Source organism: Macadamia integrifolia, unplaced genomic scaffold (assembly GCF_013358625.1).
Source record: "Macadamia integrifolia cultivar HAES 741 unplaced genomic scaffold, SCU_Mint_v3 scaffold2368, whole genome shotgun sequence".
NCBI classification, from domain to species: domain Eukaryota; kingdom Viridiplantae; phylum Streptophyta; class Magnoliopsida; order Proteales; family Proteaceae; genus Macadamia; species Macadamia integrifolia.
The window spans coordinates 1-61090 of NW_024868664.1; the positions used below are offsets into that span (position 1 = coordinate 1).

At 39.5% G+C, this 61090-nt stretch overlaps 1 protein-coding gene, 1 long non-coding RNA gene and 3 pseudogenes across 2 annotated transcripts; all 5 read left to right on the top strand.

Moving 5' to 3' along the window:
• The first annotated feature begins 4297 nt into the window (after nucleotides 1-4297).
• On the top strand, nucleotides 4298-5724 carry LOC122066386 (annotated as a pseudogene).
• A 7436-nt stretch (nucleotides 5725-13160) lies between these two features.
• On the top strand, nucleotides 13161-14650 carry LOC122066388 (annotated as a pseudogene).
• Nucleotides 14651-29297: 14647 nt separating this feature from the next.
• Nucleotides 29298-30787, top strand: LOC122066385 (mogroside IE synthase-like). The gene is made up of 2 exons (XM_042630198.1): nucleotides 29298-29948; nucleotides 30029-30787. The coding sequence occupies exons 1-2, from the start codon at nucleotides 29298-29300 to the stop codon at nucleotides 30749-30751; spliced, it is 1374 nt and encodes a 457-aa protein (XP_042486132.1). The 3' UTR covers nucleotides 30752-30787.
• A 3144-nt stretch (nucleotides 30788-33931) lies between these two features.
• On the top strand, nucleotides 33932-34824 carry LOC122066389. Its single transcript, XR_006136346.1, has 2 exons — nucleotides 33932-34138; nucleotides 34391-34824. It is a non-coding gene; the product is annotated as an uncharacterized LOC122066389 (long non-coding RNA).
• Nucleotides 34825-59193: 24369 nt separating this feature from the next.
• The window catches only part of LOC122066390, a 4668-nt pseudogene continuing 2771 nt past the window's right edge, over nucleotides 59194-61090 (top strand).

Sequence of the window (61090 nt, forward strand, 5' to 3'; positions counted from 1 at the left end):
CACCTCTTTTCCTTTTAGAGTCTTACTCGGATACTCCTATCTTCGTGGGGAATATTCTCTTCACGCGGTTGACGTGGTAGAGTCCTTGTAGCCTCTATCAGGTGGGTGACACGTGTCCAGGTGGGCGACGTATGTCCTTACCCTACTGGGCAATCAATTTGGCCATATCAGGAGCCCTTTTACTCTCGCCAGGAGACTCTTCCTGTGGGAGTAATCAAAATTTTTGTCATCTTTTCTCTTTTTTTTTTTTTTTTGCATCCCTTCGGCCTTATTCCTTCGGCTTCGGCTTTAATTCTGCTTGCGACCGAGACCTTCGGTCAGTCGACATGAAGACCTTCAGTTAGTTCGGCTCGACCTTGCCTGAGCCCCCAACCGAGGTGGGGACCTTCGGTCAGGTCCGCTCAGCCTTGGCCTGAGCCCCCAATCGAGGTGAGGACCTTCGGTCAGGTCCATTCGGCCTTGGCCTGAACTCTCAATCGAGGTAAGGACCTTCGGTCAGGTCCGTTCGGCCTTGGCCTGAACCCCCAACCAAGGTAAGGACCTTCGGTCTGGTCTGTTCGGCCTTGGCTGAAACTCTCGACCGAGGTAAGGACCTTCAGTCAGGTCCGTTTGGCCTTGGCCAAAACTCCCGACTGAGGTGAGGACCTTCGGTCAGGTCCGTTCGGCCTTGGCCTGAACTCCCAACCGAGGTAAGGACCTTCGGTCAGTTCGGCTCAGCCTTGCCTGAGCCCCTAACCGAGGTAAGGACCATAGGTCAGTTCGGTTCAGCCTTGGCCTGAACTCCCAGCCGAGGTAAGGACCTTCGATTAGGTCCGTTCGGCCTTGGCCTGAACTCCCAACTGAGGTAAAGACCTTCGGTCAGTTCGGCTCAGCCTTACTTGAGCCCCCGACCGAGGTGGGGACCTTCGGTCAGGGCTGTTCGGCCTTGGCCTGAACTCCCAACCGAGGTAAGGACCTTTAGTCAGGTCCTCTCGGCCTTGGCTTGAGCCCCCAACCAAGGTGAGGACCTTCGGTCAGGTCCGTTCGGCCTTGGCCTAAACTCCCAACCGAGATAAGGACCTTTGATCAGTTCGACTCAGCCTTACCTGAGCCCTCAACTGAGGTAAGGACCTTTGGTCAGTTCGGCTCGGCCTTGCTTAAGCCCCTGATCGAGGTGGGGACCTTCGATCAGGTCCACTCGGCCTTGGCCTAAGCCCCCAACCAAGGTGAAGATCTTCGGTCAGGTCCGTTTAGCCTTGGCATGAACTCCCAACTGAGGTAAGGATCTTCGGTCTGGTCTGTTCGGCCTTAGCGTGAACACCCAACCGATGTAAGGACCTTCGGTCAGGTCCGTTCGGCCTTGGCCTGAACTCCCAACTGAGGTAAGGACCTTCGATCAGTTTGGCTCGGCCTTGCCTGAGCCCTCAACCAAGGTAAGGACCTTCGGTTAGTTCAGCTCAGCCTTGCCTAAGCCCCCGATCGAGGTGGGGACCTTCAATCAGGTCCGCTCGACCTTGGCCTGAGCCCCCAATCGAGGTGAGGACCCTCGGTCAGGTCCGTTTGGCCTTGGCCTGAACTCCCAACTGAGGTAAGGATTTTCGATCAGGTGTGTTCGGCCTTGGCCTTAACTCCCAACCGAGGTAAGGACCTTCGGTCAGGTCCGTTCGGTATTCGCCTAAACTCTCAACCGAGGTAAGGACCTTTAGTCAGGTCTGCTCGACCTTGGCCTGAGCCCCTAACCGAGGTGAGGACCTTTGGTCAGGTCTGTTCGGCCTTGGCCTGAACTCCCAACTGAGGTAAGGACCTTCGGTCAGGTCCATTCGGCCTTGGCCTGAACTCCCAATCGAGGTAAGGACCTTCGGTCAATTCGGCTCAGCCTTGCCTGAGCCCTTAACCGAAGTAAGGACCTTCGGTCACTTCGGTTTGACCTTGCCTGAGCCCCCAACCGAGGTAAGGACCTTCAGTCAGTTCGGCTCGGCCTTGCCTGAGCCCCCGGCTGAGGTAAGGACCTTCGGTCACTTCGGCTCGGCCTTGCCTGAGCTCCCAACCGAGGCGGGGATATTCGGTCAGGTCAGCTCGGCTCGGCCTCAGCCTGAGCTCCCAACCGAGGTAGGGACCTTCGGTCAGGTCTGCTCGGCCTTTTCTTAAGCTCCCAACTGAGGTAAGGACCTTCAGTCAGGTCCGCTCGGCCTCTGCCTGAGCTCCCAACCGAGGTGAAGACCTTCGATCAGGTCCGCTTGGCCTTTGCCTGAGCTCCCAACTGAGGTAAGGACCTTCGGTCAGGTCTACTCGGCCTTTTCTTGAGCTCCCAACCGAGGTGAAGATCTTCGGTCAGGTCCGCTCAGCCTCGGCCTGAGCTCCCAACTGAGGTGGGGACCTTCGATCAGGTCAGCTCGGCCTCGGTTTGAGCTCCCAACTGAGGTAGGGACCTTCGGTCAGGTCTACTCGGCTTTGCCTGAGCTCCCAACCGAGGTAAGGACCTTTGGTCAGGTCCGCTTGGCCTTTGCCTGAGCTCCCAACCGAGGTGAAGACCTTTGACTGTATTCCTTTGGCAAAACTAAAGCCACCAAACAGGAGAATTCCTATCAAATGCCGTAAACTAGCTTACACATTTTTCATAAATAAAATCCTCCGAAGAGCTTAGGAAGAGGAGTTGCAACTTAAAAGTGCTTAGGAGCAAAAATTACAAAATGTAAGTGTGCTTGCTACTTTTATACGAGGCTTGGTTCTGCTCCATCGGCTTGAAGGGTTTCTTCCATCTAGATGTACTTATCGCACCGAGCTCTCAACTCGGCCAAGTTCCTCGGTGTATGCTTCGCCAAAGACCTTCTCAGCTCCTTATCCTTGACGCTTCCCAGCAGGGCTATGAACTCCTCTTTCAGGTCCAGACCTCTGATCGTGATCTTCTCTTGTTGGAAGCACTTCATGTAGTTTTGTAGTGATTCTCCTTCATGTTGCTTGACGTTGGTCAAGTTCAATAGAGTCTTTTGAAGGGGTTGGCTACTGGAGAATCCCTTCACGAAGAAGTAACTTAAATCGTTGAAGCTGTGGATCGACTTCATCAGCAAACGGTTGTACCATAGCCTTGCCGCTCCTCTGAACGTCAATGGCAGAGCGCGACACATGATGTTTTTTGAGACTCGATGGAACTGCATAGCAACCTTGAAGCCTTCCAGATGATCGACGGGGTCTCCAGACCAGTCGTAGGTGTCATACTTTAGTAGGCAAAAGTCGATCGGGAGTGGGTCCCTCATGACCTCATCAGTTAGAGCCGTGTCATTAGTGAGGTCTGGCTCGTGAGCTCTCGTCTGATTTTCTGCCACCTTCTTGATCTCATCTTTCAGGTCCAGGATCATCTGCTTTAACCCCAAGTCCTTATGTCTCTATTCATCTCCTTGGCGTGGTTCCCCATGTCGATCTCCGGTGGCACGCCGCGTCCTTCCCCTGGGTGCGGGACTTTCCCTCATTGCTCAGTTTCAAAAATTATGACCGGACCTTATCGATCCTGTACTACTCCGGTTCTCGCCTTGAGCTCTCTTGGGCTGGATATGGGGGCCTCGCAGTGCTCTGCCGGTCTTCTGAGAGACAGCTTTGGAGACCTCCTTCATTACCTCGGCCATTCGGTCATATTTGTCCTGGAGGGCTTCGAACTGCTCCCTTGTCACATATTCCTGCGCTCCAGGAGGGGGCGGAGGATTACTATCTCCACGCATCGAATATCCAGCCAAACGCTGGTACCTCACAGAACCTTTCCGATCATCGTTCCCCCTTTCTCATCCAATTTTCGTCGAGGGAGGGAGCCCTCTTGAAGGTTCCTCCTCCCTCATGTTCATGTTCGATGTTACTCTCATCTTCTCACGATTGTAGGTTCTCCCCACCATTATTGTCATTTCCAGCAGACGGCGCCAATCTGTTGCTGTCGAAAATCAGTATGAGCTGATCCTGCACAAGCACAGACAGCAGAGGCCCGGAGCTTTATCCGAGGTTAGTCCTTTGATGCTCAAGTTAGAGATCGGCCACACAATTTTCTTACAGGAGTAATGGTGTGGGTTTTGATGCTTACCTCCTTCTTTCCTCTCGAGCCCTCTTATATAGCTCTTAGGGTTTAGGGTTTCCCCTTTCCTTGAAGGAGTCCACCTCGGGTCCACCTCTTTTCCTTTTAGAGTCCTACTCGGATACGTCCTATCCCCTTTGTGGGGAATATTCTCTTCACGCGGTTGACGTGGTAGAGTCCTTGCAGCCTCTATCAAGTGGGTGACACGTGTCCAGGTGGGCGACGCGTGTCCTTACCCTACTGGGCAATCAATTTGGCTGTATCATCAAGAAACAAGAAAGCTTGGGTGATCCTATAAGTTGTATTGTGTATGTCTCTTTTCTCCCCTGGGTTTTGGATGTGGCTAAACAGTTCAACTTAATTGGTGCTTCCTTCACCCAATCTTGTGCTGTTTCCATCATTTATTACTATGTGCAACGGGGTATACTCACAGTACTAGTGGCCGGCCCAGTCACTTCCATCCCTGGATTGCCTCCTCTTCCAACCACAAATGTGCCGCCTTTTGTTTCTGGGAATGGATTGTCATTGTACTCAATGTTTCTGGCCTTCTGTTTAAGCCAATTTCCCAACATCGAGAAGGCAGATTGGATCCTTTTAAACTTATTTGACAAGCTAGAGCTGGAGGTAAGCATTGCTAGGGATATTCAAACCAGGCCCAACCGAATAATACTTTGGTTTTGGGTTGTGCAATTATTAGGGTTAATCGGTCGATCTCGGCCCAACCTGATTAAACCAATAGACCGATCAATTTAGGGCTCATAACAAGCCGACAAAAATTTGATCGATTAAGGATTGGTTAGCCTAGTTGAGGTTTTGGCTTCGAGGATCAATTATATAGTCAGTTGGTTTTGGTCTTGAGTCTCATGGCCCGACCAAGACTGACCGGTTGATTCCTCTAACTATTTTTTTTATTTTTTTAATTCTATATATAAATTAATCAAGTAGTGTGGTATGCTTTGAAACAGGTAGTGAATTCAATGGCAGAGATATTGCCAGTGAAGACAATAGGGCCAACCATGCCATCCATCTACCTTGACAAGCGAATCGAAGGCAATGAAGGATATGGCCTCAATCTTTTCAATTCTAATGCAGACACTTGCATGAACTAGCTAGACATGAGAGAAACTGGTTCTGTTGTCTATGTATCCTTTAGAAGTCTAGCCAAACTTGGAGAAGAGCAGATGAAAGAACTAGCATTGTGTCTAAAGGATAGCAATAATCATTTCTTGTGGGTAGTGAGGCAATCAGAGGAGAATAAGCTTCCAACCAATTTTGTGGAAGAGACATTAGAGAAGGGATTGGTGGTCTCATGGTGTCCTCAGTTGGAGGTATTGTCCCACAAGGTTGTGGGATATTTTGTGACACATTGTGGATGGAATTCAACTTTGGAATCATTGAGCTTAGGTGTACCAATGGTGGGATTGCCCTAGTGGACTGATCAGCCAACAAATGTAAAATATATTGAGGATATTTGGGGAATGAGATTTAAAGCTAAGATGAATGAAAAAGGAATTGCAGTAAGGGAAGAGATAGAAGCATGTATAAGGGAAATTATGGAAGGAGAGAAAGGAAAAGCGATTAAAAATAATGGTATCAAATGGAAAGAGCTTGCCAAAGAGGCAGTAGATGAAGGTGGAAGTTCAGACAGGAACATTGAAGAATTTGTTGCCCTGCTATGTCATGCCACCTGAAGATGTGTGTCCCATGATGTCAATTACTCAATTCAAATTAAATCATTGTTCTTTCTCAGATAAATGAAGTTTTACCTATTAAATTTGTTGAGTCCTGGCTGACACTGAGAGGGGAGGTGAATCAGTGTGTCCAAAAACTTTCCCTCAGATGGTTCTTTACCAGGTCACTAGCTGATGTGGCTTACTCTCAATCACAGTCTACTGATGTTGCCCAGAGCTACTATGTGAACTATTGATAACTCTCACTGCTGCACGAAGTTGGTCACATAATATGTATTTCTACTGAGAGTTGACTCATAGACCCCACACGGCAATCACTGTCACATACACATAGTCGTATGTGCATCCACACTGCACCACCAAGTGGTCAGGTCTACCAGATGTACACACCCATCCTGCAGGCACACACTCTAATTCACAATCCAATGCTAGCATGCACAATCACAACACAAGAAATACGTGCTTCAACCAGTTGCCTACATGCACAGAGTAATGCCCACTGTCGAGCTCAGTATTTACTCAATACTAATTATGATTGCACCCACGGCCAAGGGAACACGTTTCCAGTTTCCACCCTTGATTTACAAAGGCTAGGTCTTCACCCCAATTTCCCAGAATAACTTGAGAGGCCACACCCATGGCAATTATGTTTAGGTAGTAATAACTACCAAGGAACACACTATCCCTATGTCCAGCACCCACTGAACACCAATTACATAGATAAGGTTGGGCTTATAACAATGCTCTACAATGATATCTCACATAGCATAGGTTTATGACAATATAACCTAGCTAAGCATACAATGGAAATACAATATATCAAAAGCGCAGTTAATGAGTGTAGAATAGCTTACAACTCTGTAATGTCTCTAATCACTGGTTTCCAAAGATGGGATCGAGAACTCTGATGGTCCACTAGAATCTTCAATCTCTCCTAAGTTGATGAAGAAATTGGAATTTTCAAGTGCACTGTAGAACCCAAATTAGTCTGTGTCTGAAACACTCTGGCAGTGAATGTGTGATATAGATACTTCCCCTCTTCTTTTCCTCTCTTTCTTTTCTTTTCTTTCCTTTCCTTTCCTTTCTTTTTTCCTTTCCTTTCTTTTTTTTTTTTTTCTTTCCTCCTTTGTCGAAGCTCACCCTAGCTTCATCAAGGCACACCACCTCTCATCTTCTTTCTTCTTTCTTTCCACTTCCTCTCTTCCTTTGTTAGAGCTCTAATGGCTCAACGATGGCTCACACAAGCATGAATGGGCTTCTTCTCTCTTTTCCCTTTCTTCTTCTTCCTTCTCTTTTCTCTTCCCTTTTCTTGGCTATCACCAATGAAGCTTGTTGCGTTGCCTTCCAGCAGCTTCCCAAGTCTCTAATGGAGGATATGGATCAAGTACAAGAGACTATAGGTTCTGCATTCAAAGCCTAAGCCTTCTTTGAGCCTCAACTCAAATATTAGGCCATCTATGCAACTCTCCTCTTCATTTTCTTCCCTTAGGAATGTAGATCTCGGAGTGATGAAGGATCTCCAATTTGAATCACCCAAATCGGAGTTAGGATGAAGGAGATATAGCCCTTTGAAGTTGGGCTAACCAGAAAGCCAGAAATGGAATCTTCGGAGGAGCGACATAGGCTACACCGGTGGTGTGCGCAACAAGGGAGCAAATCTGGCCATAGATCTCATCAATGAGCATCTAATAATCTGAATCATTGGATTAAAATAACGGATAGTAAATCTCAACCATAAGATTTGAATAAGAGAGTCAACTGATGATGTCATGCTAATGTCAGCGGTCAGGAATCACTTGTTGTCGATTTTGATTGGTTACTTTTCTGGATTTTAAGGGAGCCTGTCTCCCACTCACAAAAGTGAAAGGCTTATCGACCATTAGATCCGAATCTTCAAGATGGCTTTAATCAGATCTCATGAGATCCTTAAGATCGAAATCTTTTGTATATCTTCTATGCATGCGCAAAACACCACAACATACCTTGATAAGGTGTAGTGCCAGTGCATCAAGGCTTATGAACCTAACTAATCAAATCCCACGCGCAAGCATATGTCTCGTCCATGTCAGTGCAAAATCTCAGCAACCTTTGGATGGGCATCAAGCCTACGTGGTCGAATCTGGACCATCCATTTTACTTCCCTTTACTCATCTTTATTATAATCAAGCCCCTGCCTTCATATATTTCAATGCTTAAAGACCCCCTGCAACTCAGACCTTCAAAATATTGAAATTATACAAAAGCCCTTCAAATTTCAAAAATAAATTCTGAAAAATCCACCCAACATCAAGAGCAACTAATGGATTTTTGGTTTGGATTTTCTAACCGGCTTCACGGAAATAGATGTCACTTTTTCATATGATATCCAATTGATATGAAATGAAGTGCGTTGGAACCGCAACTGGATGCTCTACGACTTTCCAGAAGATCCGATCATATGACTCAGCCATATAAAAAGACCAAAATGCCTTTAGATCTTTCTAATGACGTATCTTTCTCATAAAGAATCGGAATGCGATGAAATTAGAACCGTTGGAAAGATCAAATTTTTGTCGTATGTTACATGGAGAACACTTCCTTTAAAAAAGTCATCTTTAATGCCGAAACTCTTTTTTACTACCACAAATACTGTAACTTCTTCATACGGTATCATAATGTGACAAAATCAGATGCACTAGATTAAATAAATTACAATCTATCTTTTCATGAAGAAACAATCATCCACAAATATCATTTTCACCGCCGAGAATGTCTCCGAGCGTTAATAGGTCAATTTTACCAGTTTTGACCCAAAAACTCGCACCACGTACTAAGGATATATCAAACCACTCCATGCATACCATACCGTTCTGTTATCTCATCGGTAACACTGGATACTACCATGTCATCATTTTCATCCATGTCACCCAAACTGGCCACGTCATCACCACCACGTGGTCGGGTTGCCAACAAGGATAACCATAAAACAAAAAAATTATCATTCCTCTCTGATCTCAAGCATTTATTTAGGCCTTAATTTAAGAATGTCAATCGTTATGGTTTAGGGAATTTGGCACGATTTCGATTCAGTATGAAAAGGAGAAATAACAACTATATCATAGTGAGAACCAACTATATCATAGTGAGAACTCAAATGCATTTTCAATACTAAAACTATATTAAGTCAGTTTGATTTTTTATTTGGTTTCATAAATGGATCCTTATTTGATAAGTATGTTGGTGTCCTTCCCAGGATGCATGGGTAAAGCTAAACATTGATGGTTGCTCTATGGGAAACCCAGGTAAGGCGGGCTTAGGAGGGGTGTTCAGGGAAAACAACGCTCAATCGAGTAGTCCCCTCTTTTGGAGCTTTCCTTGGGGTCACTATCTACTAATTTTTTAAGAGGAATTTTGAGCTTTGATGTTGGGTTTGAAAAAATCAAGAGACCTTTGATTGTCAAAGGTTTGGATTGAGAGTGACTCTGTGGTGATGGTGGTGATGCTGGTAAAGGGTTTGGTTCCTTGGTTTGTGTGGTAACAATGGTCTGCCCCTCCAGTGTTTCTTGATGAACATTGAGTGGAAGATTAACCACCGTAATCATGAAGCAAATCCTACTACGGATTTCTTTACAAAGTCTGCGGCAAAATACGAATCATCCACGCTTCAAGGGGACCTCAGTGCAGACGCTCAGGGAAGACCCATTCTGGGTTCTCTAATTTCTGTGTTTCTTTCTTTCATCCCCCTTCTCTTGTTCTCAAGTCGTTTCCCTTGCTGATGGTCATACCCAAGGTGGGGGTCTCGTCTAGCTGATGTTGTTTATGTTTTCTAGGTTTTTCTAGCTTTACCTTGTATATTCTCTTTTTTATTTTGATATACATGATCTTTTAGCAAAATAAATAAATAAATAAATAAACGGTCGGTTTCAGTATTGATTCCAAATTGACACCCTTAGGCCTTATAATTTTAATTGGGACTACTTAATTTAACTTTCTTGAAGGTTAAGAAGAAATAAGCATGATTTCTGGAATCACAGGTGGATGGGTCTGAACTCAATTCAAGAATCGTCAGGATTGGAAGCTACTCGCTTTTAAAAACAAAGTTGCGAGTGGGAGATTTGATAGATAATGGTGAGTGGAGGTTTCCAGAGGTACACTCTAATTTCTTGAAGCAAATTGTGGAGAAAGCAAAAGTGTTGAAGCTACCCAGCCAGAGTATGGAGGATGTCTGTGTGTGGAGCTTAGAGCCAATGGGGATCTTCTCTGTAAAATGCGCTTGAAATGAAATTAGAAGAAGGAATTCTAAGTCCCTTGGGCATCTGTTGTATGGAGTAAACAATTTGATTCCAAGGGTGTCTATGTTTGGATGGCGATGGGTGCAGGGTAGGATTCCAATTGATGAGGTGATTTGTGGAAAAGATATTCCATTGGTTTCTAGGTGAGATCCATGTGGGGAATCACGGGAGAGCCTAGACCATTTATTCCTTAATTGTAAATTTTCTGAGTGGTTTAGCTCTAGAAAGGGTAATGGAGTGGTTTAATGTGTCGTGGCAATATGAAGATTCTATTACCAACTTGGTGCAGGGGTGGAAAAGCAAAGGCTGGGGATGGTCCCTAAAAGACCCATGGGTGGTAAGGACGACGGTCGCAGCTTATTTGAATTGGAAGGAATGCAATGGGAGGAGACAAGAGGGTAAGATAAGGCCATTGGCGTTGGTGGTGAAAGGAGTCAAAAGAGAAATTAGTTGTATATGCTGTAATTTAAAGAGCAAGGTGAAGAAGGTTGAGGAGTTAATAGTGTGTAGAAGACAAAATTTGGTGACAGGGGTTGGGCGTGGAAGGGATCCTTTGGAAGTTTTTTGGTGTAAACCCCAGAGGAACTGGGTAAAATTAAATGTTCATCCATTGGGAACCCTGGGAGAGCAGGGGGAGGTGGAATTTTAAGAGATCAGGAAAGGAGAATGGTATTCAACTACAAGGTGCATCTAAACGTCTGCTCTAATTATGAGGTTGAATGTTGGAGTATTATCAGAGGAATGCAGTATGCAAGAGATTTGGGTGTGCACGCACTGTGGATTGAATTTGATTCGGTTGCAGCAGGAACTCTGTTTCAGAATAAGTGCATACCTAGTTCGTGGCGCAAGAGTGGGTAAACCTATGGTCTTTCCTTGAAGCAACGGAATTGAAGGTCACACAATGTTATAGGGAAGCTAACCCAATTGCAGATCACTTGGCGAAGGAGGGAGTGAAAACCCAAACTTCAGTAGGGATGGTGAGACTTCCTAAGCATATTATTGAGGAGCTAGCAAGAGATGCAGTGTCTAGACCGAGATTTCAATTTAATAGATAGCGTTTAGAATCCTCTGCATATGGCAATGCCGAAGGTGGGGGCTTCTAAGTCGTATGTAGTTTGGAGTCTTTATGTAATAGTATTTGATATTATTTTTCCTTTTTTAATACAATCTAATTTTCTAGCGAAAAAGAAGAAATAAGCCTATTGGTAGCCACGAGAGTAGATAGCTGTTTTCATGGGTCTCCAAGTTTATATCCTTGCACCCACCCAAGGATAAGAGTTTTCTCCCTCCAATAAGTATAGTTATCCTCAGGTAGAAGGGGAAGTTTTAATTGACTATCAAGCATCACTGCAAGATAACAACTAAATGGGTGACATGCTCACAAAACCATAAACTAGAATCATGGACAGTCGTTCGTGGGTGCTTCCATCGAAACAGAAGCAGTGGATTTTGAGTCCCTTGTTTCGCTGTCATCAATGGAAACATTGTAATACCTTTTCATGGGGATGCAACTTAAAATATGTTTAGAATGTAATACCTTTTCATTGGCTGTGCGACTAGAAGATCCCCTTTTTTTCTTTACTGGATCTTTCTGACATGTTCTCCTATTGTGGCTAACCATCTTGGAAATGACACATCTAACACTTGACACTTTCAAAGCTTTTTTTTTAAATCCTCAAGAAGTGCCCTATCAAGTTCCCTCATGTTTTTATGAGGTCTGCCTTCTAATCTCTTCAATTTTGGAGGCTGCACAAAACCATTATGGCTGCATCAATATGTTTCCAAGTATCTCTCCTTAGTAAAGTATATAGCACAATAGTCTTCAAGTTTCCTCTCGTGCAAAATAGTTGTTGGTGCATGTTTACAAGGAAGCCCTGAGATGTTCCATACTCTATAGTCACAAATGTGCTCTCTCAAATGAACTACATATCTTCTTTGAAAGTTATATTTATCTGACGCCTCATATTAATCTAAAGTTCCTACACGACTTTGAAGAACTCTAACTTCTTGCTAACCTTTGGAGTGATTGCACCCTAAAGGTTGTAATCCTTAACATTCCCTTTATACAATTTCTCCATCAAATTAATTCAATCTGATAATTTCAATTAAGGTCAAAATGGGCTTGTTCCTTTAAGAGTCCAATCCAATTGTCAAAGGATTCGGTCATATCATTGGTAATCCAAAGCATGCCTAGACCACAAGGTGGGCATTTTTGCCTTAACCACGCATAAGCGGAATTGTCAATGGATTTTATGTAATCCATTGCACTTTGAAAATTAAAAAAATTAGAGATATGTTGAAGAAACCTTATATTGAATTTATTGAACCCTATATCCTAATTTTTTCTGTGGAAACCCCATATCCTGAATTGATGACAACGAAAACATGGGATGGAGCTAGGGGGGAACCCTACCTTGATGTTGCAGTAGCTGTCAATGACCTTCACTAGAACCCCTTGCTCATCCAAAGATGCTGTATATTTGCGCCTCAACTCACAAAAAAATTCACCAATCTTCTATTTTCCAAGTGGTTAATGAACGCAAAACTTGACGTTCATAAGGTCAAACATATCTCCCCCTCCCATTATTAAAGGATAAAGAGGTAATCTCGCCCTACAGAACCATATTTTAATGGGCACTAACCAACAAGGGCTTCTTTAGAAGAATCATTAAAAATTAAGTCAGATAAAAATGTGTAATTGTTGAAAACACAGGTGTAAAAATGTAATTTTGGTAACTTATTAAGGGGAGATTCTCGGACCCGTCTAAGCCAGGACCTCTGAAGTAACTGCATACGTCACTCTTCATCAACTTTTGTATATATCAAAGCATTCCTATTCATTCATTCAGCGTGGTCTACCAATCAAAAACCAATTTGTCAATGCCTAGCCAACACAAAGTCTGCCGCCTTGTGATCGAATTGGTGCAGCCTTTGAACACTGCCATCTGCTCCCAGCACAAGTCAGCCTTCGTTGTTTTCATGTTTTTCGGGCACAGTTACGCAAGACCCATACGTCTGTCTCTCCTAGGTAGCCAGCTCACCCGTTGGTACTCGTAGGCAGTGATGTCTATCCATATTAGCTCATCCCACGCCTGGTCAATTTGGTCTTATAAAATAAACCAAAACTTAAAGGCTTCCTGAATCATAGGAACAAACCTTTCCAAAATGGAGAAGGGAGATAGAGCTCATTATTCGCATGTTTTAGTTGTCCCCTACCCTAGCCAAGGCCGCATTAACCTACTTCTCCAGTTCTCCAAGAGATTGCTTTCCAAAGGCGTCAAAATCACATTGGCCATCACCAGCAATCTTGTCAACTCTATGCACGCACAAATTGGAGCTATAGGAATCGAGACAGTCTCTGACGGCTATGACGACGGTCGCTTGCCATGGACGGAAGGTAGAATTGAAGAGTACTTTGAGCGCTCTAAGATGGTGGGCTCACAAACCATAACAGAACTCATCAAGAAAACAAGAAAGCTTGGGTGATCCTATAAGCTGTGTTGTGTATGACCCTTTTCTCCCCTGGGTCCTGGATGTGGCCAAACAACTCAACTTAATTGGTGCTTCCTTCTTCACCCAATCTTTAGCTGTTTGCAGCATTTACTATCATGTGCACCGGGGTCTACTCACATTACCAGTGGCCGGCACCGTCATTTCCATCCTGGGCTTACCACCGCTTCCAATCAATGATTTACCATCTTTTATTTCTAGACACGGATCACACCCAGCAATACTGACCTTACTTTTAAACCAATTTTCCAATATCGACAGGGCAGATTGGCTCCTATTTAACTCTTTTGATAAGCTGGAGCAGGAGGTAAGCATTCTATTTTGCTAGCTAGACATAATAAAAGGAAGATCCATGTAACTAACTCAGTGTTGTATGATCTCAAACAGGTAATGAATTGGATGGCAAAGCAATTGCCATTGAAGACGGTCGGGCCAACCCTGCCATCCATCTACCTTGACAAGCGAGTCAAAGACGATGAGGATTTCGGCCTCAAACTTTTCAAGCCAAGTGTAGATGCTTGCATGAACTGGCTAAACATGAGGGAAACTGGATCTGTTGTCTATGTGTCCTTTGGAAGCGTTGGTGAACTTGGAGATGAGCAAATGAAAGAACTAGCGTCGTGTCTCAAGGATAGCAATATTCATTTCTGGTGGGTAGTGAGGCAATCAGAGCAGAATAAGCTTCCAACCAATTTTGTGGAAGAGACTCTGGAGAAGAGATTGGTGGTCTCATGGTGTCCTCAGTTGGAGGTCTTGTCCCACAAGGCTTTGGGATGTTTTGTGACACATTGCGGGTGGAATTCAACATTGGAATCCTTGAGCTTAGGTGTACCAATGGTGGGATTGCCGCAATGGGCTGCTCAGCCAACGAATGCAAAATGTATCGAGGATGTTTGGGGAATGGGATTGAGAGCTAAGGTGGATGAAAAGGGGGTTGTAGTAGGGGAAGAGATAGAAGCATGTATACGGGAAGTTATGCAAGGAGAGAAAGGAAAAGAGATTAGAAAGAATAGTATCAGATGGAAAGAGCTTGCCAAAGAGGCAGCAGACGAAGGTGGAAGTTCAGACAAGAACATTGAAGAATTTGTTGCGCTATGTCATGCCTCTTGAAGGTTTCTGTTTTTGTTTCTACTTTTGTTCTTCTTTTTTTTCCCAATAAAACCCTGAAGGTATCTGTGAAGTGATGTAATCGTGAAATTTATATCAAGTCATTGTTTTATCTCAAATAAATGAAGCTTTTCCTATTTTTTCCACTAAAATTAAAGATTATTTGTATTAAAGAGAGAAATCAAGGAAAAAAAAAAGTTATACCAGGAGGATGCTAAAGACCCCCGGGGACATCAAATACAAAGAAAATATGTAATTGGAATTTTTTCCCCTCCATAGAATAATTTGGCAATGTAATCAGTTCTGTAGAGTATCCCCATTCACAACTTTGCTATTTATCTCTGGATCTCCTCTACCATTGTTCTCATGGAATGATGGTTGGGGAACTTTATTTGGAGTGGAAATTTCAAATCATCTAGGGCTATAAGAGTTAGATGGAATGATGTTTGCAAGCCAAGATCGGAAGGTGGTTTAGGTGTTAGACGTCTGAGAGATGTTAATTTATCCATGCTTGTGAACTTGGCTTGGTTCATTAAATTTGATGACTCGGTTGTTGCTTCTTTCTTGAGAGGGAGGTTTTTAACTCAATCTGGTTCTCCAAAGCTAGCAGACATCTGCTTTTTCATTTGGTCGGGAATAAAGAAGATTTGGGTTTTATCAATGCAAAAGGAGAGTTGGATCATTGGGAATGGAGCATCTCATCAACTTTTGGACATGATTAAGGTCCAACCTAGAACCTCAACTGTAGCTAAGGTGGTGGATTTCATTCGGGATGGGGAGTGGGATCTCCCTAGTATCTAGGATCCATCATTAAGGCTCATTTGCTCCTAGATTCAAGGAGTTTCCCCTTCTGTTAGTGGTCCAGCCTGATAAAGGAGTTTAGTCCTCAACCAAATCGGGTAGCTTCTTTATTTTATCGGCTTGGGAGGAGCTTCGAGCCAATGCTCAATCTATTCCTTGGAATAATTTAATTTGGAGTAAGGGTCTATCCCCTCATGCTTCTACTTTTGGGTGGCATTCTTCTCACGGAAAGGTCCCCATGGACGAGAAAGTGGAGAAGGATGAAGAAGAAGAAGAAGGAAAAGGAGAAAATAAATCAAGGTTTCGAACGATTTACGAGGTAAGAGTTATTAGCCTATGGTTTAATTATTTTTTATTTTCTACTTGGTGATAGACCATAAAGGTATGAAATTTTGTATTATGAGTTTCATAAGAGAGAAAATAGGATTTTGAAATGTTAAGAGTATATTATGTGTTGGACAGAATAATAGTCTGAAATTATTCATATTATTGAACATAGTTAGGGATTATTTTATGATCTGAAATAATTATCGAGAGTACATACATGTCTTTTACCTCCTAAATTTTTCATTAAATTTGGAGTTAATTTGATACATCAAAAATTTTATGTACTTCAATTGGTCATTGTTAGGGAAGTATTCTGTACCCAAGAATGGGGACTGTGACGGCGGAATATGGATTTCAACTTTTTATATGATTTTTTTTACTATAACAACTTTTATGAGTCATTTAATTCTTGAAAAAGTTGGAAGTAATTTGAGTTCGGGAAAGTGGGTTAATGAGTTTTTCAATTTTTTTAGACAAAATCTTTTATAGTCTAAAGACCCCTTTTTAGGGGGATTAGTACCTAACCTAAGAATTACGGTTTTCTGATATTATTTTCGTATGAGACTTATATATATGAGTTATGTTTCAATAAGATCTAATTTCAACTTATTTGGAATTCCAAGATATTTATTTTATATTTTTCTATGCCAGTAGGCAAAATGGGTTAAGGCAGAATATTGATGAAATAGTATAGGAAGATACAAAATTGTTCTATTTTGAAGGATAAATGAAATCAATACTTGGAATGACATCAAGGTGAGTGGAATCTCTACCCTAGCTTGCTTAGGTTTATAGTATTATCCAAAACAAAATTTTATGAATACTAGATCTATTCTAAACCTTGGATTTCATGGTGTTTTGTCATAAAAAAAAATTGATTTTACAAATCTAATGTTATGTACATGAGAGAATGAGGAACGGATTGTATTTTGTTCCACGATTTGCTTTATATGTACATAGCAAAATTTTTCCAAATAGAGCATTGATTACATAATGTTAGTTACTGATATTATGTGTTAAATTGTGATTATGGTTGTATGAAGTAGTGTACTATATGCATTACATGATTCTTATACCACATGAGTTTTATTTGTGTATATTTTTTAAATTCTAGTTCGCAAAAATTTATTGTTTTGATTATATTATGCGTTGTGTTGTGATAATGATGCTTTACATGACCAACGTTGATTGAGGAGGGATGTGAGACTTCCTTGATCACTGCTTTGTTATTTATAGTTGTTGTTTTGATGATTTTTACAAAAATAATAATAATAATAATAATAATAAAATAAAATAAAATAAAATAAAATAAAATAAAAAATAAAAACTAAAGTTGATTTCATGTTCACATAGAGATCGAGTAAGTGGAATGAGGGTATTGATCACATTTGAATTCCAAACTTGTTTGTATTTATGTGTATTTTCATTCTTGGATGACCTTTTATATTATACTAAATATGTCTTTCTTGGTACCGGTTGTATGATCGTGATTTCAAATATGTTGAGTGTGGTGGTTTTACTTACTAAGTTTTTTCCCGGAGACTTACCCTCACAACTTACAGATGACGTTAGTGAGGATTATTGTGGAGACGACGTGAATGTTGAAACTATTGTTGATCAGCTGGAAGACATTGTTTATAGATTTGAAGAAGACAATGATCTTTATTTTTAGGTGATGTAGACTTTTAAAGATGAAACTTCAAATCAACATAACTTTATTTGAAATTTGAAATAGATAGCTGAACTTTGAATTTTAATATTATATTAGTTTAGTTAACACTTGCTTGTATTATGTTGTGTGTGGACGCTCCGGTTCATTATCGCCTAGAACTTAAGATCTTGTAGACCATTGATGTTCAAAAACCCTAGTCGAGTTTGAGGTCGTCACATATGTAGAATTCATAATAACTTTTATTCATAGCCTAATCACCAACATACCTAGCATTTCATAAGTTTATGACTTAAAGTAGAGTATCACGCTCTGATATCACTCGTTGTCACGCCCCACTTCCATTTACCTGAAGGTTGGTGACATGGACACGCACATGTGTCCATAATCCATCCAGGATGTACGATGTAATAATTTAAATTCGTAAATCTATAAAATGATTCTACGATCACATAGATAATGATAATCAAAATATACACAACTAGTGAGGTCTAATGATATTTACCATATTTAACAAAAAGAATATTTTCACAGTGGAAAAAAAATTATAGCCATGCCCCTTGGGCTAAATCTGATATGTAAACAAAAGAATAAAAAATAGAAGATGATACTCTCATCCTCAACGTGCTCCGAATGCATAGTCGTCACATACGCAATCGTACACCTGCGTAACTAACTCTTCGTCCCAGAGGTCACCTCCATAGAGAGCCGGCTCCTCAGCCACAAACTTTAGATGGTTACCTAAATCAACATCTAAAAAAGAGGCAACAACGGATATGAGCTTCCATGAAACCTAGTGAGGGATACACACAAACATTCACAATAATTCATGAAATTAAAACAATATAATTGCCCAACCAAACCAATATGAATGCATTTAGATGAATGAAATGACATGATCTGGATTATTAACAAACAAACCTAATCAACAGATTCTAAGTCTATAGTGGGTATTAGTGCTACTGCAACATATGTGGTATCCCTAGTCATGAATGTACGTTATCGGTTCCCAAAGATACAACACTACAAGAAAAAAGGGTTTTTGGGATGGAAATTTTTTGTCCCAAATACCAAAATAGTGTCACTAATACCTATTAGAGACAGTAAAAATTTCCATCGGACATCTGTCGTTATAACAGTCGTCGCATAATTTACGAGACGGAAAAAAATTTCCATCCCTAAGTGGTCAATTGCAACAGATTTCAAGATGAGTTTTTTCCATCACAAATAATTACTGAAGCGATGAAAATATCTATCGTAAATACTGTGTTGTTAAGGCCATGTAGCTACAGTTTATTTCTGTCGCAAAAGAGCATAAATTATTTGAGATGAAATTTTTTCGTTGTAAAAAATTTCAAAACTTTGTTTTTTGGAACATATTTTTTTTGTCGCGAATGGGGTCTTCCTTCTAAAGACAGATATTTTCTGTCCCAACTAACAAAGACTGAGATTTTTAGGGACAATAAAATTCCTTCCCTAAAAGTTTTTAAGTAAAAAAAAATAATTATGATTTTTTCATATACATATTTACCCTATTGTCACACATTAGTAGATCCAACTATACATTTAATGATTACATCATCCAAAAGTATTAACATCAGATAAGTCCATACAAGTTAAATATTTATTTCATCCTCAAACAAAATGATAGGTAAAACTATTTTTGTTCCCAAATCTAGACATTAGAAATACCATGGGAATTAAATGAACAAGCCTTTTAAGTTAAAATTATGTGTGCACTGTGTGTTTGCCTGAGGACTTAACTATTTGCAGGTTAGGACTGCCTTTCAAGAATTTATATGTTCTACTACAACTTCTTCATGAGTGTCTGCTCCCTATGGGTACTTGCCTCCAACAGTTCTCTAGTTGCAAGGCCCTTTGCTTCAATCCTAATGACCATGTCCTGTAGTAACATTAATGAACCATTTAAGAAATGCATACCGAAATGCCCTTGTTAATATAACCCATTCATGGAAAACACATGACATATGGGTCAAGATTGAAGCATAATCAGACACTAAAACGTAGAGAAAGAAAGAAAGAAAGAAAACAAAATTCAGCCATGGCAAGAATAGTCTAGTATGCTTGATAGGGATAAAGAAAGTCATTGGGGATGGGGTTCATTCGTTTGATTATTTCTTCTTGAGAATGGATTGAAATATCTTGGCCCATGGCCTTGTATTCAGGTTGTCTTTCCAGGCTAAAGGCAGCGGTGTACTGCTAAATAATTTTCAAAAAAAAAAAAAAAAGGTTAAGCATTAGACCCTTTCCTTTGCAAATGATTCTGGCTACAAAATGTATAGGGAATGGGGAATTGGACAGCAGTTTTATCCATTTGGATCCTTTCTAGCATTTATCTTATGACTACATAAGGAACCAATTTAGAGGATAGTTGAACATGATTAAACTCCATGTTCATCATTTTTGAAGATGGGTCAGATTTATTGCTGCCCAAGGACCTTTCACATTAACAATGAAAAGATACAAGTGAAGGGAGCATGTACCTACTAAGAACTTAGAAAGAACCAAAAGGACAACGACAAATGAATTAAGTCTAGATTAAAAAGGAAAAATGAAGTTAGATTAATCATTATCAGATTATGGAATAAAAAGGTAAAGTCCACTACACATTTTGATAAAATTTCAAGATTAATCCATTTAATTCATTCAAGAATCAGATTAAAGTAGGTTTACTGCCTGCAAATTCTCACATTCATCTAAAAAAATTCCACGATCTCAGCCATACCATATGTGAAGCTATCATTAGCATGATTAAAAGATCAAGAATAATGAATTTAGAGAGTAAATTGGCAAAATTTTTACCTTACTCTGAGATGACTGACTGTTCAAGATTGCAAACCTCAGTTGTCTCCCAAAATTGAAGAAATAGATCAATAGAGCACTTAAGTGCTTGAAATCCCCGGGTGAGTTGTGATCCAAGGCTTTCATTCTCCCTTCTGTCCTTTCCTCTTTCTCTTCCTAACCTACAAAATCAGCTCCTTTGAAACCCTCTTCTTGCTATGATTTCTTTCTAAAACTCCCTCTTAGTCAACCGAAGAGAGCTACCTCTTCTTCCTCAGCCAGCGAAATAGCTTCTCCTTCACTCGTCTCTAACCCTCACTCTCATTCTTGCTCTCTCCTTCAAATTTGCAACTCAATGGGAACTTAGAAGAACCCTTCCCTGTCTCTTTAAAATCTGAACTTTAAAGAGACAAACCATGTGAATGGAAGCCTATTCTGAAATTGCAGATCCCTACCATTTTTCCTTCTTTTTTTCTCTCTTTTCCCTCCTATTTTCTTACTCCTAAACTCTCTCAACCTCACTATCTCCCTAACCTTCAACTCCCCAAAATAGAGAAGGAGGTTCCCCTTCTTGGCGCAAGAGAGGATTCCATTTTTTTTCTTTTTCTTTAGCAAAAATCTCATACTCCTAAAGCCGAAAAGCACCTCTCTCACTCTTCTATAACTCACAAAACAGTAAAGGAAGAATAAGAAAAGAAGAAAAATCAGATTTAAGAAGACCATCTTTATGCCAAAATCCCTCTCACTCTTTTGCAACTCACAAAACAAGAAAGGAGAAGAAGCCAAACTCAAAATCCGAAAACTCTCACAAAAAACCTCTTATTCCCAGCGAAATCCAGGTCAGTTGCCCTTTCACAGCCACGAAATCCATCTACATCTCAGCAAGATGGGAGTTCGGAGAGATGAGGGTTTGTAGAGAAAGAGAGAGAGAGAGAGTATTGATACGAAAATCGGATTTAAGAGAGATTTGGCGCGCAGTAAGCGGAAAGGAAATTAGGGTCGGATCTTGAATGAAATTTCTTTAATTTAGGGACAATAAATAATCCGTCTCTAATTTTGCGATGGGAAATTTTCGTCTCCAATGATAAATATGTATCGAATTAATTGTATAGATTTTGGTTCGTTCGAATTTAACGCGATTCAGAGATTTGAGTGCACAAATTTGGAAGGAAAATATCTTTAATTTAAGGACAGTTAGTCATCCATCTCCAATTTTGTGATGAAAAATTTTCGACTCCAATGTCGAATTAATCGTTTAAAATTCAATTCTTTCAAATTTAATGCTTTTTGTTCTATTTTATACTTTTAGATATGTAGGGACGGAACTATTTTGTCTTAAATGATTTACTTAGGGACGGAAAGAAATTCATTATAACAGATATGCACAGATTTGGAAGGAAAATATCTTTAATTTAGGGACAGTTAGTCATCCATCTCCAATTTTGCGACAAAAAATTTCCGTCTCCAATGTCGAATTAATCGTATAAATTTCAATTCTTTCGAATTTAACGCTTTTTATTCTATTTTATACTTTTAGATATGTAGGGATGGAACTATTTTGTCTTAAATGATTTACTTACGGACGGAAAAAAAATCCATCGTTATAGATATAAATATGTCTAATTGATTCGAGACAGCTCATTATCTATCCTAAATGTGGCGATAGAAAATATTTTGATGCAAATAATAAATAACTTATCGAAAAATAGTTTGCATTATCAAATGTAATTTTTTATGACATTACGGATGAAAATATTTCCGTCTCCAATAATAAATATGTAGCGACAGAGTTCTATTTGTCCCAACTAATACTATTTGTGACGAAAATAAATTGTTGTACAGTAGCGATAGAAATATACCGTCCCTAATTTTGCGATAACAATATATTCGTCCCAACTGATAAAGATATAGGGACAACACTATATTTGTCCCAATTAAATTTAATCGCGACGGAAAATAATCCGTTGTAAATTCAATGACAATAGAAACGAAAATATACTGTCCCAAATTTCGCGACGGCACATGTCTGTCCCTATTGATAAATATTTAGCAACATACTTATATCTGTCCTTAAATGGGTTCTATAGAGACAGAAATACGTCCGTCGCGAAAAAAAGTGTTGTGAATGCCCATTTTTCTTGTAGTGCAAGCTAGTTGTGAGTCAAGAGCTTACTAGTCCTTACATGGCTACTTTGGTACTCGGTAAGCCCCTATTAATAATTCCCCATATGTATACCACATCACTGAATCAAACATCATATGATGGGTTTGTCACAACACCGGTACTCCCCCACCTCGGTCACCGAAAATCGTCCCCAACCTTGGTCAGTTGGACGGTGGGATTAGCTAATACATAAACCCCTATTGGCAAGGGTTGTAGCACCAAAGTGGTTATTCTCCTAACCCAATGCAATTTAATAAACAATTTCTTAGTCCATATTAAGTCTTAGTGCTACTACAACATAGGTGGTATCCCCAGTCAGGAATGTCTATTATTGGTCCCCGAAGATACAAGCTAATTGTGAGTCAGGAGCATATTAGTCCCTATATGGCTACTTTGGTACCCGGTAAGCCCCTATTAATAATCCCCATATATACCACATCACCGAATCAAACATCGTGTGATAGGTTTGTCATAACGCTGATATCCCCCACCTAGGTCACTAGAAATCATCCCCAACCTCGGTCCGTTGGACAGTGGGATTAGCAAATACATTCCCCCTACTGGCAAGGGGTTGTAGCACCCGAGTTATATTACCTAGCCCAATGTAATCTAGCATGATTCATATCACATCATAAATATAAGATGATCGTGTTTGGGGATGCATTACCGGTATCTCCCACAACCTCGATCACTGGAATGTCCCACAATCTAGGCCATGATGCACCCACAACCATGATCACACTCTATTGGCATGCAGTACCATTATCTCTCACAACCTTGGTAACCAAAATCTCCCACAACCTCGACCATGCTGCATCCCATTTATCCACACCCACACCAACATACACATTCAAGTTTTCTAATAGTAACAAGTTCATAAAGCACAATTTATAATCACACACATAGATAACATGTTGTAAGCACTCTTTAAAATAATTCACACTCTTTAAAATAATTCACAACATCCACTCACATCATTACTCAAAATACACATTCACCTCAAGAACGAATTTATAATATGCAAATGACATGATCAGCATAAGTGCATCACGATATAAGCATTCCATATTAGTTACACAAAATCCCTCACCTCGAGTCCTAGATGATAGTAGATAGTCAATGGTCTCATGTCACATGCTGCCGTCACTTCTCGATTCTTCTCCTATGAAACATTGGGTTTTTAAGAAAATTCATCAACCATAGGGGGTTTGACCCTAGTACATGTCTATTCAAAATGGGTTTAAAAACTTCTTTTGGGAGGTTCACCGGTTGATGAAAGCATCCGTCGGTGACCATTGGCCGGTGAAGCCAATCTAGGCTATTCTTTGCCCAGATTTGCTCCACAGGTCAGTGGGACCCTTTTTAATGTCTATTGGTGGGTGTAGTTTTATGGGGATTGTGTATTCAATCTCAAAACACCCATTTTTCCTTACTTAGGTGGTTTACAAGTTAGGTTTTAGTTGTTATGGGGTTAGTTCATGCGTAGATCATTCACACACTTCACCTAGGTTTAGTATAATTAGTGGATTAACTAACATTGAGCTACCTGATATACCAAATCCCCAATTTTACAAGTCTAGGTTAACCAAAATTAGGGAATTTCGGTTGAGGGTTTATGTGGTGACCACCAAAGGCTTATATGACCACTCCAAGTCACCATTTATGTGTTTAATTTCATTTTCCCCAACCCAATTTTGGGTTTGAATGGTGAGGTGTAGGGGATTTGAGCAAAGTCCACTAATTCTAGGGTTTGGTTACCTAAATTGGGGATTTTAGGTGGGAATTTCATAAAGGAAGGTTCATAGACTCAAATTGATCCACCAACCTTGCTAGGATAATTCTCCTACACCAAACCCCACTCCCAATTGGTAATCTTGACAAGTGGGAAGGTAGATTTTAGAAAATTTTGGCGATTTCTCTATCTCTAGGTTTTGTATTGCCCAAATTGGGGGTATGAGATGGGGCTTTCTATGGAGGAGGGCCATAAACCCAATGTGAATGGCTAATCTTGCTAACTAGGTACCCCACACTAAATCCCCCAATCGATTTGTACATTGGGTAAGTGGGTAGGTAGATTTCGGTTAGGGTTCTCCACTTTACTTAACGGAGAAAATGAAAATGGGAGATAGGGAGAGACGTGTGAGTGTAAAGGGGAAGAGAAGATAGGGCTTACCTTAAGCCCTTGCTCCCCTTGCTCTCCTTCTCTTCTTCTTTTTCTCCTTCTCTTCCTCTCGCTCTAATTTGGTGGTAGAAGAAATGAATGGGCAAGGCTTCTATTTATAGTCACTTAAATTGCCCAAGGACCATTTGGGAAAATAATAAGTTTTCATTCATTATCTGGTTAACTAGTCATTTGGCACTAACGAGCCCGCCTTGGGGTGTCCGATACATTAATCCATCACCCAGTAGGTGGTACTAATCAATGGAGGTGGTTTGAGGTGCATGCGTGTGAGAACCTGGGCCCCACGACCAAATAACCCGGTTTTGGCCTATATACTCTCACCAAAGGGTGTTCAATGGTTGTTACCCATCAGCCGATGAAGGCTAAATTATTAATTAGTCCCTTATGAGTAGAAATGGATCCTTATATTGAGTGGGGCCTTCCCAAGGTGTTTTCACTGTGTGGGCCCCACCTGTTGGTACATTTCACTAATAAAGTTTGGGAAAATTCTCTTCAATGGCAAAATACGTATTTACCCTAACTCCTTCAGTGGCTTGTACTCCTTCCATACAATGAGCTAGGCAGATTCATATGTTACTAGTGGTTGTCATCCGGGTTGCATTACCTATGTCTAAAAGTTTAAATTTGCCTAAGGTTTTGGGCACGAGTGTAACAATTTTCTCATTCTTTTACTATTAGTATACTCCTCGCTAACCTTAAAAAAAAATAATAATAATAAATAAATAAATAAAAGGCGGGGGTGACATCTATAATCAAGTGGTTTATAAACAGAATATGTAATTGGAGTTTTTCCCCTCCACACATTTTTTTTGCTTAAGGATAGCAAAAGAATATATTACTATGAAAAATAATGAAGAATGTACAAAAAACCCAAAAGGGTCCTTACATTAAATCCCATCACCCTCCACCTTCGACATTGCCATCAACAGATAAGGCATTGAGATAAAAGAGAAGATCAAAACCTTCCAAGACCATGTAAGAGATAAGGTTGTGTACTTTTGCCCCTCCAAGACCATATAGTAGCGGGAGCCTCCTGCTATTTTATCTTTTTATAATAGAAGAGTTAATGATGTGATTTCATAAGAGAGAGAGAGAGAGAGAGAGAGAGAGAAGTCGAGTAGTGGGAGTAGAGCAGTTGCAAAAGAGATGGAGGCCATTGGGGGGGGGGGAGTTAGAGGGAGAGAAAAACTAAAAAAATTGCATTTACTTTATAGTAGTAAGTAATGTATCTAATGAAAAGAAAAATAAATAAATAAATAAAAGAGCCCTCTATGAACTGGAATATGGAAGTGGACTTAGTCTAGTCTACTCTGCTCTCATCCAATAAGGTCTCCAACAGTAGCTAGCGCTAACCTCTCTTGAGCATATCCAGCCTCTTCGCTACCTCTCAACAATATTAGTTTTCTAACAAAGCAAAAAACTAGCTAATCTCTTCCCTCTTCAAGTCAACCGTTCACTTCCTCTAAATGAGTGACATCCACATCATTATCCACTAAATGGCTAAATCTACTCTAGGAGCCCATTTGGTATCGTTCTAAAAAAATGTTTCTATAATTTTTTTGTTCTATTGAAACGAAAAAACTTAAAAAACTGTTTGGCAACCATATGATGTGTTTCAGTTTTTTTGAAAAAATGGTTAGAAAAAAAAAAAAAAGATTTGAAGGATGAAAGATGGAATGACAATTTGTCATTCTGTTCGTGTAGTTTCGTTCCAGTTGTAAAAAAGAAACGATTTTACAACTTTCTTTCCCGATAAAACACTCGCCCTCTTTCACCTCTCCCTTCACCTTTGCGCACACAAAACTGGAGAAGAAGAAAACCAATCGCTGGAGAAGATGAAGCACAATCGACCTTGAAAACAATCGCTTTCTTCTTCTTCTTTGTTCTTCACGTTCATTCTTCTTCTTCTTCTTTGCTCTTCTCTATTTCGCACAAACCCTAACATTTTTTGGATTTTTTACAAACCAGAAGGTTCTTGTATCGTTTTTCTCAAGGGAGAATTCCGCTGCTCATCTTTGCTCGTCTCTGCTCGACGATCACGTCTTCTCAGATCTCATCTGCGAAGACTCAGATCTCTACAAGTTTTCAACCCAGCTCTCTCTCTCTGCTCGTTTTCGCTCAAACAGGCACGCATACTCTGGTTCTCAATCTCCGAACTGTTCTTTTTCCAAGTCTTGTTTATGGGCATGCATATAATCTGTCTCTGTTTGTGGGTTTTTGTTGATTGGGTTTTCACTAGCGGATTGAACCCAAAATCAGCAGCCCTTCGAGGCTTGCGCTTTCGCCTATTCCCATTCTGTCTAAAACCATTGGACTTGACCGAGATATCAGTACTTGATCTGGTCCCGGTGCCATCCTCCTTTTTGACGGAATCTATATTCTCTTTTGCCTGTGAATGCGTCTTCCTCTTCTTTCCTTTCTCTGCCACTGATGGACCTTTTATTTCTTTATTCGAGGTAGCTGATTTGGCATTCTTCCCATCTTCTTCTATCTTCTCAATGTCTTCTTCATCTATCTCATCCTTTAGTGGTTTTTGTGGCCTTCCACTTCTCTTGTATGCAGGAAGTGATTCCTCCCCACCACTACCAGGATCCTCATGACTAGTAACAATAGTTAGCTTCTTCCCCTTCCCTCTGCCTCTACCCATAATATCCCCTAATGCTCCAAAATAAAAGCTCAAACAAATAAAGATGATTTCTGCAACAACAAAAATGGTTCCCAAGGTCTCAGTTGAAAAGAGTCATATGTTAAATGAATTTTAACAACACAATGCAGACCACGCAACATATAAGATGTCCTTCCTGAACACAAGGTTCACCATTTACAATACTGCTAGTGGGGATGTAGGACCATATCCATATCCTGCAGTAGAAATTAGGAGAGAAAAGAAGAAAAGAGCAGGGAAGAAGGAATCAGTTCGAAGATGAAAATAGAAACTGTTGATGGGATGATCTGCAATCATTTCTTCTATTTGAATACTATTTCTTTACTATGTTCTATCTGATTGCATATGACTTGAGCTTACCATATAAATTGAGTCATCACATTGTGTTCCATTTGACTACACCTGTTTTCCTTGTTTTTGCTAGCATTAAAAATAAAAATGAACGTAAAATATAATCTAATCTCACCTATCAGATGATTATATAACTTAGTTAATTGTTTTATCTTGCTTCTTATTGATTCATACAGCTTTGTTTTATCTTGCTTCTTATTGATTCATACAGCTTCTTTGCTAGAGAACTATGAGTGTTCTGAGTTCTGACTCTTAGTTGAATTATTTTATTTTATTTTTTCTTGATAGATAGATCCATTTATTGTAGAAAAGAAAAGTACATATTAAGAGAATAGGTAAATCACTCTCAAGGCCATTACCCAAGAATCAAAGAAGCCTCCAAGACAATAGCTAAGAAACAAAAAAAAAGTGGGGGTGGGGGTGGGGGTGGGGGTGGGGGTGGGGGAGGGCATACAACAACCTCACACCCTCATCAACACATGTAGAGAGAACAGTCCAAAAGAAAAACCACATGCTCTACAAGGCATTGTTAATTCTGTACTTTATTTGTCTTTCTGAAACCATTAATTTTTTTTTATTTGGTATGTAATACTTTATTGTGTTAAAGGATTAGTAATTTCTAATAGTATTTTAATGTTATTTCTGTAATTATTGACTTAAAAAAAAAAAGAGCTTCTAAAACAAGCATTACCAAACGGTAGACCTATCGATTTTCTGTTCTGAAACTGTTTCAAAAACAGATTCACCAAACAACCTTAAATCGTTTAAAAACGGCGTTTTGACACAGAAACTAAAATTTCCGTTTTTGACATGAAACGGAATTTCTGGAACAAAAACGATACCAAACGAGCTTTAGGAGATTTGGGAACAACAGTCCCACTTGTGGAAGGTACAAAAAAAGACTTCAGAAAATTCTTATTTCCTAACTGATCCACCTCAGCACCTTACTCCATCGGATTTCCTTCCCCAGTCGGAGGAGCCATTCGTGGCCTTTTTGACATGAAACGGAATTTCTGGAACAAAAACGATACCAAACGAGCTTTAGGAGATTTGGGAACAACAGTCCCACTTGTGGAAGGTACAAAAAAAGACTTCAGAAAATTCTTATTTCCTAACTGATCCACCTCAGCACCTTACTCCATCGGATTTCCTTCCCCAGTCGGAGGAGCCATTCGTGGCCTCCATTCTGGGTGGTGTCCGTAACACTTACAATGAGCACATCTTTCTGGAGGGTCTTCAAACTCTACATGTCGATCAATTGAAATAGACGTGAATAAAATGAGGTCCGGCTTGAGGCTTCTCGCAGCCATCTAAGCCCTTACGACGTCAAGGGTTGATGAAAAAATGACGTAATGTAAAGTGACGTAATGCAGTCAAATATATCAAGCATTCGTTCAGCGTGGACTACTGATCAAAATCCAATTTTTCAATGCACCAAAACAACGTGAGGAGAGGATTCAGAAACTACAAAGTCTGCCGCCACGTGATGGAATTGGGGCAGCTCTTAAACACCGCCATGGGCTCTCAGCACAGCACAAGTCAGCCTTTGTTGTTTTCTTTTCTCGGGCACAGCTACGCAACACCCATACGTCTATCGCTCCTAGTCTTACGTAGGCAGTGATGTCTATCAATATTAGCTCATCCCACGCCTGATCACTTTGGTCTTATAAATAAACCAAAACGTAAAGGCCTGATCATGAATCATAAGAACAAACATTTCCAGAATGAAGAAGGGAGATAGAGTTCATTATTCTCATGTTTTAGTTGTCCCTTACCCCAGCCAAGGCCACATTAACCCACTTCTCCAGTTCTCCAAGAGATTGCTTTCCAAAGGCGTCAAAATCACATTGGCCATCACCAGCAATCTTGTCAACTCTATGCATGCACAAACTGGAGCTATAGGAGTCGAGACATTCTCCGACGGCTATGACGACGGTCGCTTGCCATGGACGGAAGGTAGAATTGAAGAGTACTTTGAGCGCTCTAAGATGGTGGGCTCACAGACCTTAACAGAACTCATCAAGAAACAAGAAAGCTTTGGTGATCCTATAAGCTGTGTTGTTTACGATCCTTTTCTCCCCTGGGTTCTGGATGTGGCCAAACAGCTCAACTTAATTGGTGCTGCCTTCTTCACCCAATCTTTAGCTGTTTGCAGCATTTACTATCATGTGCACCGGGGTCTACTCACACTACCAGTGGCCAGCACCATCATTTCCATTCCGGGCTTACCACTGCTTCCAATCAACGATTTACCATCTTTTATTTCTATATACGGATCGCGCCCAGCAATACTGACCTTACTTTTAAACCAATTTTCCAACATCGACAAGGCAGATTGGCTCCTTTTTAACTCATTTGATAAGCTGGAGCAGGAGGTAAGCATTCTATTTTGCTAGCTAGACATAATAAAAGGAAGATCCATGTAACTAACTTAGTGTTGTATGATCCCAAACAGGTAATGAATTGGATGGCAAAGCAATTGCCAGTGAAGACGATCGGGCCAACCCTGCCATCCATCTACCTTGACAAGCGAGTCAAAGACGATGAGGATTTCGGCCTTAATCTTTTCAAGCCAAGTGTAGATGCTTGCATGAACTGGCTAAACATGAGGGAAACTGGATCTGTTGTCTATGTATCCTTTGGAAGCGTTGCTGAACTCGGAGATGAGCAAATGAAAGAACTAGCTTCGTGTCTCAAGGATAGCAATTATCATTTCTTGTGGGTAGTGAGGCAATCAGAGCAGAATAAGATTCCGACCAATTTTGTGGAAGAGACTCTAGAGAAGGGATTGGTGGTCTCATGGTGTCTTCAGTTGGAGGTGTTGTCCCACAAGACTTTGGGATGTTTTGTAACACATTGCGGGTGGAATTCAACGTTGGAATCGTTGAGCTTAGGTGTACCAATGGTGGGATTGCCGCAATGGACTGATCAACCAACTAATGCAAAATGTATTGAAGATGTTTGGGAAATGGGATTGAGAGCTAAGGTGGATGAAAAGGGGGTTGTAGTGGGGGAAGAGATAGAAGCATGTATTAAGGAAGTTATGCAAGGAGAGAAAGGAAAAGAGATTAGACAGAATAGTATCAAATGGAAAGAGTTTGCCAAAGAGGCAGTAGATGAAGGTGGAAGTTCAGACAAGAACATTGAAGAATTTGTTGCTCTATGTCATGCCTCTTGAAGGTTTCTGTTCCTTTGTATTTTTATTTTGTTCAATAAACCCTGAAGGTGCCTGTGAAGTGATATAATTGTGTAATTTATATCAAGTCATTGATCTTTTTCAAATAAATAAATATTTTACTATTTTTTTCCACTAAAAGATCATTTGTATTAAAGAAAATTCAAGAAAAAAAGAAACTATAGAAGAAGGATGCTAAAGACCTTTAGGGACATCAAAACAATGGTAGCACTATATCGCCCACAAACAATGGGTGAAGTCTGCAATCAAGCGGGTTAAAACAGAATATATAATTGAAAATTTTTCCCTCCACACAATAATTGGCAATGTAATTGGTTCTGGGGAGTATCCCCATCCACAACTTTGCTGTTTATTTGTGGCCCTCCTTTACCACTGCTCTCATGCAACAATTGATGAGGATTTTTGCTTGGAGTGGGGATTCTGAATCATCTAGCTATACCAGTTAGATGGAATGATATTTGCAAGTCAATATTGGAAGGTGGTTTGGGTGTTAAACGTTTGAGAGATGTTAATTTATCTATGTTTGCGAAGTTGTTCTGATTCATTAAATCTGATGTCACGGTTGTTGCTTCTTTCTTGAGAGGCGGTTTTTAACTCAATCCGGTTCTTCAAATCCATCGTACATCTTCTCTTCAATTTGGTCTGGAATAAATAAGATTTGGGATTTGTCAATGCAAAGGAGAGGTGGATCGTTGGGAATATAGCATCTATCAACTTCTAGACAGATAGATGGCTTTTGGAAAGCTTTATCACAGACATGATTCAGATCTAGCTCGGAACCTCAACCGTAGCTATGGTGGCGGATTTCATTTTTGGATGGGGAGTGGGATCTCACTAGCGTCCAGGATCCATCGTTAGGCTCATTTGCTCCATGATCAAGGAGTTTTCCCTTCCATCAATGGTGTAGCCTGGTAAATGAGTTTGGTCCTCAACCAAATCGAGTAGCTTCTCTGTTTTATCGGTATGGGAGCTTGATAAATGAGTTTCCCCTTCTTGTGTTGGGGGTATAATTCGAAACCTTTGGGAAGCTCCCTTGCGCTGCTTCTCCTCCTTTGAAGGGATTTCATCTAACTTTTATGCTGAATTTTCTGGTTTCTTTGAACCTATTAAGTTAGCAAAATAGTTGGATTTATCATGGATTCAAGTGGAATGTGGTTCTCGTGTTGTGTGTATGGTGTATTGACAAAAGAACTATTCCATGGTGTATCCATAAAAAATGGCTTCTCTTTAGGAGTTATTTGGATAGGATCCAATGGAACATCAAGCACTGCTGTAGAGAAGTAAACATTGTTGTAAATGGCCTTTCAAAAATGCAGCGGCTAACAGGCTTTCTACAGTTTGGGAAGTTCAACCATTTTTTGCTAAAATTGACATAGAGTGAGATGCAATTGGTAAATCGAGGTTTCAATTTTCGTAATGCATCTAATCCACTTGGACATTTTTTTTTTTTTTTTTTTTTAGTCTTGTCTCCCTTCTTCGTTTATGGCAATGCTGAAGGTGGAGTACAATGTTGAGTTTTTTCTTTTTTTTTTTTTTGTCCTATTCTCAATCTGCATGGCTTCGGCCTATTTTCTTTGTAATCATTATTATATTCATTGCTGACCTTAATATATATATATATATATCATACTACCATACTACTATATAAAAATACGTAATCCCTGTCTTTGGTATACTTTTTCAAAATGACTAAAAAACCATTTACTTCTACCAAAAAAAATTCCCAAAATGACCAAAAAACACCGGAAAAAATCCCCAAATGACAAAAAACCCCTCAAAATGGAATATAAAACAAATATCATAATGAACTCTCTATAATTCTCTCTAATTCTCACTCTCTCCCTCTCTAAACGTGGAGGAGAAAGGGGGGAGAGTGGAGTATTAACATGGCATATAATTATAATTATTATTAAGTATTAAAAACAACATATAATTATAAATCCTAAACCCACTCATCCTCTCATCCCTCAAAATGGAAGATGAAACAAATACTAATAATAAACTCTATAATTCTCACTCTCTCTCTCTCTCTCTAAACGTGGAGGAGAAAGGGGGAGAGTGGAGAGAGAAATAGAGAGAATTATGAAAAATGGGGATGGAATGAACAATTATGGAGAGAGATATACCAAAAATAATAATAAATTCTCCATAATTTTCTATTTCTCTCTCTCGCTCTCTCTCTCTCCCTCTAAACTTGTAGGAGAAAGGAGAGAGTAATAATTAATTAAATATTAAAAATGATTAAAAAAAAAAGGCATGTAATATTCCTCCTTAAATATCTCTCTCTCTCTCTCTCTCTCTCTCTCTCTCTCTCTTTGAAAAAAACGTGGAGCACAATGGAGGGAGATTCTCCATAAAGAGAATTATAAATAATTATGGAAATATTAAAAAGGTAAATATAGAGAGAGATATACCATTAAAAAAAAAACCGCTCCTAAAATCTCTCATTCCATCCCTTATAATATCTAAACGTGGAGGAAAGGGGTATTTTCTTTCTATAATTCTCTTTCTGTCACTCACTCTCTCTAAACGTGGAGGAAAAAAGGGGTGTCATTAATTATAATTATTACGTATTAAAGGGATAAAAAAAAATAGACACAAAATTATGGAGACATTCATTGCATAAAAACGGTATTTTTCAATGATCTTTTATCGACTTTAAAGGTTTTTACTACATGGAATCCTTCCTTATATATACCATAGAGAAGACAAAAAAATCAATTACAATATCTTAGGATTTCTTATTTTTTTGTATCTTACAACAATAACTTAGAATATTTCCACCCAATCTTTCTCTTATCCATTTTATTAGTAAAGAAACGCTTCCCTCTCCTTCATTAGGGAATAGAATTTCTCTCCCCCCAAGTATTTATTAATTTTTTGATACGTTTCTTATCTTATTTATTGGTAAATAAAATCTTTCCTCTTCTCTCCCTTTTATTAGAAAGCAAAATCAGAAATCTTTTTTTCTCTCTTTCACACATTCCTATCTCTACCATTAGAAAGCAAAACCAGAAATCTCTCTCTCTCTCTCTCTCTCTCTCTCTCTCTCTCTCTCTCTCTCTCTCTCTCTCTCTCTCATACGTTCCCAATCTTTCTCTTATCCTATTTATTAGTAAAGAAACTCTTCCCTCTTCCCTCTTCCCTCTTCCTTCTCCTTCATTAGGAAATAGAATCACTCTCCCCCCATGCATTTATTACAACTCTTATCTTATTTATTAGTAAATAAAATATTCCCTCTTCTCTCCCCTTTATTAGGTAACAAAATCAGAGAGTTGTGTTTCCTCTTTGGTCTTCTCTCCCAAAGCTCACAATCTGCTCTGAGAGAGCTCCAAGAGCTCCCTTTCTCTATTATTCCTTTGGCTTCAGGTAAGCTATTGTAAGGTTTCTTATACAGTTCTTTAGTTTTTTCTTTTCCTATCCATTGATTTAATTTAAGGTATTCGTCTTCACTCCTTGATCCTATAATGCACTTCTTATCTTCTAAATTTTTTTTGTTTTTTTGTTTTATTTTTTAAATCTCATTTTTTTTTAATCCATACTTTTTAAATGTTCGATTTTCTTCATTCATTTATGGGTTTATCGTATCTAATGTTGGGTTAACCCTCTAACTTGTCTCAGATATGAAAGGAGCTTAGGGCTTCATAACCCTCGATCAGTTAAAGAAGTCTTTAAGGATTTCAGATGAAGGCACGCTGGGACAATCAAGGCTCTCACCACTGGTTGGATTTTGCTTCGTTGCTTCTCTCATTCTTATTTTGAGGATTTTTTGCTTCGTAGGTTTTGATATTTACGTTGTTGTTTTTCGTTCACAGATGTTGAGAAATTCTTTCAATAATATGATCCTCATGAGTTCTGTTTCTTATATGGGATTGGTGGGGTTTTGGTTTTAAAAAAGGTATAGTGACTACAATATCAATTTGGTTTCTGGATGCTGTTAAATTGTATATTTTGAGTATTTGAGAGTTGCAATTACTCAGGTTTCACTTTAGAGTTGGTTGGATCTCAGATTCAAAGATATCTCCAATTCTATCCCTTATTTTATTTTCATGTAATCCGACCAACTTTTACTTCTCTTTGAGTCCCAAGTTCCCAACAACCATTGCTTAATTGGACATTCAATTGATCACGTATGACTTACATTAGATGCTCTAATAATTCCTAATGGACATACTTTTTCTATTTGATGCATGTGATCACCTCTAGATCTGTCTGAGAAAAGAAATGGCTAAAAAGAAATCCCTTCAGCATTGGATATCTGTAACAAAGTGACTCCAAATTGCCAAGTAAAGGAATCTATGAAAGAAAGAGTTGAGACTATCAAGCAAACCATTAATACTAAGAATTAATATGTTCTACTGGTCTTTTAATCATGTTCAATTGATCTTCTATTTTTTTGATATGCTCTCTTACATAAAATCATTACATTATTTTTTTTATGAACCTTATAAGAAAATCATTTTTGATTACATAATAATGAAATTGGTGATTGTGATTCCATTACTGTTAACAAGCTTTTGAACTCCCGATTTCTTTGGTTGTAACTAAGGCTATAGAAAGCGCTTAAAAAGAAAGGGCATCAATGTCGTTCCCTCTTTAGAGACTCCAAGGTTGTTGTCATCCTCACTCAAGGTTCCTAAACTAAAGAACCGATCCTCGATAGCTTATAACTAAATCTCTTAGAGAGAGACAGAGATACATTTTACTAAAGAGAGGCCCCTCTCTTACCATTGATTGTCTAAAAATATGTTGTAATTATCTATCATTATTTGAAATTTAATAGTCATCTTAAATTACTAATTGCTTCAGTGGATATCATATATGATTGAAATACATCTTTCTCTCTCTCAGCCACATGCATTTGCACGTGTCATTTTACTTGTATATATATATATATATATATATGTATATATACTAGTAAATATGCACGTGTGGCCTTGTATATATGTGTGTGTGTGTGTGTGTGTGTGTGTGTGTGAAAGAGAGAGAGAGAGAGAGAGAGAGAGAGAGAGAGAGAGAGTCTTCCAAATTGAATGTAGGAAAATATGTCAATATGAAAAGTTCTCATTGTACAGGATTGCTTGGGATAGGCCAAGCAATACCATAATCACAACATGCAACTCAACCACATTTCAAAAAATTGCTTCTTCTAAACCATGCACCTTGAATCATATGTTATGCATATTGCATAGGAATGCCTAAATTTAATAGTTTGAACCTTTTACAGATGAAACTAAAACGAACTATAGAAAAAGTAAGCATAATAAGTCACCAAAACAAATGTTGTCTTAACATTTCCTATACCGAAAAGCTTTGAGGAACAAGGAAATTCGGAGGCGAAAGACAGTTGCTTTCTGAACTTTTTTTTTTTTTCACTACAATTTGCTTCTTGATATAGAGAATTGACTTTGTGGTTCCATTTCTTGAATATTTTTTGACATTCTCTTTGACTTTGTTTAACTCATTTGCTTTAGGAGATGACAAGGTGTGATATGTGTAATGTAAAAAAGAGTGATAGAACTCCAATTTCATGCCAACCATATTGAAAACATGTCATGCACTAGTAGGAACCTTCAAGATAGCTTATGCAAATTCTTTTTTCGAAATATGCTTCACAAAACCCATTGGGATCTGCTGCAATTTGTAATGAATAAGTACTTTCAGCAACATTTGAAGAAAAACAACAAAATATGAGAGAAGTGAAAGAGTTAATATTTCCTGGATAATTGTGGAAGAACTACTGAAATGTTGGTATTACTTTCACACAATCTTTTCATTTTAGAAGCCAATGGAAAAATTTTTGATAGCTCGAAGATGAGTTAATGCCTGAGGTTCTAACCTACTATGAAACTGATGTGTCTCCTTCAATCAGATGAATGAAGTAGACTCATAAAATAGTGAATTTATCCTATATCTCAGAATTATTGAATTTCATCCCTAATGTCCATTTCCAAGATTCCTACAACCGCTTAAATCATTAATCTCAAGCTTGTTATATTGTTATTTTTTTTTTTATTGAAAATCTGGAAGTTGAAATTGTTTAAAAGTTCTTCTAGGTTCAGCCCCACCATTTCCTACCGCAATAAAGACCATAGGTTGTGCTAGAAGCAATACCGTAGAGGTTTCTTGATGTTGCAAAACCAAAGTTGGAACTACCTCATCCACATCTTGATGGGATTTAGTCGCCCCATTGAGGAGATGATCCTCACCAACCAAGAAGGGATTATGGATCCACCTTTCCGTACCAAAGTCTCTTGCACCCCCATCTGCCTCCACCAGTCTTGAGTCAGATTGCCAATGAAAATAGGATTTCCCACTATAGGAAACCCTACTGATAGAGATAAGCCACCTTGAGTTTGTTACAAGCTACTACCTGTATAACCACCCACGTGAGATTGGTTAGACAAATAGAGATTCTTCTTGCCAGTTGTCATATATATATATATATATATATGTATTCTTGTAATATAAAATTTAATATAGAGAATCATTTCTTTATGGTATCAGAGCCATTTCTCACTAATGAGTTTCTTTTTTTTTTTTTTTTCTAATGAGATTTCATTTATGTGCTATGTTTCTCTGTGACGAGCATCCATGGTGTCGTCTCCTACTAGCTCTATCTCCAATACTGTTTCTTCTACAACTCTGATAGCTCTAAATGTCTCTCCTCAGCTATCCTTGAAACTTATCTCTTCCAATTATCTATTGTGGAAGGCACAGTTTGTTCCTCTTCTCAGAGGTTATAATATTCTTGGCTACATTGATGGATCTTTTCCCTGACCATCGTTGGATTCTTCATCTACTACTATGGTTGTTGCTCTCTAGGATCGTCTAGACCAACTTATCTTGAGCTGGATAATTTCTTCCTTGTTTGAATATGCTATTCCTCATATAGTAAGTGCCTTAACGGCTCATCAAGCCTGAATCATTCTTGCATCTATCTTTGCTCCATCCTCTTGAACGCGAGTGTTAGATCTGAATGATTGCTTATCACGTCTTCAAAAGAACTCTGATTCTGTTACCGAATACTTGCTCTCTGTTCACTCAATTGTTGATACTTTGGTGCCATTGACCAGCCAATGGCTGATAAGGATCATATGCTAGCCACTCTTCATTTCTTGGGACATGACTATTGGGATTTTTCTATGGCTTTTCGTCTCCGACTAGATCCGATCACCTTTGTTGAACTCATTGGAATTTTGGTCAGTCATGAAAGTTTTCTATGATTTGCATCTCCTAATGGCTCTACCGCAATTCATGCTGCAAATGTTGCCTCTATAGGCTACCAATGGAATAACTCCTACAATCGTGGTGGCTCCTCCACTCGCAGTGGTTCTTATCGTGGAAATTTTCGTTTTCATGGTAATCGTTGAGATTACTCTAGTCGAGGAGGTTTCAGATCCAATGGTTATCAAAACCAAAACCAATACATGCCAAATCGAACATGTACTGCATTTGGTAATTCAACTTCCCCTCATTAGAATCAAATTCAAAACTCCATCTGTCCTTCCCAGCATCAAATTCAAGGTGATTGTACCTCCTCTCCATCTTTTACAAATCAGTAACGGGATTGTTGCTAGATCTACAACAACAATGGCCATCTAGCCTCTTAGTGCCCCCAATGGTTTAATCATGACTTCCTAGGTATCTTTAATTCTTCTTCTTGTTCTCTTTCGTCTTGGTTGATTGATTCAGGTTCTAATAACCATTTAACCGCAGATCTTAGTAATCTAGTTGTGAGCTCCCCATATTTTGGTTCTGAGCAAATTTTTGTTGGCAATGGACAAGGTTTGTCGATATCACACTCTGGTTCTTCTTCCTTTCAAACTCCAAGTCGTGTATTTCATTCATGCCTCCAATATTTTTTGTATTCCTACCATACAACAGAATCTGCTATCTGTATATTGCTTTACTTTAAAGAATAGTATTTTCTTTGAGTTTCACTTACGTTGTTTTCTCATTAAGGATTCATGGACGAGGGAGATCATATTTCAAGGCCCGAGTAACAATGGCTTATACTTCTTGTTGCTATCCACTCCAAGTGTTCTACGATCGCTTATAATGACTACTTCCAGTGTTCATTTCTCCACCTGGCACCATCGTCTCGGACACCCGTCATCTATAGTGGTCAACATAATTCTTCAGTAATTCTGTTTACCTATTTCAAATAACACATCTTCTATTTGTGATGCTTGTAAGTGTGCTAAAAGCCATCGGCTCCCTTTTCACCTTTCTCCTTCTATTGGTGGTGCCCCCTTAGAACTTATTCACTGTGACTTGTGGGGTGCGGCACTTACTGTTGCACATGATGGTTTTAAATACTGTGTTGTTTGTTGATGATTTTAGCAAATATACTTGGTTATATCCCATTTCTCTTAAATCTGATGTTCTTTCTGTATTCACTACATTCAAAGCACATGTTGAAACCTACTTTGGATGCAAGATAAAATCCTAACAGTTCAATGGGGTTGGGGAATTTCGAAAACAAGATCCCTTTTTATCTACAAATGGAATTTCTCACATATTATCTTGTACCATACCCAAGCTCAAAATGGGGCTGGCGAGAGAAACACTAGCATATTATTGAGACAGGCTTGGCACTTCTACTTTATGCTCACTTAACAACTCAGTTTTGGTCTTATGCCTATTTTATAGCTATTTATGAAACAAATAGAATTGCCAACTCCTTTCTTTGCTAGAAGGATCCAAATTTCATTAAAAAATAAAGGAAAAAAAGAACAATTACACCGAGAATCCTGATTTTAATCCCCCACCTTTGGCATTGCCATTAGCAAGGGAAAAAACCAGATAAAATCAAAAGTGGAATCTAGGCCTAGAAGCCGCATCATGAGCAACCTCATCCCATATAGGTTTGGGAAAAGAAACATTTTTCCCTGAAGCTCCTGTTTTTGCCACATCCCTTGCTAAATAATCAGCTATTTCGTTGGCCTCTCTGAAGCAATGTGATATTTTCCAATTTATAGAGGTCAAAAATGGGTCCAACGATATCCATTCTTGAGAAACATTCCATGGAATGGATCTAGAATGAACAACCACCATCACCGCAGCAGAGTCAGATTCAATCTAAAGAGATTACACCCCTAAGTCTTTTACCATTTGAATGCCTTCCATCAATGCTTGGAATTTAGCAACTTAGTTGGACTGAATCCCAAGGAAAACTTTGAAGGAACCAATTATAGCACCAAGGTTATCCCAAATAACTCCACCTCCGCCAACCCTACTTGGGTTGCCCATAGAACAACCATCCACGTTTAATTTTACCTATCCTGAAAGAGGCTTGCACCAGTACAATTCTAAAATCTCTGTAGGGCGAGTAGGATCTGAGGACAAATTGAAGTTTTGACAACAGAAAAGATCAGAAGGCTGTTTGACTTGATCATGAAGGGAGACCTTTGAATCTTTGAAATCTCTCTTAATCTTTTCAAAGACGCAGAGATGATTAATCTTCCTACCTTCATAGCGCCTAGCATTCCTTTCTTTCCATATGTTATCAGTCACTATAATCATTTTCGTGGGCTAGGGGTCCATAAGAGCTAGAACCCTGCGCATTCTAATCAACCATTGGACGAGAAGGCTCAAGTCTTCAATGTTATGCCAAGAAACACCAAAGCAAGCTATAAATTTTTTCCAAATCATCACAGCAAATTTGCATCTCAGAAACAAATGGTTAAAAGACTCAGAATGCTCCTCACATAAATTGCACTTGGATGCCACTGTAATACCTTTTGTAGAAATAATATCATCTGTGGGCAGCTTTTTGTGCATTCAATGCCAACCAAATGTAGACTGTCTTGGTTGCAAGAATTTTTCCCAAACCATGGAACTCCAAGGGACTTTAGGATTGCGCTTCCTAATCTCTTCCCAAGTAGAGATAAAAGAGAAATACCAGAAGAAATACAACTCCAAACACACTTGTCCTTCATGTTAGAATTAGGCAAACTGATAGAGCAAGTAGTATTAAAACAATCTTGAAGAAGGGGGGAGTGGACAACGGGAAATACCCATTGAGAGTTGTGGATAACATCAGCCACTTTCAAGGAGAAGTTTTAACGAAGTCATAATCTAAGCCATAGGTCTTAGCAATAGATTTATCTCCAAGCCAAGTAGCAAATCAAAGTCTAATGTCTTGGCCATTGCCAATTATCCACTGTTCTCTGCTTGAAATAATGTTCCAAACTTTTCGAAATCTAGGCCACACAGAAGAAGATATGTATGATCATTTGAGACTTCCATTTTTTAAGAAATCTAGCTTTAAAAAGCCTACTCATGCCAGAGACTCCGTATTTAATATCCCAGACTTGTTTACACAAGAGGGATTTATTTATGCCGCGGAATCTACGAATCCCTAAACCTCCTTCCTCCCTGGGCTTACAAACCTGGTCCCATCTTACTGTCACAACTTTAGAGCTATCCACATCGCCTGTCCAGATGAAGTTTCGCATCCACTTCTCCATCAAACTGATAATGGAGTCAAGCCACCAATACACTGACATGTTGTGAACAGGCATTCTTAAGACCACAGAGCGCACCAACTGAACTCTTCCTGACATCGAAAGAAGCTTGCCTTTCATCCCAACATACACTCCTTCACCTTGTCCAATTCAGAAAGTAAAAAAGTTTTCTTCACCCTGCCTTTGAAAATTTAAACTCCAAGATCCTTTGTAGGGAATTTGCAAATAGAAATGCCCAAAGCATTTGAGATATCTCGCCCACGAGGAGGGTTGATTCTCCCCATGAAGAATTTACTTTTCTCAAGATTCACATGCTGCCCAGAAAATTCTTGATACTTTCTCAGAAAGTCCTTAAGATTTCCAATATATTTACTAGATGCATTCATAAATATAAATATGTCATCTGCAAATAAAAGGTGAACCGGCATTGACTCACCTCTAGGACCCTAAAGGGGTTCGATTTTCCTGTCACAAGCTAGACTGTGCAAGCCTCTGCACAAAACCTCTTCTTCTAGGATGAAGAGAATTGGAGACATTGGGTCCCCTTGCCTTAAGCCCTTTCCACATTAAAGTACCCCACAGGCCCTCCATTTAAGAGAATTTAGATTTTTGTTGAGCAAAGGACCTGATATATCCAGTTCACCCACATGTCAGAAAAACCAAAAAGCTTCAACACTTGAATAATGAAGTCCCAGGAGATGGTATCGAAAGCCTTATGAACATCAATCTTAATGCCCAATCCCCCTCTTCTGGTGGATGAAAACATAATGTTAGCCATCTCAGAGGCCAATCCAATATTTGTGTGAATTAATTTCCCTTTCTGGAACACTCCTTGCTCTTCTAAGATCAGCCTTGGCAGCAAAAAAGACATCCTTGTGGCTAAGATTTTTGAAATGACCTTACAAAAGAAATTCCCCATACATAGGGGGTGGAACTTATCAAGAGTTACAGCTCCATCGACTTTTGGGATCAAGGCTAAAAAATTATTATTTATACCTGGGCACATTTTGCCCGTGAGAAAAAATTCCCTGACACCGTCTATTATTATTATTATTATTATCACAAAAGAATTGCCATCTCCTATCATTGCTAATGATAATCCCTAACACCGTCTATTTGGTGTTACTCCTGATTATGGCTTTTTGCATACCTTTGGCTGCCTAAGTTACCCATGATTGCGGCCATACTCTCGTCGTAAGCTTGACCCTCGTTCCAAACCATGTATCTTTTTAGGATATTCTCTCACCCACAAAGGCTATACATGTTTTGACCCTTCTTTGACTAAAATCTATATCTCAAGACATGCGGACTTTGAGGAATCTGTTTTTCCCTATACTTCTACTTCCTCTTCTAAGGATGCACCTCCCACCTTCAATTTCTCTCAATGGTATGCTACTCCACCATTAGTTTTACTTCCATGTGACTCTTCAGTCCAATGCCCATTAAATATTGTTGGCCCATCGTTGAATCAAGTTGGGCCTGATACTTTTCCATCACCAACTCAGCCCAGCTCTTCTAGTCTGCCCATTAGTCCTAGCCCATCTAGTCCTGTTGTGGATCATGTTATTCAGCCTCCCACTACAAGTCTGCCCAGTTCTATTGATCAGCCTCAATCTATTAGGTTGAGTCCATCGGATCAGTCTAACCTTTGTTGTCAGCCTGTCGGCTCTGCTGTCCTGCGTGGGCCTGGTCTTTGATGTTTCTACATCTTCTCTTGGTCATGCTCCTACCCATGTTCACACTATGGTCACGAGATCTAAAACTGGTGCCTTACGCCCTCTGGCTAGGCTCAATTTGGTGGCAACAAAGCGTCCACTCTTGGACATTTTTGAGCCAACGTGCTACTCTCAGACTGTAAAATTGGCTCCTTGGCGTGCAGCTATGCAGGAAGAATTCAATGCCCTTCTTCATAATGCAACCTGGTCTCTAGTTCCATCCTCTCCTACACAAAATATTGTCGGATGCAAATGGGTGTTTCTCTTGAAAGGATGGTCCGATGGCTCAATTGAACGTTACAAGGCACGCCTTGTAGCTAAAAAATTTCATCAGCTTTTTTGGATCGATTTCACGGATACATACAGTCTCGTATTAAAATCGGCAACAATAAGAGTTGTTTTATCTCTTGCTGTAACAAACAAATGGCCGCTTCGCCAATTAGATGTACAAATTGCTTTTCTACATGGCACACTTGATGAAACAGTGTACATACCTCAACCAGCGGGTTTTATTGATGCATCCCATCCTGGGGGAGTTACATAATTTTCTGGGCATTGATGTCTTGCATCCCTCTTCTGGTATATTCCTTGGTCAGTGCAAGTATACCTTTGATCTTCTTCAGAATTCTGGAATGGCAAGTGCAAAACCAATCTCCACTCCTATTTCTACTGGTTCTCTTAGTGTTTCGACTGGTTCTCCTCTATATGATAGTAGTGAGTATCGTCAGGTTGTTGGGGCACTTCGGTATCTTAACATTACATTATTTGACTTGAGTTTTGCTGTCAATCGAGTGGCACAGTTCATGCATTGCCCAACAGATGCCCACTGGCCTGCTGTCAAACGCATTTTACGGTATGTGAAGAACACAGTTGACAATGGTCTACTGTTTCGCTTTGGCTCTGGTTCTTCATTAACTGTTTATTATGATGCCAACTGGGCTGGCTACTTTGATGATCGGCACTCTACGATTGGCTATGCCATCTTCCTTGGGTCTCATCTTTTGTCCTAGTCGTCTCGAAAACAGCAGATAGTTTCTCGGTCATCAACCAAAGCAGAGTATTGAGCGGTGGCTGCTGCCACAACAGAGCTTATCTGGATCCAATCATTATTGTGTGATTTGGGTGTTTTCCTTTCTCCCACTCCTCTTGTTTGGTGTGATAATGTTGGGGCCATGTAATCGGCCAATCCAGATTTCCACTCTTGCACAAAACACATTGAAATTGATTTTCAATTTGTGCGAGAGATGGTTCTAATCGGCAGTTGGCAGTGCGTTATGTTACCACCTCTGATAAGGTAGCTGATATCTTAACCAAAGGGCTCTCTTATATTCGTTTTCAAGAGCTCAAGTGCAAGCTCATCCTGGGTTCATCCCCGATTAGCTTGAGTTTTTTACAAGCTACTACCTGTATAACCATCCACGTGAGATTGGTTAGACAGTTAGAGATTCTTCTTGCCACTTGTCATATACAGAGAATCATTTCTTCACCTACCACACCCTCAATCATCGCTCATCAAATTTATCACTGACTTTTGGCATGCCAAAGGTGAGGGATTGATGACGGGTTTTGTCCCCACCTCTCTTTTGTTTGTTTTGTTTTGTTTTGTTTCCTCATCTTCATGTATAGAAGGTTATCTCTTAGGTAACTTGACCAAAATCAGCCCACTTGATTGATTAAATTAAAAGGGAAAAAGAAAATGAAATACTTCTAATTTCTAAATCACATGAAACAGTTTTTTTGGATAAAAATTTATCCATTTCACATGTGAAGCACCCACTAATACGTTTCGCTATGATTTCCAACAAGCTAATCAAGTTTGGTTAACTAAAAGCAAATGATTCTGCTAGACTTGTAATGTTATCATGTTAATTGGAATTTGAAATCTTTTGGTCTCTAAAATCTAATACGAAAACATGTGACATATATTTTCCTCCATGGATGCGAGAAGTGGTTTATTTCAATCAGAGTTGCTTAGAAGTTGCAATGTACGTTGTTCCTTAATAAATATAAACATAATTATATAATTGAATGTTTTTGTTTTTTTGCATATGAAAGACTATCTATGCACATGCTTTTACACATATGAGCATTAGTACAACTTCTTGCTTTGTTGCTTGGTTAGCTGAGAAGCAAGCGGAGTCAAATAGATCCTCAGTTGTATGGAATGGACAACCATGGTTCATTCATAAAGAGATAGAATGGGATGCAATTGGGAAACCGAGGTTACGGTTTTGATTAGCCATGGTTTATGTGGACTGGAGTCCTTTTAGTCTTGGCTTCCTTTTTTGCTGATGGCAATGCCGAAGGTGGATTAGGAAGTTGAGTTTTGTTTCTGTATTTATTTCTCAATCTTGTATAGCTTTGACTGTGATTTTCTCTTTCATTCTTAATATACTCTTGCTGACCTTAAGCAAAAAAAAAGTTTGTTTAGCTGGTAGCAAAAATGTCTAAAGAATCATTCAAACGTGTAGTGAGTTAATACCATTCCATTATGGTGAGATATGAAGTAATTATAGGAGAACTTTAGTGTTTCAGTATGATATTTGTAGATTGGTTATTTGATTATTGCTCTCTTCCGAGTAGATTTTACAGAGGAAAGATGAGCAAACTCTGCAAATTCATGTACTTCATTGAATGATTTATATGATAGCTATGACAGTTATTGGTGAGCTAAAAGGTTTTGGGACCAGGCTTTAAATGTCGGGTGAGTTCAATCGGGGACTTAATGTGTCCTCGTAAACTGGATATAGTTCTTAAGACAAACCCAATCCGATTTTGGTGGTGTTCTGAATGCCACCCCAACTGGGCTGGTGGAAGCTTAACTATGATGGTTGTTGTTTGGAAAATCCATGGAAGGCAAGTGCAGCAGGAGTTATCAGGGATAGCAACTCACAGGTAATTTGTTCTCTTACATTTTACCTGGGGATTACATCAAATTTCAAGGCAGAATTCTCGACTTTGATCTTGGCTACTGAAAGAGCAAGAGATAGTCATTGTACTCATCTGTGGGTTGAGGGTGACTCGGTTTCAGATGTGTTTATGGTGCAGAGTGGGATTTTACGAGGTTCGACAAGGTTGCCTACATCCCCGGTGAGATGAGATCCTGCCTGTCTAGGTGCTGCACCAGTACTCCCTGGATTAAACTGCGACAGAATACAAGACATCATACACCAACAATCTCCACCTTGGCTTGAATTCTGTAGAGCCTCCTGTAAAGATAACTTGTAGACGTCTTCATCATTGTACCTCATTAGAGGCACAAACCCGCACCTGTTTGGTGCGTATCTCATCTTTAATAATGAGTAATATTAATCAAGTCCAAATAGGACTCGAACTTCTCTGTAGTAACTGGCTTTGTAAAGCAGGATTGAGATCTGTATGAATTTTTCTCAAGTGAATACTGCCTTCTGACACAAGCTTCCTGATCTTATGAAATCTCACATCAATATGCTTTGTCCTTGCATGAAACACCTGATTATTTGCAAGCTGTATGGCAGTTTGACTGTCACAGTGTAACACTGTACCTCTTCCTTGCTCCAGCCCCAACTCACGAACCAGTCCAGCCAACCAGACTCCTTCCTTGGCAGCCTCAACTGCTGCCATGTACTCTGCCTCTGTAGTGGACAATGCAATTGTAGACTGAAGCATCGCCCTCCATGATATAGGTCCACCAGCTAATGTAAACACATACCCTGTAGTAGACCTCCTCTTGTCTAAATCACCAGCATAGTCAGAATCAACATAACCTGCTAATTCTGTAGAACTTCCTTTGCCACTGAACATAATACCTATATCTTTAGTCTTGCTCAAATATCTGAAGATCCACTTAATTGCATTTCAATGCTCCTTCCCTGGATTACTTATGTATCTGCTAACAACACTGACTGCATGAGACAAATCCGGCCTGCTACAAACCATAGCATACATAAGACTCCCAACTGCGCTAGCATAAGGGACTTGAGACATCTGCTCCACCTCCTCATGTGTTGTAGGACATTCCCTTTCAGATAACTTGAAGTGGCCAACTAACGGAGTGCTAACCGGCTTAGCCTTTTCCATATTGAAACGCTCTAGCACCTTTTCAATATACCTTTTCTGAGTTACCCAAAGTTTTCCTGCATTTCTATCTCTAAGGATTTCCATGCCAAGGATCTTCTTAGCGGCACCAAGATCCTTCATCTCAAATTCAGCACTCAACAAAAACTTCAAAGAGACTATATCATGTTTGTTCTTTGCAGCAATGAGCATGTCATCAACATAAAGCATCAACAAAATAATGGAATTATCACTTGACACTTTATAATAAACACAACTATCATACTCACTTCTTGTGTAGCCAATCTTCATCATGTGGGAATCAAAGCGCTTGTACCACTGCCTAGGAGATTGCTTAAGACCATAAAGCGAACTCTTAAGCAGACAAACATGGTCTTCCTTTCCCTGCACCTTGAAATCTTTAGGCTGCTCTATGTAAATCTGTTCCTCCAAGTCACCATGAAGAAATGCAGATTTCACATCAAGTTGTTCAAGCTCTAAATCATACATGGCCACCAAAGCAAGTAGTACCCTGATTGAAGTGTGTTTCACCACTGGAGAGAATATTTCATTGTAGTCTATCCCCTCCTTCTGTGCATAGCCCTTGGCTACAAGTCTAGCCTTATACCTTTCACGCTCCTTCTCAGATGCTGCCTCTTTCTTACGAAAGACCCGTTTACACCCAATGATTTTTCTTCCCTTGGGTTTTTCCACAATCTCCCAAGTCTTGTTCTTCTGTAGAGATTCCATTTCCTCCATCATAGCTGTCATCCATTTATCATGCTGTGCATCACTCAAAGCATCATGGTAGGAAGATGGATCACCTGTTCCTATAGTGAGGGCATAGGCAACCATGTCCTCAAACCCGTATCTCATAGGTGCTTTATGAGTACGCTTCCTTTTACCCTTTACCACAGTATAGGGAACTTCTACTGCTTCCTGTTGTCCAGGTAAGTCACTTGATGACTCATTCTCTCTTGTTGTTTCTAACTCACCTAACTCCACCTCCACAGTAGAATCTTCTTTATTTTTATCAACTACTTGTGAATTGTAATTTGACTTCACTATATGAGACTCATCAAACACGTCTCTGCTAACCACAACTTTCTGTGAACTTGGATCCCACAACTTGAATCCCTTTACGCCTTTCTTAAAACCAAGAAAGATACATTGCTTAGACTTTGAGTCTAACTTGGAACGCTGCTCACTCTCAACATGCGCATAGGCTGGACAACCAAATATTTTTAGAATAGAATAATCTACTGGTTTTCCTATTCATACCTCTTTAGGAATTTTACAATCAATTGCCTTTGATGGAGACCTATTGATGAGGAAACATGCCATGTTCACTGCTTCTGCCCAAAATCTCTTGCTCAACCCTATATTCAGCCTCATACTCCGAGCTCTTTCTAAAAGTGTTCTGTTCATCCTTTCAGCTACACCATTTTGCTGTGGTGTCTTTGGAATCGTGAAGTGACGTGTAATCCCTTCAGCTTTGCACAATTCTAGAAACGGCTTGTATGTGTACTCTCCTCCATTATCTGTTCTCAAGTATTTAATTTTCTTTCTTGTCTTCCTTTCTACCTCAGTCTTCCATTCCTTAAATTTAGTGAACACCTCACTTTTATGCTTCATAAAGTAGATCCAAACTTTCCTTGAGTAATCATCAACAAAGGTCACGAAGTATTCTGCCCCACCTTTAGATTTTGTTGTTGAAGGACCCCATACATCGCTGTGTACATAATCAAGCACCCATTTACTCTTATGTTTTGTAGTTTTGAAACTAACCTTGTACTATTTTCCGAACACACAATACTTGCAGAAGTTCAGTTTACAAGTTTTTACTCCCTTCAACATTTTCCTTTTATGAAGCTCCATCAATCCTCTTTCTCCCATATGCCCTAACCGCATGTGCCACAGATAGGTATCATCTGTATCAAATACTGCATATGTAGTCACAGATGCTCCACCTATAACTGTGCTCCCTATGAGTCTGTACAAGTTTCCTGCTAGCTGTCCCTTCATGACAACCATTACACCCTTAATAACTCTGAGAACTCCACCTTCTGCTATGTACTTGCAGCCATTTGAGTCAAGTGATCCCAAAGATATTAAGTTTTTCCTTAATTCTGGTACATGTCTCACATCTACTAAGGTTCTTACTATCCCATCAAACATCTTGATTTTGATAGTGCCTATCCCAATGGTCTTGCATACGGTATCATTCCCCATTAGGACAGACCCTCCATTATATGGTTGATATGTATCAAACCAATCCTTTTGTGGACACATGTGATATGAACATCCAGAATCTAAAATCCAAGAATCAGAAGGTTGATTCTTACCTGATGATATAGAGAGTACATCTCCATCATCTCCATCTGAACTGTCAGCCATGCTAGCTTCCTCAGATGCCTTATCTACACCTTTATTCTTTATGTCCGCCTTCCTCTTCAAGCACTCTCTCTTCAGATGACCTTCCTTCTTGCAATAGTAACAAGAGACCTTTGTCTTTGCTCCTTTTGATTTCGATCGACTCTTCCCAGATCCCTTCTGATTTGATCTCCCTCTTTCCTGCTCCTTGTCACCTCCGAAAAAACCTTCTCCTTGAGATTTCGTACTACTGGCCTTCTTCCTTGTAACATTGGACATGAGGGCAGCTGCGACTTCATCCATCTCAAGGGTCTCCTTCCCGTACAAGAGAGTCGTTACTAGGTGATCATATGATTCTGGGAGCGACGACAGTAATAGTAACGCCTTGTCTTCGTCCTCGATCTTAACCTCCAGGTTCGTTACTAGGTGATCATATGATTCTGGGAGCGACGACAGCAATAGTAACGCCTTGTCTTCGTCCTCGATCTTAACCTCCAGGTTTGCAAGTTTCCTTACGATCTGATTGAACATGTTAAAATGCTCTAATGGATCCGTACCTTCCTCCATCTGTAGAGAATACAATTGCTTCTTCATGAACAACTTGTTTGTTAAGGACTTCGTCATGTAGATGCTTTCAAGTTTTGCCTATAACTGCGATGCAGATTCGATACCCACAACATATTGTAGGGCATCATCAGAAAGATTTAATCGGATAGCACTTACCGCCCTTTCCTCCATCTCTTCCCAATCTTCGTCAGTAATCTTTACAGGTTTCTTCAACTTCCCCAACAACGTTTTTGCCAAACCCTGTTGTATCAGAAGATCCTTCATCCTTTGACGTCAGAGGGTGAAATTGTTCTTCCCATTAAACCTCTCGATGTCATACTTGACATTCGATCCCTTCCCTGCCATCGTGATAGTAAACCCTAGAAAACGGAAACCTAGAGCTCTGATACCAATTTGTCGAAACGCAACCCTAAAACGATGCAGAAGATAATGGAAAAACAAAACAAACAATGCACACGGATTTTACGAGGTTCGGCAAGGTTGCCTACATCCCCGGTGAGATGAGATCCTACTTCACTATCAATGGAGAATAGGGTTACAGTGCTAGTCCTCACACCTCTCAGTATTGCTTTCATTACAGAGAAAGAAACTCTCGCTACAAATATATAGCGAAAAAACCCTAATCCGAATTAAACTACAATTGCCCTCAAATAAAAAATTCAAGCGGGGGGCTGCGCCCCCCTACACCCCTTGCTATGCAGGGGGGCCTCCTGCCCCCCTTGCAACCCCCACGGCCCGCTAACCGGTTAGCGGGACCGCCGTCCTGCCTGTCTAGGTGCTGCACCAGTACTCCGTGGATTAAACTGCGACGGAATACAAGACATCATACACCAACAGAGGGTGACTCGGTTTCAGATGTGTTTATGGTGCAGAGTGGGATTGTTCATTGGTTTCTTCGGCAACGATGGACCGTTCTCCTGTCATTCCTTAGAGTGGGATTGTTCACTGTTATAGGGAAGAAAATCTTGTAGCTGATTTTCTTGTAAAATCTGCATCTAGAGAGGAATCATCAAACCCCATTTCAGTTTGGCTTCAAATTCAGTTTTTTAGAGATGATGCTTTGAGTAGACCTAGATACAGGATACCTTAGGCTGTAGTGTCTTTTTTTTTTTTTTTTCCTCTTGTGCTTTCTATATCCTATTTGCTTATGACCATGTCAAAGGTGGGGTAGGGGTTAGTTAGAGTTTGTTGGGTTTATTTGGTTATCCAGCTTTTTCTTCTTTTTTTTTCCCCCCTCTTTTTAAAACAAATGACCTTTAGTGAGAAAAAAATGATATGATAACTATGAGATTAAGTTGAATTATCCTTCATTTGCTTAGTGGGCAAGCCTGTGGCACAACGGTTATATTGCATTATTGCAACATATTGGTTATAGGTTTGAAACTATAGCTTCTCCTACAAAGCAAAGGGTAAAGCTGTGTATATTTATCCCCCCCACACCTTGCACTACTACATATAATATATATATATATACACACTAGAAAACTTGCATGTGCAAATACATGTGTTATCATGTTTATTTTCTACATTATATAAAATAAATTTGTTAAAAAAGTGAATAGTGAGCAAATTTGAAATGTAACTTTTCTCATTGTTTCTGAGAATCTCAATCTCCTAATTACTTGTTTAAATATAAGATCACTATAATCTAATATAAGATCGATAAACTTAGAAGTTTTTTTCTTTTTTTGTGATTAGTGATTACTCCAAGATGTAAACACATCCCTTAGGGTACAAAATTCACTTGGTTAGCTTTTTGGAACACGGTACCTCCAAAAGTTGAAACACCAATTAAGCACAAAGGATATTGGATCTGGTGCAAGTCCTAAGATTTCATTACTTCAAATTGAGAATAACTTGTTACTTTAAAATTTTCAATTCTCTTATCATTCATAGGCAGTTCTATCTACTGTCTTTAGTTTCTAAAGAAACATAAACATGTTATTTGTATGACGTTTTCAGTTTTATAAAGGGAGATTGTTCTCTTCAACAAAAATCCGGAGTCAACGGATGTAGTTTGGTGACTCTAGCATGGTTATTTCAGTTGAACTTTGAAGCTAAAATGTATATTAATTATACACTTTACAATTCTACTGAACTTCGACTCTAGTATGGTTATTTCTATCTTCACCCATTCTTGATTCAATATTAATTTTTTTTCCATATGCTGCAACATCAATATTCAGATCTAACTTTTAAAATAACCCCGTAAATCATTATAAGCTTTTACTTCTTTTCAACTAAGAGATGGCTAGCCAACCGGAAAGGTTAAAGCGTCAATCTAACTCCTAAACAAATTAAAAAAAAAAAAATATTATCCACAGAGACAATTATGATAAATTTGTCTTCTTGTCATTGAAACTCATGACACTAATGATTTTTCAAGAAGTCTTACCTAGATTCTTTGGATAAGAAACAAACAGAAAACAATCGTCAACATAGAAGAAGCTTCTAACTACTTCTGCAAAAATAGATGAAAGTTCAGTTGATAGATCGCTTGGAATGGAAAATTGAAAGTGCCATCACTTAAGCGAAGTGCAGGAGTACCGAATATGGACTCGTCCTTACTGTCCGAGATAACTTGTGTTGGAAGGAGAAAGGCAGTGTTAATATATGCATTGGTTTTCTAGAATATGATAAAAAAAGAGTCCGTAGAGGGAAGTTTTAAGAAATAATATAATGAAAATAGACCTAGTTTCTTAAAAGAAGTCATATATTATGTTTTTTTCCTAATTAGGATAGTATCACGAAGTGATATATTAGGTGGTTTACTTATTAAGGTGCTAATGTATTAGATGACTCCAAGCAAGGAAGTAGAGTTATAATAAAAAAAGATGAAGGAGGTTTAGGGAATCACAAGCTTAAGACATGAAACAACAATAAATTAACTTGGACATGAACTTCAAGAGCAAAGAGATCAAAAGCAAGAGCAAGTTTCCAAAAGTATCCATTAGTGAGGTGAATCCGGTTAAATGAAAGAAAGGGTGAGGATACTCTTTAACTTTTCTAACTTTGTTTTTGGAGTGTCTTGTGTTGCCTGAAGAATGAGATATGACCATATAACATTCAAGAACCCAGAATTGAACATGGGATTGGGCTTCTTCGATCTGTTAGATTTCCAGAATCATGTCAAACAAGCTTAGATTTTCCAATTTTTTTTTTCTTTTATAATGAGTTTTTTATTCAACAGACTTGGGGATCTTGACCTAAAATGCATATCAAATATGTATTATTGAAAATCCATGATAGGGTTTGTCTTTTCCCAATTCTTATTCATGAAATCATTTATCTTTTGTTTCATTGTTCACTTGACATTGCCACATTCTCTTCTACTTCTCAACTTTAGATTTTTTGTGAATTTTAACAGCAAGGGAAAAAACCTCTCCATTAACAAGGAATAGTTGAATGAAAGGAGTTAAAGTTTCAAACAATTAAAAATACAAAATTAAAGCAGTAACTATCAAATCAAACGAGTTCCCTTATTCAACAATTTGTTATTGAACTTAATCTAGTATCCCAATGTAGGAACAAAAGAAAAATATACCCTCTTTTTTCCACCAAAGGGCAATTATGAAGTGATGAAAGTGAAGAAAATATGTGAAGTGAAGATATCAGATTGAGAGATATGAAGGTCAAGACCTCCATAGAAAAGAAATTTTCAGATGCTTGGCTGAACAACGGGACACCAAAAGAATAGTAAGAATATGAATAAAGAAAAAATTATTTTTAAAAGTTTATTTTTGTTTGCAATTTAAAAGTTCATTTAGCAATTCAACATTCTCCAGTAGGAACCTCATAAACACATTAAAGGATAACTATACATGGCACGACTTTACTTCATTAAAAAGATCGAGGATTCTTCCCAACCATTTTCAAACAACCATACCATTACAAGCCGGGATTGTCTATACCGTTGTCACTTTTCTTTTTGCATGAAGCCTTAATAGGTAAGATAACAAATAGAGAAAAAAAAAAAAAAAAAAAACCATTCTGTCATATACTCATATACCTCAATAAAAAAAAAAAAAAAAAAAAAAAAAATAAAAATAAAATAAAATAAAAAATAAAAACCATTAAAAAAAAAATGCGAGAGAGCAACTTTTTCCACAAATTAAATAACCACAAAGGATTTGGTCTTTGAAAAAGTTGAAACTTGGGAAGAGAGAAAGTCAGAGAGCATAAGGGCGTGTTTGGTTCGGTAAATCAATTGAATGATATTCTTTAGAATGACAATTCTTAATTTTTTGGGTTGTTTGGTTCCACTAGGATGACCCTCATAAGAGAAGCACCTGCTTCCAATGAATGACCATATTACAAAGGATGTCTGTCAAATCTGAGTTTACCTTAACTCCAACATTCAGATTTGAACAACCATTTTTACAGTCTAATATAAAATGAGAAAATGGAAGACATCCTCTATGGAGGCCACTAAACCTACGATACTGTCAAGACAAGCTTCTCTGGTTTGATACCCTCTCATCACCGAGAGTCTACCCCCGGCGATTTTGCAGCCCCACCCCACTACTGGTAAGCTCGTAGTCTCTCTCTCTCTCTCTCTCTACCACTCTCTGTTTCATTTTCATGGAGTTGTAAGTTTAGGTTTTTAATCTCAGATCTCATATGTTATGTTCATGGATGTGTAGCAGAGGCGATTGAAGTGCTTGGATCTGCCTCCACTAAACCCTAGATTCTGTCTCTGGTTCGCCCTCCCTGCCACCGACGACGTTTGCTACAGCTCGTCGGCAACTCTGCAAATCTTGATTTGACTCTCAGAATGAGGTTTAATTCATGTTTATGAGTAAAAATCCAACATTTTTTCGGAGAAGGACAAAGAATCAGAAGAAGAAGAAGAAGACGAAGATGGAGAATCAAAAGGTACAAACGTCAGAATGACTGCTCAAGATTGCTTCGAGAATTAGTATTTTTCCCACTCAATTGGCAATTAACTGTAAAAAATCAGAAATGGGTTTTGCTAAAATTACTTCAATTGCTTTGAAGGGTGAAGCAAATCAGAGACGGGAATTACAATTGGTGGAATTGGGAAACGAGCAAGACAAGGTAAAGCCTTGAAGAAGGAGAGAAGTTGAGGATTTGGATTTAAGGGAAAGATGGAAGGAAGGTTGGTATTAGAATTAAACGAGTGGAGGGAGGATTTGAAAAGGAGGAGAAGTTTGACAAAGTAAAACGAGTATTATTTTCTGAATATAGACCAATCTATGGTCATGACTCTTTGGAAGTAAGGATTGGAGAAAAGCGAGGTTTATTTTCTGCTTAGACTAGTCTCAAGAGAGAGAGAGAGAGAGAGAGAGAGAGAGAGAGAGAGAGAGAGAGAGAATTACACATATTTAGGATAACCAAACAATTTTCCAACAAGAAACATGTATCAGACTTAAGGCAACCAAACGATTTTTCAGCTAGATAGGTAGTTCAGAAGAATGTCTCTCAAAAGATTGACATCTATATCTGATATATGCCCCATTTGATTTTCCGAACCAAACACGCCCTAAGGCCACCTATCTCGAATCAACTCTCTCACTTTCCCATCTTCTCAAGTGAGCATCCTATGAAAATGGAAAACCTGGCCTCGCTTCTCTTCATCCTATTCTTCTTCATTGTCTCAAATGCGATATCCATCACCACTCCACAACTTGTCGAAATCCTTCACGATCCAAAACACCAAAACCCAAGTACGCTAACAATTTCATTTTTTTTTTTTTTTGGCTAGAAGATTATTTCATTAAATGAGAAGAGAAAAAACAAAATTACACAAAGACAGGCCAGGACCAGTGTTATCAATTCGGCCGAATAATTCACGAATTATTCGGCCGAACCGAATTTTTTCGAATTTTATCAAAAATTCTGACCGAATCCGAATTAAAAATAAAATTCGGTAAAATTCATGATTTTTTCAAAAGTGAATATAAAACGCGAATAATTCGGACCGAATCCGAATTAAACCGAATTATTCGGTCCACTTAAACAGTATTTAAAAAAAAAAAAACCAAAAGAAAAAAACAAAAAATAATAAAAAAAACCCAATAAGCTTTTTTGACCGCTTTTTTGACCGAATCCTTAAATTAATCAGCCGAATTATTCTGAATAATTTTTCGCCCGAATAATTCCCGAATCCGAATTTGCTAACTATGGCCAGGACCACTACAGCAACTTAAACCCTTCACCTTCGGCATGGCCATCAGCAGAGGGAGCAAGCAGTGCTCTAACAAAACCGATATCTATGCCTGTCCAAAACATCATTTTCCAAGTCCTCAGCAATGTGTCTTGGGAAGGACACCGAAGATTCAGAGATCCCAGATTTTGACGCCTCTTTAACCAGAAAATCCGCTACCGGGTTAGCATCACGAAAGCAGTGAGAAATCTTCAAGGGGATAGAATTCAAGAAGGGGGAAGTGTGGAGCCATCTTTGGAGAATGAACCATGGGATATGATTCCTCTAAACAATAGCTACCATCGCAGACAAGTCCGATTCAATCCACAGACCACTAACTCCTAGCAACCTGGCCATCAAGATCCCTTCCATGACCGCCTCGAATTCTGCCTCATAAATTTTTTTAATACCCAAAAAAATGCTAAAAGAGATAGACCTACCCTTCATTGTCATGGGCAATGCCCCCTGCACTTGTCCTACCCTGCCCGTGTTTCCCAGAGAACTATCGTCAACATTAATCTTTATCCAGTTTCTCAGAGGTTTACACCAGTGAATTTCCAGGGCCGGGATGAATCTTGGATTTTCCATAGGCAGACCCAGCCTCCTACAGTAAATAACATCTTTGGGTGTTTTAACCTCCCCCTCTGACCGCCCTAGGCAGAGCATGAGCTCTTGGTGGCTAAAATCAAAAGTCTGCCCTGCACTTCTGGATGAGTTCTCATGGTATCTTCTATTCCTCTCCCACCAATTGTTTGCCGCCAAAATAGAAAAACCCATAAGCCATGGATTGTTTAGATTTATTACACGGGCCTCTTGTCTTTCCACTACAAAAACAAATCCTCCATCACCTGATGATGCTACCAGCCTACATCAAAACAGTCAACAAAATTTTTCCATACCGAGCAAGAGAAAGCACAGCTAAGAAAGATGTGACCAGCGCTCTCTTCAGCCTGCTTGCAGAGCACACACTTGGAGGCGAGGGATACCCCCTTCCCTTTGATCTGCTCGTCCGTAGGGAGCTTCCCACGGCCCAATCACCACCCTAGGGTAGAGTACCTAGGAAGCAGGTTTTTTCGCCACACCAACGAGCACCATTGAATTTTCGACCCCTTTTTTCTAATGTCTTCCCATCCCGAGGCAGTAGAGAAAGAACCCAAAGGCGTCAATTTCCAAATACACTTATCTTCAGTTGTATCTGCAGGGAGCAACACCTTCTGGATTTTCTTAAAAATGTTGTTCAGCTCTTCTGAATTCACCCTAGGGAGGGTCCATTCCCCATTTCTTTCCCCATTTCTAATGAACTCCCCCACCTTGGCATTAAAACTTAGAGGAGGAACAGCCAATGTTGGAATTTCATCCATCACAGACATTGGACCCCACCACTTGTCCTTTCAAACATTAGCAAGATTGCCATTGCCAATGATCCAACGCTCACGCTCTTCCACAATACTCCACATCTTCTTCACACCTAAGGCAATAGAAGAAGAGCGACCTCCTTTATGGAAGCTGCCATCCTTCTTGATAAATCAAGCCCTTAGAAAGTTTCTGGCCGTAGATTTTTCATACTTGATTTGCCACACCAGCTTGCTCAACATTGCTTTATTTGTGTCTTTAAGCCTCCTGATTCCCAACCCCCCTTCCTCCTTAGGCTTGCAAAGAGAGTCCCATTTCATAGTAATTTTTCTGACAGTATCCACGTCTCCTGTCTATATAAAGTTCCGCATCCACCTCTCCATCACTACGAGAAGCGAGGAAGACCACCAATATATAGCGAAGCTGTGGTTTAGAATGCCAGAGATAACAAAACGAACTAGTTTCGTTCTCCCTGCCATCAATAGAAGGTTGCCTTTCCAACCAGCCAACCGCCCCTTCACCTTATCCATCACAGGTAAAAGCATCACCTTCTTCACTCTGCCTTTAAAAATCTCGACCCCCAAATATCGAGTAGGGAAGGAGCATATCTGAATTCCCAGAGTGTCTGCTATGTCTGATTTCTTTAGTTTAATCCTTAAGAATAAGGGGGAAAAAAAACCCAATTTCCATTTTATTATTCAACTTTTCTTCATTTTTTTTCTTACTGTCCTGGATTTCTCCAATCAGCCCGGGAGGAGCAGCTGTTCAAACACGGTAACCATAAAAATGAGTTGCTCATCAGTAACTCCAACGTCGTCGACGACATTTCCAGTTCCATCCCTAGTTAGTTAAAACGACAATCCCCGCTTGTACTGGTATCTTACATATTAAGGTCTGTACCCTCTTTCGCTAATGATTCTGTATCTCAGGGGCGGTGTGTTGAGAGGGTATCTCAGGGCGGAGAGGGAGAAGTAGGGGTCAGATTCTGTATTACTCTCTTTATCCAACCATTTGAAGAAGGGAGTAAAGTGGGAAGATAGAAGGACGTGTCTTTTGGATTTTGGGAGGTGTATCCTACAAGAGAAAAGGGGTATTTATGTTAGATTAAAAAGATTGCCAAAAAATGAAAATACATAGATATATACACATACACACATAAAAGAAAAGTTTTTAACTTTATACAATAGTATCAATTAAAAAATAAAAATAAAGATCTAAAAGCATTAAGGAATGATTTTATTGGTTTCAAGAATCGAGATTAATGGAATCAATTTTGGGGATAAACATCAATAAAATGACGTCCAACGTGAGGCAACTCCACCAATTTCAATATGAATTTTTAATCCATATATCAGTAGTTCTAAACCTTTTTGGTGACTTTATATTGAACTTTGATGTCAAAGGTTAATGAAAAGTGAATATAAAAGCATTCGTATTCATTCGTTCAGCGTGTACTACCAATCCAAATTCCATTTGTCAAATGCGGATCTAGAAACCACAAAGTCAACCGCCACGTGATCGAATGCAGCTCTTAGACCGAGCCATGGGCTCTTAACGCCAGCCCCGTTGTCAGTTAGCTAACTCACCCTTTGCTAACGTAGGCAATGATGTCTATCAATAAAAGCTCATCCCACGCTCCGTTAAATTGGTCTTATAAAACAAATCAAAACGTAAAGGCCTGATCATGAATCATAAGAACAAACATTTCCAGAATGGAGAAGGGAGATAGAGCTCATTATTCTCATGTTTTTAGTTGTCCCTTACCCTGGCCCAGGCCACATTAACCCACTAGTCCAGTTGTCCAAGAGATTGCTCTCCAAAGGCGTCAAAATCACATTGGCCATCACCAGCAATCTTGTCAACTCTATGCACGCACAAACTGGAGCTATAAGAGTCGAAACATACTCCGACGGCTATGACGATGGCCGCTTCCCATGGACGGAAGGCAGAATTGAAGAGTACTTTGAGCGCTCTAAGATGGTGGGCTCACAAACCATAACAGAACTCATCAAGAAACAAGAAAGTTTGGGTGATCCTATAAGCTGTGTTATGTATGACCCTTTTCTCCCCTGGGTTCTAGATGTGGCCAAAGACCTCAACTTCATTGGTGCTACCTTTTTCACCCAATCTTTAGCTATTTGTAGCATTTTACTATCCTGTGCACCGGGGTCAACTTACACTACCAGTGGCTGGCAACGTCATTTGCATTCCAGGCTTGCCACCACTTCCAATCAACGATTTACCATCTTTTGTGTTAAGTTTGTCTCGAATTCTTGACCCGTTTTGAAGATTGACCCGATTCGACATATTTTGGTGGCGATCCAAATGGAAAATTTTCTAAGATCTGTGATGGAAGTAGAGGGGTTCGGCCGATAGGCCCAAGCTCGGAGCCCATCATTGATCTCGTATGGGGGTGCGGGGGATCATGACCCGATGGGTCGACCCGCGATTTGGAGTATATATAATGTACTGTTGTTTGTTGAGAAAGTCATTGTATATTAGGGTTTTTCGAGCTAGGGTTTCAAGGTGAGTTTTTCCTCGCCGCTGCTAGGGTGTAATCTCTCTTCTGCATAGTGAATCATCTTCTTCTTCGCCCGAGGACGTAGCACACCACCCTGGTGTGTGAACCCCGTTAAATCTCTGTGTCGTACGAATCTATTGTCTCTTTATTATTCGTGTTTCTTGGTGTTTGATCTTACATTTTGTTTCTATCTACGGATCACACCCAGCAATATTGACCTTACTTTTAAACCAATTTTCAAACTTCGATAAGGCAGATTGACTCCTTTTTTAACTCCTTTGATAAGCTGGAGCAGGAGGTAAGCATTGTATTTGCTAGATGATCCATGTAGCCAAACCCCATGTATTTACCTTAAACTTAGTGTTGTATGATCTCAAATAGGTAATGAATTGGATGGTAAAGCAATTGCCAGTGAAGACGGTCGGGCCAACCCTACCATCCATCTACCTTGACAAGCGAGTGAAAGACGATGAGGATTTCAGCCTTAATCTTTTCAAACCATATCAGGACAATTAGCATCCCACTCGAACTCAACTTCTAAAGTCATACTCACACTCAACAACCTCTCCTACATTGTAGGTATTTTTAGTGAGCACAAACTCTAGAGATTACTTGCAATCCAAGACTACCTCATGAGACAACAGAGTTAGAATAGGACTCTCACATGTGATAATAGACTTTCTATATATTATTCACATATGTTAACAGAGTCCTACTCTATTACTATTAAAGTTTGAATCTCCCACATGTGATCATAGAATTTTTCTATAACTCAATAACTGTAATCTCTATATAAGAGCACCATTGTACACTCATTAAAGTTAATGCCAATATACAATTTCAACATGGTATCAGAGCCGCATAAAGCACCACCGAGCACCCTCCTCCTCCCCACGTTTTTCCCTCGCCAGTAGCCTACGCCCCCTCTTCTTTACAATTTATTTGCAAAAAAAGAAAAAAAAAAAAGAAGAAAGAGCCCAACGTCCCTCTCTCACCTATAGTTTAACCCACACCCCACTATCTCCAATAACACATGCCTCCCCCTTCTTCCTCTCTTGTAAAAAAAAAGAAAAAGAAAAAGCAACAAAACCCCAACCCATGTCCGTTTTCTCCCTTCCA

What these genes read in the sequence shown, in the direction of transcription:
- LOC122066385 (XM_042630198.1), top strand. Translation starts at nt 29,298, where the DNA reads ATGAAGAAGGGAGATAGAGTTCATTATTCTCATGTTTTAGTTGTCCCT. An exon ending in TTGATAAGCTGGAGCAGGAG is followed by an intron (nt 29,949 to 30,028) that starts GTAAGCATTCTA and finishes GATCCCAAACAG; the next exon opens with GTAATGAATTGGATGGCAAA.